Genomic DNA, 71105 nt, shown 5'->3' on the forward strand with positions numbered 1-71105 from the left:
CCCTTGGGTGGGGACTGGCACCTCAGAGAGAGGGTCAGCCCCACCAGGCTCTGCCATTGCTGAGTGTGTGATACTGCCCACGAGCCTGGAGAACAAGGCTGCAGGTCAGGGCCATGCCAGGACTTGCACTCCGGCCCCAGAGCCACTTGCTCTGTACCCTGCTGTCCCAACAGTCCCCATCACACCCATTCCCCTCCTCCCCATGCCCTTCCTTTCCTCCTCACCTGGGAGCACAGCATCAGCCTCAGTAGACTTGGGGCTCTGCAGGCCATACCTATTTTCTGGTTGCTGGTGGGAGGGGATACAGGGGTGCCTGGGAAGAGGGAACGGGGCACTGGACCTTATTCTGCTTGGCTCCTCCAGCACCTCTGAGATAGACAAAACGGACAAAGCTAAGGCCTGGGTTAGGATGTGGGAGAGCAGGGAGGGCCGATTCTGTGGGCAGAGAGAAGCAGGACCTCCAGCTGCAGGTTTTGATCGGGCCCTGCTCGGTGGCGCTCAGCTCCAGGTCTGGGAGAGGCTGCAACTCTCCTCTGTGCCCAGGTGCCCCTTCCCCACTCAGACCTCTTCTGGGGAGGAGCTGAGACGGCCAGGAGGAACCTCTGGTCAGAACATCCCACTCGTCTCAGATAATTTACTAAAGATCTATAACACAACGTATTTCAACCTGAGAGTTCCACTGCTATAGAACGATTCACCTCTGCCTTTTTCCCTCCCCCTGCTTCTCCAGTCCTTCTCTTTCTCTCTCACCCCTCAGGCCCTCTTCCCCCCTTAGTCCCTGCCACCCTCTCCTGATTGTGGCACTAGTGCCACCCTCTCACCTGCCAGCCAAGGACTGTTCTCCCCAGAGGGATGGGTGATCCTGCTAACATCAGTGAGGCTGTGTCATTTCTTCACTAAAACCACTCCAATGGCTCCGAATCACTGAGAAGCTTCTAGAATGTAAGGCACATGAGCACAGGAGCTTTGGGCTGTTTGGTCAAAGTTGCATCCCAGTCATATGAAGCCATTCCTGATAGATAGTGGGCATTAAATTATTTGTTGAATGCATGAATGATTCTATTAAAATTTATATAATGTAAAACGTTAACCTGAAAAATACAAAAAAAGGAAATATTTTATTACAAACTAGTGGGCATATCAGTTCATAAATTCATTCCAGTGGAGAAACTGCTGTGTGCTTGTTTGTTGCACAGTTGAGCCTGTGTATTAGTTTTCTATTGCTGCGGAACAAATTACCACAACTTAGTGGCTCAAAACAACTCCTACTTATTTGCTCACAGTTCCTTAGAAATCCAGGCTCGGTGTGGATGGGATCTCTGCTCAGGGTGTCACAAAGCTGTGAGCTCATCCCGAGCTCAGGATCTTCCTCCAAGCTTACAGAGAGCTGTTAGCAGGATTCAGGTTTTTCCAGTTTTAGGTCTAAGGTCCCTGTTTCCTTGACAAGTGTCAGCGAGGGGCGTGCTGCCCCAGCCCCTAGTGTCCACCAGCAGTCTTTGCCATGTGTCCCTCCATTTTCAAAGCTGCCAGTAGAGAAAAGGCCTCACACTGAATCCTTGTCACTTGGAATGATTGCTCACGAGAAACCCGTCAGTACTCACCTGATCAGGACATTCCTCAGGGATAGTCCCCATGTCTTAAGGTCAGCTGATTGGAGACCTTAGTTACATCTGTAGAACCCCTTCCCCGCACTTATATTAATGTTTCATTGCATAACTGGGAGAAGGTGAATAACCAGAGGTGTTATTAGGGACCATCACAGAATCAGCCTAGGATGGCCTGCTCTTCCCTTTTTGTTTATTTGGGTCACAGTTGGAAATGAAGTTCAAGTAAACAGATTGTTGTGAGTGGTAATAAAATGCAAACCAAATGACATGTCTAATATAATTAATTTAGAGCAAATAAAAAAGTGCAATAATTCATTCTCTCTTTGGATACTGTATTAGTCATGTATGGCAGCATAACAAATTACCCAGAAGTTAGCAGCTCAGAACAACAAATGGGTATTTTATCCCGGTTTCCCAGGGTCAGGATGCAGGAGAGGTTTACCTGAGTGCTTGTGGCTCAGGGCCTCTCTCAAGGTTGCAGTCAAGTTGTCAGCCAGGGCTGCGTCATCTGAAGGCTTGACTGGGGCTGGAGGACTCGCATGAAACACGGCTCACTCATAGGGCTGTTGGAAGGGGCCTCATTTCCTTCCTGGATGGTCCCAGGAGGCCTCAGTTCCTAGCCGTGGGGACTTTTCTATAAGGTGGCTAATGACTTAGGTAGTTTCTTCCCTAAAAGCAAATGATGAGAGAGAGAGAGAGAGAGAGAGAGAGAGAGAGAGAGAGAGAGAGAGAGCAAGATGGAAGCTGCAGTTTTATGTCCTATACTCAGAGTCACACTCCATTACATCAGCCTGATGAGAAGTGAGTCATTATGTCCAGCCCACACTTAAGAGAGAAGGAATTACTCCACCTCTGGAAGGGAGGAGTGTCCAAGTATTTACATACATATAAAATTTACAATTAAGTATTGTTTCAGGATTTTATAAAGCATAATCCTTTTATCTGATCATTTTCTTTAATGCCTTAAATTTCACTCTTACAATGTAACGATTAAAAGTTTAAGACAGAGAGGAGATACAATAGTATTTGATGCCCTTAATAACAATGTTTCCTACAATAAGTTGCAACAAAGTTGAGAACATATAGTAGCTGATCACACAGTTTAAAGCCTGAGCGCCATAACATTAATGCCTTTACAATAACTATCTTTGCTTATCAAAGAATTTTCAAATTTGTTTCATTAAGTATGTCAGAAATATTGACTACAATGCCAATTTTCTTACTGAACATCATCTTCAAAAATATTTGCCTAATGAAATCGCTTTTCAATGTGTTAGAAAAATGTGAATCTCATGCCTCATCCTATACACCTTGGTACCCTCACAACAACTGTGTTTTGATACAGTGGGCAGCGATGGGTACCTCCAATCTAGGAACAAGTGTTCCAAAACTGGCTGTCCAGTTGGCGTCCTAGAATCTTTCTCTGAGTTTTTGAATGAGATTTGGTAGAAGTGATTTGGACTCCAATGTGATTCTAAAAATCAGTGTTGATATGTGACGCTTTAGACTCAAGTTTTTTTGTTTTGTTTTGTTTTTAATTTTTATTGGAGAACAGAGTGTTTCTCCAGGGCCCATCAGCTCCAAGTCATTGTCCTTCAATCTAGTTGTGGAGGGTGCAGCTCAGCTCCAAGTCCAGTAGCTGTTTTCAACCTTAGTTGCAGGGGGCGCAGCCCACCATCCCAGGGTGGAGAGCTCCCGCTCTAACCAACTGAGCCATCTGGCCACCCCTGAAGTTTTTTTCAAAGCAGCTCTGTTGTATCTTCCATTGACACTCTGTATTCTATCCATGGTTTCCCCTTTATAGCGTTTTCCAGTTTAGCTTATGTTGATCAACAACATGCATAAACATTCTGTAAAAGTAGTTAATTCAGTTATATGTGAAGTTAAATATGACACACTAAATCCTTCGCAGATAGAATCACCTTGCAGGTCACACTGAACATTGTATCCCAGAAGATCTATAGAGATGCCAGTGATCACATGACCCATTTCTGGCCAAAGCTGTTTCCTGTGACACCCCGGCCGTCTCTCTGACATGGCTCATAACTATTGGCTGTGGCTTTATTCCAAGGCGGGTAGTTCTTTCTAAGGATCATTGCAATAAACTTTGGTATTTCTTTTTCTGTTTCCTTATTTAAAAATTAATGAGGAATGGTTCACAAGTCAACAGTTTGAGAAATGTCAGTTTAGGAATTATGACCAAGTAAATACCTGGGCACACACCGCTGGTGTCAGAAACGGAACCTGTGAAGAAGCCACCGTGGCCGCGTCCCCCATCCTGTCCTTCAGATGGAACCTCTATCTTGAGTCTTGTGTTTACTATTCCCTTGAGATTCTGTGAAGGTTTTACAATAAGTATATATATCCCCAAACCACATATTATTTACTTTTGCCCGTTTTTGAACTTCCTGTCCAGTGAACTCGCACTGCATGGACCCTTCTGAGACTCAGCATTACGTAGGGAGTTACCCCCATGTGTGAGGCTGTCCTTCATTTGTTTTCACTGCTGAAGTCTTACATTTCATGATGACACCACACTTTCTCCGTTTCCCTGCTGATGCCTAAGGGGTTATCCCTGTTGCTGTAAACAGGAATGTGCTTGTCTCCTGGGCACAAGGCAAGGAATTCCCCGGAGAGGACGGTCAGGAAGGAAGGCTGGGACACAGGGGTGTGAGCTTTAAGCACAGTAGGTAAGATCATGTGCATTTGATTTCTGAAGTGCTTCTGCCAGTTTAAACTTTCACCAGGAGTGTGTAAGACTTCAGGTTGCTGATGTGTCTGCTCTGAAAATAAACCAAACTCAGCTTAAGTAGAGGAATTAAGAGTTGGAAATCAGTTCCTTGGAGCAGAATCACCCAGGCATTTTCTTTTCTGACTTACTAATTACTTCCTTTACTTTTATTCCATATGTTTTTCATTATACTCACCAGAGACACAGTTCAGGACACTGGTTATAAGGATCTTCAGTGAACACAGTGAGAACGTGAACAAAGAGACAGCAAGCATTAAAACAGTCATGGCGACCATAACAAAGAACCAGTCAGAAATGGAGGCTACAATAACTGACGAAGAATGTGCCCGCAGACTAGATGGAGCAGAGGATCAGATCAGTGATTTGGAGACAAGGTAGCTGAAAATGACCATCAGAACAGTGAGGGGAACAAAGAGTGAAAAATAATGAGGACAGTGTAAGAGACTCTGGGACAACATCAAGCACCAACATTTTCATCAGAGGGGACGAGAAGGAGAAGAGAGGGAACAAGGGGTTGAGAACCTATTTGAAGAAACAATGACTGAAAACTTTCCTAAGCTGGCAAAAGAAATAGACACACAAGCCCAGGAAGCGCAGAGAGTCCAAACAAGAAGAACCCAAACAGGCCCACACCAAATACATTATAATTAAAATGGCAACGGTTAAAGACAGAGAGAGAATCCTAAAGCAGCAAGAGAAAGGCACCAATTGGTAGTAACTTACCAGGGAGCTCCCATAACAGTTTGTGTTGATTTCTCAACAGACACTTTGTAGGCCAAAAATGATTGCCAGGACATATTCAAAGTGATGAAAAGCCTGGATCTACAACCAAGATTACTCTACCCAGCAAAGCTATTATTTAACATTGAAGGACAGATAAAAAGCTTTCCAGACAAGAAAAAGCTAAAAAAGTTCACCATTACCAAAGCAGTATTACAAGGAATGTTAGAGGGACTTCTTTAACCCACAAACACACACAAATCACAAATATGAATAATTAAATGACAATAACTACACATCTATCAAGAGTTACTTTCAATGGAAATGGGTGAAATGCTCCAATCAAAAACATTGTGGCTGAATGGTTAAAAAAACACAAAATCCTTACATATGCTGCCTCTACATAGTAACTATGTACAGTGCCACGTGGGTACTAGACTAGTCAGGGGGATCACTTCTTAAATTGTAAATGTCTAACCACCATGATTACAATATAAAATAATTTCACCATACCTGAAATATAAAATACAATTAAAATGATTTTGAATATCAACTGTAATTGAAAATATTAAAAAGGGGGGAAGGTAAAGAAGAATAAAAGTTTCAAATTTCCAGCTATAGAACAAATAAGTCCTGGGGATGTAATGTACAGCATGGGGAATATAGTCACTAATATGGTGATAGCGTGGTACGGTGTCAGGTGGTTGCTGGGCTTGTCATAGTGGTCACTTCGTTAGGTGTATAAATGCTGAACAACTATGCTGTGCACCTGAGACTGATATAATGTTGTATGTCAGCTGTATTTTTCAGTAAAAATCATAAAAATCAGTAAATTAAAAAAAATGAAATTTCAGGTGTCAGCCACATGTACAGAAACCCCTACATCAGTGTTTTATTAAATACCTGGGTGCCGCAGCCCAGACAAGTTGACACAAGACTCATCAAAGATAAAGTATGAAAACGAAGTCACTGTTCAGAGAGGGAGACATTCAAAAGGAGAAAACAATAAAATTTTCAATTACTCCATAAGCTCTAAGGGAACAGTTTCATTGTCTTTGTTTGGCAATATGTGGGCATAAAAGAAATAGAAAGCAAAGTTTATATCCTTAAAATTTTCATAAGCGACAATATCACTTCTTAGATGGCCCTGTGTCCACCCCGTTATGTTTATCAGGAGGAGCATGAAGCCTGGTGGCTTCACATTAGAGACGTTAACATTGATTAGGGGTCGGGTGGTGACCACCTACTATCCAACCACTATAAAGTTCCCCCATCAATTTTTCAACTACTTGTCAGAATATCCATTGATGGTCTTTGCCTTTAGTCATTATTTCATCAGGGCTACAAAGGACAATGTTTCTATCATTCCTTCTGAATTAATTAGTTGGAATCTGTTAGAAAGAAAAATGTTTTCCCATCAATAGTTTGGGTCCCCTCAAATAAATGTCTGACAAAGAAATAGGATAATGATTTGAATTTATTTATTCATTATTTATTTATAAAAACAAGTTTGTGCCAAACATGATCAAAGATTTACTTTTCTAAATCAAGTATAAACCACAGATATCATTAGTGAACATTTTAATCAATTTTCACAAAATTAAGATACCCCTGTTACAGCTACACAGGTCCACAAATAGAACAGAAGAACAGACCCTCTCACACATCCCACAACCATTGACTCAGTGGACCTGAGAAATTAAACAGTTATTTTGCCAGCAAAGATGAGTTTACTCAGGAATAGCAGAGAACTGCAATTTGGGGTATATGAGCTATGGCAAAACCATAGGCAGGACTGAAGAACAAAGGAAAGGAACATTTACAGAGAAAAGGGGAAGTTGAGAGGAGCTGTCATAAACAAAAATCCACTGGAGGAAACTGGGATTTCAAAGTGCAGTGACTTTTCATTGGCTGGGTTGTGACAGTCTCTCATTGGCCCAGCTATTGCCAAGGGAGGAGAAAATGTTCCTCCTTCCTGGTGGGGTAGTAGATTGTAAGACATTTTCTTACTGGAGATGTCAGGCAGTTTCTTCCTGTTGGGGGCACCTTTGTGGGGGGGGGGGGGGGGTGAGAGCTCCCCCTATTGGCCCTCCAGGCTCCAATCTTGGTTGAGGTCTGGAATTAATTTTTACATCTCCTCTTCCTCCCCAAAGGTAACCACTAATCTTAGTTCTAGCAACCTAGACTATTTTTTCCTATTTAAAAGTGTATGTAGATGGAACCATACAGTATCTGTTCTTTTGTGTAACAATATTGTTTGTGAGGTTCATACATGTAATTGTGAGCAGCTGTATTTCATTCACTTTTGTTACTGTGTAGCATTCCATTGCATGAACATGTCTCAATTTATCCACTTTACTGTTGGTGAATTTTTGGGTTGATTCCAGCTTTCGACTATTATAAATAAAACTGCTTTGAACAATCTATGGTGCATATACCAGTATTATATTTTCTTGTTGTTGGTAAACACTAAAAGTGGAATCCACAAGTAGACAGAAGGTGAATATCTTTGGTAGATAAGGACAAACCATTTTTAAAATATATTGGACCAATTTACTCTTTCAACAGCAGGACTCAGTGATTTTATGTCCTTACCAACACTTGGCGTGTCAGACTGTTTTCATTTAAAACACTATGGTTAGTGCACTAGTGGCTTCTAATTGAGAAAAACTAATTGGTTCCAAGGTCACCTCATATGTACGCTCAATGTGGGAACAAAAGAATGTCATGGTGGATGAGCTCATGACGCCATGTGCTGCTTGTAGACTTGCTCTGAAGTGACCAGACTGATTGAAACTGGGAGACAAACTGAGGACTAAAGTTTTAACAACAAATGGAGTAAAGACTACTTCTTACGTTTCTCGCACTGTACCACAGAAAGAGAGTTCCTTTGCTTCATGTTGAAGAAAGTCAAGGCAAACGAGCATGGCCCAGGGTGGTGATAAGGAGCCGACAGAAATGACTAAGGATGTTACAATACATAGACTTGAATTATCGTGAATGCACTAGACAGAGCACGTTCCCCTGGTGACATTTCTTCTGTGAAAGCCTGGGGGAAGAGGCAGGACTCAGGCAGAAGGCCTAGGATGGCAATAATAAAACAACAACAACCAAAACAATCTCCAGGTGTGGGTGTGAGAATCTCCTGCTCTCACTGAGCACAGTCACTGGGTAGGGAAGTCCAGCTCAGCAGATGGCTTAGTGCTGGACTTCCTCTCAGTTCTCTCACACCTGTGCCAGGTGTTTACGGCTGCTCTACCAAGGGACAGAGGACACAGCATCATGTCTACTTTTCAATAGGTTCTGAAGTTGTAGGAAAGTCAATCAATCAGGGTTAGTCAATATGTCGTTTACAACAGCCACACCAGGGGGCAGGCACCCTGTTCACCCCAGATTCCAAGGCACCCGAGTGGCCAGACCACGGGGTTCCCAACCCTCCTTCTGCTCCTCTCTGGGGCCCTATGACTGACTGAGCCCAGAGCTGGTGAGCACGGAGACTGAGAAGACTGATAATGCAGACGGAGGACAAAGGACGGCCAGCCTGGTGGGTGCTTGGGCAAAGAGACTGAGCCATCCCACCTTCTCCCGGAGCCCCTGATCAATCCCCTTCCCCACACCTTTCCACACCTTTCTGTCCTCCTCCCCTGGCTCTCCTTCTCTTCCCCTACTTGCCTTGTCCTGTTGTAAAGGATAAACTCATAGTTCTCCTGTGTTAGGAAAACCCAGGGCTTCCCTGTCGTTCTTTCCTGTGTGTCTCATTTACTGCTACAGACACTTCACTTCTGACACTTCTGGTCACCAAAGGTGTGGAGGTTTCCCCACAATAAGCAATTCTCTGTTTCACCAGCTGGATGGTCTACAATTTAACTCAATTCTAACACTGTCTGCCTGGTGTCAGATCCCAGTGGTTAAGGGCTCGTCCCACAGATGCCCCCCCTTCAGATGCCAGTTCAAAGCCCACGTTATCACTTCTGACAAACCAGCTATAGATCAGAGGTTCTAATAACCCTTTCCTTGGTTTTAATGAATGTTCTAGAGCAGCTCACAGAACTCAGGGAAACGTCTGCATATATTTACTTCTTTATTAAAGGTTATGATAAAGGACACAGGTGAACAGCCAGATGAAGAAATACACAGGGCGAGGTCTGGGAGGGTCCTGAGCACAGGAGGTTCTGTCCATGGAGTTCACCCTCCCGGAGAGGACGGGATCAAAGACAAATGTTAGAACAAGAGGTGATCCTAGTGTTCCTGTCACTTACTGTTCGTATTACAAGGGTTTCAGGAGCTCTGTGCCAGGAACCAGGGACCTCTAGAGGCCAACATCTATTTTCTATTATCTCAGACCCATCCACAAAAATAACTTGCCCTCCCTTGGAGAAGAGCTCACTCTGTGATGTAGGGAGAGCAAGGAGTGCCTGGGCCTGAGGCAGCCAGATGTCCTTGGTGGTTCACTTAGACTGTCCCAGGATCGAGTCTCCAAGGCAGAACGGGCCCACGACAGCCCTGTGGGTAACGAGGAGGCTGGGGACACAGCTACACAGCCATGTTTGGACTTGAGCATCTCCTGCCCAGGGAGGCGGGTCTAAGCAGAGCCCCGCCCTCAGGGGCGCCTGTCTCCCAAGTCTCCCAGGCTTTCAGTTTTCTCCTCCTGACCTCCTTTTCTTCTCCTGACCTCCTTCAGCTTGTTCTGCTTGTTCTGGGGACTGATGATACAGACACATTTTTGTTAGAATTAGATCTTAGGGTTCTGGAAAAGCCCATCAAAGTTAGTGGAGGTTTGTGTTTACAGCAGTGGGTGGGGATTCAGAGTTCTCCGCAGACAGTGACATGGGGGAGAGAAGCCAGTTCCGTGGCTCCTAACCTTCCTCCTGCTGCTGTGGGGATCCCCGATCCTGAGAGAGACCCCTCCCCTCCGTTCACCTCACTCCGTTCCCTCCATTCACCCCAGCCCTGTCCTGGCTTCTCCATCTCTCCTCCTCTCACCTTTCCCCTCCACACAAACCAACAGCCCCTGGGGAACAGCTCCCCAGCACAGGTGCAGGCGGGAGGGAGCTGGGAGCAACTGAACCCAGCTCAGGACAGAGCCAGGAGGGGGCGGGAATGTGACAGCCCCTACAGCCTTCCCTGGAGGACCTTTTCAGCCCAGGCTGTCACTCCCTGATGTGTTTAGACGCTCACTCGATCCGCCAGAGTCAGGAAGCCCGGCTTCACCCCCGCCACCTTGGGGGACACATGTGGGTGGGTTCTGTGCTTCAACAGTGACAGAGCGAGTCAAAGTGTGATGCCGTGGGCTACGTGGCTGGAGAAGATGGGACCCAACTATTGGGAGCAGAAGGATTTCATGAAAACCATAGCAGAACATTCCAGTGGCGCTGGAGGTACAGGCAGAGCTTGGACCATGGAGGCAAGGCCTGTGAGTGATGTCAGGCTCAGTACAAGGACCAGCAGGGGACTCCCACCTGTGAGGAGGGGAGGGTCTTCACCACATTGTGTGGAGACACACTGACCCCTCACAGACTGGACCAACTTGTGGCGTTTTGCTTTGGGCTTCATTTTCAATCTGGGTTTTGACAAAGATGAACTAAAACTTGAAGCAAACATAATCAGTGGGGAGGGTCTGTGGGAGGAGCGAGGGCTCATGGAAGGTCTTGTGCTCGAAGTGATCCCGAGACCCCTACAGGAAGAACTCTCTGTTCATAATAAAACTCTAGGTTCTAACTTCCCCTTCCATTAACTGTCCTTCCCTCCCATCAGTACCCTCCAACTTGGCACGCAGGCAGAGTGTGCACATGGCTGCCATCTGCATGCGCTGGGTTGCGACTCTGTCTTTTTCCCTGAATGAACCCTTCTTTGGTGACACAACACCTCATGGTTATTATTTCTCAGCTGACAGTTTTGACAGACTCTTGGTCCAGAGTCCCAGCCTTGCAGAGGTTGCCCTGCTGCGTGATGGCTCCAACGACAGTTCCTCAGGGGACACTCAGTCTCCCAGGAGTGTGAGGGTTTTCTCTCTGTGAACAGGGACCCACAACCTGGAAAGTGACAGGCAGGTTGGCTACGCAGACCAAGCACAACTAGGGAAAGATTTGTCTTGCAAAGACCTTGAGCCACTTCTTGACTGAAGGGCGTGTGCACCTGCTACTCAACACCCCGGGGTCTGGAATGAGACACTGCTGCCCAGGTACTAGGGCAGCCACCCCTCCATGATCGCCCCTCAGGGAGGGAGACAATCCTCTGGGACCTCTCTCAGGGGAGGTTGGGGAAAGGACTGACCCCCAAATCCTCCTCTGGGACTCGTGGTCCTGGCAGATGACCGTGGTGTGTGCGGGATTTCAGACACATTCCTGGCATGTAAATTTGCCCAGAGTGACCCTAGTTCTGTTCATGTCCTTTTAAAGGATGTTGCGACTTTGGGAGGGTCAGAGGGAGGCCATGGGACAGGAGGAAAAGTCAGTGAAAACAAAGAAGCAGCACTTCCTGTAATGGACTTTGGTGCTGAGATGTTCTGTGGGAGCAAGTGTGCAAGGGAGACTTTCCTGCCCTTCCCCTCTGTCCCCAGCACCCCCTCTTGGGCCTGTGACCCCCACCCCTGAGCTGTCACTCACCCTGACATTGCTCCCCTCCATTAGGATCAAATGCTCTCCTTCCCCTCTGTCCCCAGCACCCCCTCTTGGGCCTGTGACCCCCACCCCTGAGCTGTCACTCACCCTGACGTTGCTCCCCCTCCATTAGGATCAAATGCTCTCCTTCCCTCCCCTTCAGAACCGGAGCTCCCAGCACTGTGCTCCCTCTCAGCTTAGAAAGTAGTTTGTCTCCTGACTGCTGGTTAGGGAGCAGGAGGTGATTCAGGAAACACAGGCTCCCACTGAGAACAACCGAGAAATTCTGATAAAATATAGTTCACGTCTTTGAAACCCCCCACATGCAAACACAGTGAGGGGGTGCAGCCAAGGTCTAGGGCAGGACCACTGCCTGGGGAGCTGAGGTCAGGGGGCCCAGAGCTCGGGAGTCACTTTCGCTCTGAGGGCATTTGCCAAACCTGAGATCAGCAAGAACTCTGTCTGAGCTTTTGGCTCCTTGAGGGACTGAGCAGAAAAGGAGGTGAAAGCTGGCGCCCAACGAGGGTGGGGCCCTGGTACACTAACCCCCACATTAAGCAGTGACTCTGAAATGCTGCTTCCTAGAAACGCGAGTGCATCTGAAATAAATAGTCCGCTCAGGAACTTACAGTTACTTACGGCTTCTCCATCTCTGGGTGATAACGGGTGACTGGGTCCTCAGACTGCGGTTGGGGCATCATGGCAAACATCTCCTTGGGCACCAAGAAACAACTAGGACAACCATCCTGAATACGACAGCACCATTTTAGGCTGCAAATAATTCCTACACACAATATTTTTATTATTTTATTTTTTTAAAACAACCTCTGGCCAGTTTTACTAAAGAAAACATCTGCATGACTTACTTTTCCCCACTCTGTTCTAGCTTCTACTAATGTCGTCAGAATCCCCTGAAGCAGTGGCAGCCAGGGCACATGCTCTGTCGTGTTCTCCACACGCTGTGCCCAGTTCAATATTGTTGCCTCTGTGGTGACGGCCACCCGTCCTGGACAACATGGCGTCGTGCTCTGTTTCATATTTCCTCACGGCTGGGCAGCTGTTGAAGAAGATGACCCTTTTCACTTTGCTTTGTCTGATCATTTTCAGAGTCTGCTTGTACCCCAGCACGTACTTTCCACTTTTCATATCAATTAGGAGCCTAGAGCTGATCGAATCCAGCAATGTTTTTGTCTCCTTTGCAGCCGCCATCCTCCTGCCCTAGGTGTGGGTCGGTCCCCAACCAAGAGCAGCCGCCAAGACGGCAGGGGAGTTGGAGAGGTCTACACGTAATATTTCTAAAAAATGACCCAGCATACTAGCAAAAGCATCCAAGACACCATGAGCCCGAACACGCAGTAACAAGTTTCAAGTGAGGCGGACTGCAAAAATTTTGGAATTTGTAAATATTAGGTACATGCAGTAAAACAAGTGTGCTTTCCATGTTCAAATACAGATACAAAAGAATTTCAGCGGGGAACTGGAAATTCTAAAAGGTGACATAGCAGATTTTAAAAGGGACCTGTATTAGTTTGCTAGGGCTGCTGTAACAAAGGACAACAAGCTAGATGGCTTGAAACAGCAGGAATTTATTGGATCACAGTTCTGGAGGCTAGAGGACTGAAATGAAGATATTGGAAGGCCTCACCCCCTCAGAGATTCTGGTTACAATCCTTCCTGCCTCCTCCTAGCTTCTGGTGGCTGCTGGCAGTGGTCGGCATTCCTTGGTTTGCAGCTGAACTCTGCCAGTCCAATCTCTGCCTCCGTCTTCATGTGCTATTTTCCCTGTTTTGTTACATAAACTTCCATCTGTGCATGTCTGTCTCTGTGTCCAAATTTCCTGTTTTTGTAAGGACACCACTCATATTGGGGTCACCACCCTAATGACCTATCTTAACTGGTTAAATCTACAAAGGTCCAATATCCAAATAAAGTCACACTCTGAGATACAGGAGTTAAGTTTGCAAGATACCTTTTGGGGGGAACACAACTCAGCATATAACAGAACCCAGTAGAAATTTTAAAATTGAAAAACAGATAACTAAAATTAAGACCAAATGCATAAGTTTAAGAGCAGAGAAGACATTTTTAGAGATACAAAGGGGGAGTGAAATAATGGGAAGCTGGGTCATCCTAGAACCCAGTTTGAAACAGAATCTCCTCTTCCCACCCGCAGGCTGTGGCTATGGCTGACTTTCCTCATTGTCTTCCCTCAAACCCAGCGAGTCTGTCCATTCTCTAGTTGAATGTGTCTGTGTTGAAGGGACTGTGATAGGAGGCACTTATCTCCCAAATCCCTTCTGACTCTCTGACCCTCTCAAGTATCACCGTCAGCATAAGTGACCTGTCACGCAAGGCCTGATGGGAAGCGGCCCCGGCATTTTACCCAGCAGAGATCCCTCTGAACTGTTGCAAGATGAAGAGCCCCAGACCCTGGACACAGCTTGTGGCCACCAGGTCTGCAGCAGACAGGACGCTCCACAGGTGGGCAGCTATCATGGAGCCTCCTGGAGGGGAGCAGAGACACATGTGCCACGTGCAGCATAAGAGCTGCCCAGGCCCCTCATCCTGAGATGAGGTAGGAAGGGAGGCGAGGGCTGGAAGCCCCTTCTCGGAGCCACTGTAGCAGGTGCTGTTCTGGGTGCCTGTGGCCGGGTCAGGCTCTTGCCATTCTCTTCTCTGACCCCCGTCCCAGCACTTCCCAATCACTGTGGGGACCGTGGCTGGTGTGAAGCTCCTGCCGCTCTAACCCTTGTAACTGGGACGTGTGAGAAGATACCGGGCATGGAGGGGTGGATACGGGGTTCCCCAGTCTGTCAGGTCTCATCCCACATGGTTCATTGATCTTAGCATCTCTCCTTGTCTCTGCTGGTGACCCAGGCAGGTGACAAATCCTGGGAGGGAGCCAGGATGACAAATAACCTGGGAGAGAGGCCACTAGTTGGTCTTGTGGCCATTTGTCACCCGGAATAGAGGTTAAATGTGGGAGAGAAGACTCCTGGGGACTAGAAGCTTGGCAGCCGGGACACTGAGAAACTGCAGGGAGGAAGCAGAGGCGGGAGGCTGGAGACTTGGCGAATCAGTGTGTCCAGTTCCCTGGAGCCCCGGATCCAGAGTGACCTGTGTCACAAGGGAGCACCAGCCTCTGTGGTCACCTCAGGGCTTCACAGGCTTGGTCTCAGCCCACATTTCCTCTGCGTCTCCATGAGGTTCTCGGCAACAAGGTTGCAAATTTCCCTGAAAGACCATCTGAGGGACCCGGGCTTCTGGAAATCAGATCCTCTTGTCATCAGTGTCACCCTTACAAAAATGTGTCCTTCTTTTCACATTTCTTATAAAATGTCAACAAACAAGGTCCTCAGGAAAAATGAATGTGTAGGCAGGCAGGTGTGTGCAGATGGTCCCTAAGAGATGAGTGACTGGGCGGGGAAATGGAGAAACTGCTCAGACACTGATGGAAGATCAGGGGCTGTTTTGCAGCCTGGAATACTGGGTGTCCACACAGCCAGAGTTTATATTAATCAGGGGACGATCTGCTCCTACAAAGCTCACCTCCAGGAAGGTGACTGTCTGTGCCAGCATTTTCCCTTCCCCTAATTGTTTCCTGATCGTATTCACTGTCTTAAGGTAAACCTACTAAACAATCAACAAAATGAAATACAACCTGCTTAATGGGAGAAGATATTCAGAAATGATACATCAGACAGGGGGTTAGTATCCAAGATATATAACAAACTCATATGACTTAATCTAAAAAAAAATCAAACAATCCAATTTAAAAATGGGCAGAGGACCTGAACAGACATTACACCAAAGAGCACATACAGATGGCCAACAGACATATGAAAAGATGCTCAATGTCACTAATCATCAGAGAAATGCAAATAAAAACCAAATTAGCTATCACCTTGCACCTGTCAGAATGGCCATTATCAATAAATCAATGAACAGATGTGGAGAATAGGGAACCTTGGTGCTCTGTTGGTGGGGCTGTAAATTGGTGCAGCCACTATGGAAAACAGTATGGAGATTCCTCAGATTAAAACTAGAGCTGCCGTATGATCCAGCAATTGCAATTCTGGGTATTTATCCAAAGAAACAAAAACACTAAATTGAAAAGTTACATGCACTACTATGTTCACTGTAGCGTTATTAGTATTAGCTAAGACATGGAAACAACCTACGTGTCCATCTAGATGAATGGATAAGTGTGTGTATGTGTGTGTGTGTGTGTGTGTGTGTGTGTGTGTGGTATAATAAAATCTTGCCATTTGTGTCAACATGGATGGACCTAGAGGACATCATGCTAAGTGAAATAAGTTAGACGAATACAAATACTGTATGATTTTACCTATATATGTAATCTAACAAAACAACAGAAATAGATCCATAGATATAAAGAGCAAGATGTTGGTTGCCAGAGAGAAAGCGGGAGGGGGAATGGAAATAAAGAAAAGAAAACAATAAGGACAAAATCATCACAATAAAACAGCACGACTGAAGTTTGATGACATGGAGGGAAGAGAAACTAGAGGTGGGATTTTGTTTCCATTCCACCAAGTGAATCTCAGTTGGTTGCAAAATGACTGATGATTCCCCTGCACAGACCAGAATCCGGCCTCTTACACATCAGTGAGCACAGCCTGTGCAGGGCCTGTTAGCCATGTCGTCACCTCAGGCACCTGACCTATGCCCAGTGCTCACGGTCCTTGACACAGCTGTGTTACACGCAACGTCACTTTAATCCTTAGTCTGCGTAGGTGACGACTCTCGGGAACCCAAGATTACGTCCTTTTCCAGACTCACAGTTTGTAAGTCACAACCTGAATGGACTTTAAAGCTTGTATCTGACCACCTTCTCCATTGTTTCCCCACCGTGGAATGAAAAGTGTACTCACCACCTACAACAGTGACACATTCTGCGAGGTATTCTGTTCCTTGGAGAAGAGGCTTCGAGTAATGACCTACACCTGATAATACCCAGCGTTAATACTGGCCACCAAAGCTTGAAACGACGGCATCAAAATGAATAAAATACGTAAGAATACATTTACTAAGGATGCAAAATAATGAAGCTGAACTCACTGGCTCTGCCTAGAACACGATGATACCCAGCTGTCCTGACGCTTCAATGCACCACTAGGGCCTCCCTGGGATGCTGTGTCCTTGTACGTGGATGGAGGGGTCCAATGTCAGATTGTAAGTGTGTACAGGACAGAGCAGGAGGAAGCTGATCTCAACAACCTTTAGGAAAAAGGAGCAGAGAGCCGTGAGGTTACACCATGACAGCTCTTCATCTTGCCCTTAGCCTCAGTCCCTTTGTACCCCCACGTAAGTCTGCCTTCAGCACCCCCTCTCCTGGGTCCTCTGCTCAGCTCTTCTTTACTGCCCGTCTCTAATCAGGCTCTTGTCCAGTGCCCAGGACCCTCGTGTTCTCAGGGCTTCCTGAGGTCCTGTCCTCAAGGTCCCGACAAGTCAAGAAGTTGAGTCGGGGGGCCTAGGACTGAGCTACAGGGAGGTTGTGAGGTTTTGATCGTAGGGTGTGAGACGGGCTGTGAGGACACTCAGCATGTTTAAGTGATTAGTGGTTGACCTGAGTCTGTTACCATTTACTTCTATGGCTGCAGAGCTGCGTGTGTGGACCAGTGAGACACGAGCTGTCCGTGCTCCCACTGGGTCTGTCTGTGGACCCCTGACTCCTCTTACTCCAGCTGCTGTGCTGAGGGGTCTGTCCTCCCCGTGTAGCACGTAGGAGGACGCAGGGAGAAGGGTCCACTCTCCTGCTCGCTCACACCCTCCCTAATACCCAGGCCTGTGGTTCCTGTGCTGGACCAACTTACTTTTTCCAGGGATGACGGGAAACGTCTTTCTTCCCACCCTTGCCTCCTCGTGGAGGGAGTGGTCCTTCTTTTTCCTCGTTACTTACTTTCTCTCAGTGGGAATCACACTGTTTGATTATTGTTTCTGTCACTTTCCTCGAGGATGGGGATGGGAAGTTTAATAAAAGGAGTGGAATATTATCATCATTTTTCAAAGAAAATAAACATGAAACCTGAATATCTTTTAGAAAGCATATGCTTGCTGTGCTGGGGCAAGTGGCAGGTAGGAGAGAGGAAAATGGCAGGTGGGAGGTAAATGGTACAAACCTTCTCTGCGCTCAGTAAGTAAATACTCTGCTCTGAGTTGATCACTTCTTGTGTCTTGTGTCTACATTCTCCCTTTGTATCGTAATTCATACTTGTGTTTTGCAGGCTGTCACACCACCAGGTTGTAGGATTTCAGACATCCCTGAGCCAAGTCCCCAAAACCATGGAGTCACAGAGATGGCACGTCATGGTTACACCGTGACAGCTCTTCATCTTGCCCTTAGCCTCAGTCCCTTTGTTTACCTTGTGTTTGTTTTTAAATTCAGTTCATACAGGCCATGTCATGGTGTTTTGGAAGAGAACTGCTTGGTCTCCTCCAGGTGCCACCTGTCTCTAATGATGGGGTCATGTTTCTTTGCTGACCCAGATGACCCAGAGCAACTTCTGCCCAAGGGCTCTGTCGGGATTCCAGGTAATGAGTCCAGTTCTTCTTGGAGCGCCTCAAGCGTTTCACTGTTTGGTTAATGACTCAGCCATTTTCTGAGATGGGCGATGGCGGATTCCTAGTCCATAGGAGTTGTCCTTTTCCTGTCCGCCAATACAGGAGTGTTACAAGGGGAACTAACGGGTTTCAGTAGCCCCTGAAGAAGAAACTTAGAAATTACAGGCTGAAGCCCAGCCCTAGCCTCAGGCCTTAGAGGGTACTGCTTCTGGGGGGGAAACTGTGAGGGATCCCTAAGACTAACGAGGACTGGGGTTCTTAGCCCGGCCAGGAATCCCAGGGTCCCAGACACTGGGTCACTTTGACTCTTCCATGTAGGGGTGAGAGTACTCAGAGGGTCTTCAGTTTGCATAACTAACATTTGGAGGGGCGGTCTTAGGGCAGGACTTTCTCCTATAACTAAACTATTTTCATTCCTAACAATTGGAGAAGGTCCCGAGGAGAAGAGTTGCACATTCAGGGACCACAAGAAAGGAATGAATGAATAATACCCGTCCCGATATGCGAGAGCCCCCTCACTAGAGAAGGTTTAAGCCCCTTCACTACAGGAGTTTTAAGTCCCCTCAGTATAGAAATGTTAAGCGTCCCTTTCCCTTGTTTCTTAGCTCCTTAGCCCCTGGTCTTAATCACTCTTCTAATCAGTTTCTAAATCCTAAACTAAGGATTGCTCCTGGCCTAAATCAGAGAATGTGTCTCACCCCTGCCTAATAACTACTTAAAAGCCTGTGAGCTATACTCATTGCAGCCCAACATTCCCCAAGCCATTCCAGACCTAACTCTTGGGTAAACAAATGCCATCCCAGAGACCAAATGGGTTTTAACACTCCTCCAGGCCAGTGCAGACCTAACCCTGGGCTTTGAGTCCCATCCCTGGAGCCAGCGCTTTTGATTTATTAATTAATATCTGTCTCTCCTCATCTAGGGGCCGTTGGGATACAAATTATATCCCAGGGAGGCTTCTAGTACACCCCAACCAAGGAAGAACAGACCCTCCTTTTTATTATTGAAGAACAGATAGGGTGCGAGTTCTGTGAATCCCCATTAGGTAGGGACAGCACTACCCCCTTCTCAGCTTGAAGCAGATACAGAAGAAGAGACCTCCCGTCCCTCAACTCCCCACAGAGATTTATGGGGATCACGTTTCTCAGGGAAAACAAGGCAGGTAGTTAGAGACAGGTAATGGGGTCTCTGCATTCCTGCATGTCCAACACAATCTATGGGGACCACCACCTGGAGACCTCCCAAATCCTTCCCATATCTGCCCTAAGCAGTAGCCACTGTGAGGAGACTGACCATAAATTAGACCGCTCCTGCGCAGTAAAGGGCTACAGCGACCTCCATCTCACCCTGGCCGCATTATACCATTATTATATTATCATACATAGGCCCAGACGTTCATTAATATCATCATAACAGACTGAACTCTGGGAAGGGACATGCGCAGTCTAAGAGGTTGAGGTAATGCCCCCTTGTCAATCATAGGTGCCAATCAAGCCGTCTGGCTCCCAGAGGGGAACAGCCCATCCCAGAGAAAAAGATAAAGGCCCAGGCTCCTGCGAGCCGCTGCCTCTTGAGAATTGAAGCCCCCCTTGAGCCCTGCCTTTGCGGGGGGCAGCTGCAAAACCTTTGGGGTGGACTTTTACTCCAAATAATGCCACCTGGAGCCCTGAGCCTTGAGCCGCTTTTCTCAGTGCTCGGCCTGCTCCTAATTCTTTGGAGTGACTATCTGTTCTAATAAACCTTCCTCTCACCGCTTCACCTCTGTGTCTTGTTCAATTCTGTGCTCGAGACGCCAAGAACCTGGACACCTGGTCAAGGAGGGCCCATCCTTTGGTAACAGTGGCGAGTTTCCCAGTTCTCCTCCCCGAGGCGCAGGTTCAACCCCCGAGTGAGAGCCAAGCCCGGACATCCCCCAGAGAAGGGCCCCGCTCTCAGGTAACAATGTGCATCTTGAAACACTGGGAGAGGGATCACAGACTTAACCTTGATGGGCCTTGATGACCTTTATGGACAGGCGACTAAGGGTGACCGTGCAGCAGTGAGAATGTGGGCACGAAGGCTTTAGCTGCTGCGATCTCGGGCTCGCCCCCTTGAACCCGGGCTCACTCCCCTTAACCCGGGCTCGCTCACCTGAACATGGGTTCGCCCCCCTGAACCCGGGCTCGCCTCCATGAACCCGGGCTCGCTCTACTACACTCAGTTCTTCTAGTTTCGGTGGAAGCTCAGGGTCATTGCTGGAGTAAGACCGAAGATCTCGTGCGCGCGCACGCTCACCAGTGTGTCAGGAAACTGCTCGTCCTCTTCGCCCACGGTCACAGCCGCTCCCCAGAGCTCACAGAGGAGCAGGTTAGCTTCTCCAGGAGGCCCCCCCCCCCCCCCCCCCCCCCCCCGCCACCCACCACTGGGGAACCACTGGGCCTGTACAAATGTCCTGTGCGCTGTTTTCCTAAGTGCCCACAATTTCGCACAGCAGCGCACGTTCTTCTAAACATACACCGAATTTCTGACTTTTGGAGGTGTTTTCTTTCTCCCTCCCAGCGACTCCTCTTGTTTGGTTGTGTTACGTGGTGGCACACTGACCCAGGGCCTGCCACACTCACTCAGAACTCCCGCAGATTTCCTGTCCTGGGTGTGACACAGGGAAGTCTCCCCCAAAGTCTGACGCCCACACTTGCCTCAATGGTGTTCTCTACCCGGGTGTCAGGAAGAAGAACATGTTCTCCAGGGACCTAACTCTGCGGCTTTCCCAGTCCTGCTTAACGATCCAGGCTCAGCCCTGGCCCAAGGGCAGAAGCTGGCAAGTGCACTCCAGTTGCTATGATTTTGTTATTTAACAACGGACTGTACATCCCTGGGACTCGGCTGGCTTTGGGGTGGGACCAAGGCATCCCTCCTCATCCCATCTCCAAAGAGCTGGCAGGGCAGGTCAAGGCCCAGACATTACAGGGCCAGGCTTCAGGGCTGGCTGTTGATGTGACAAAGGAAGGGGGTCCAAGTTTCCCTATTGTAGAATCAAGCCCAACCCCCTTCCCAGGGTCTTCACCAGCGCTCTCCCCTCACCTCCTGACACTCCAGCCACCCTGCCTTCCCTCTGCCTCCTCCCTTCCCCAGCACCTCAACCTCTCACCCCTGCAGGGCCTTTGCTCTGGCTGTTCCTCTGCCAGGAAATCCCTTCAGCAGACCTCTGCGTGGCTGGCTGCAGTGGCCTCTCTACCTCCCCATCAGGGAGAAGAATCTAGCGCCAGGCGGGCCCCTGGCAAGTGCTGAGAAGGGCCTGCTCTCCGTGCAGCTTATATCACAGCAGGGACAGCTGTCACAAGTGCAGCCCATTTCCCTGCAGAGTCCCTTTTGCTGTCCTCCTCCTTCCAGGACCCGGAACAGCCTGACAGGCCCCTTGGGCAGGTACAGCCCTCCTCAGGCTCATAGCTCGGGGAGAGAAGCCGCCACTCTCTCCCCCCGCAGTTCACAACTGCACGCGGAGGCTCCGCTGGTTACGAATTAGGATCTCATGTCCAAGGCCAATGTCAGCCTATCTGACCACCACTACAGCTTCCCTTTAGCCAGGAGGGTTTCCCACCATCACTGCTCACACCCCAACACTCTCAGTGCTGCACAACCCCTTGCACAGCCACCACCTCGCATCTGATGAGCTCTGTGACTTGTCAGCCCTGAATCCTACTGGTTACACTGTTTTCTTCAAGTCTCCAAACTGCCAATATCAAGATCCTCACTTGGCACCAAGATTCAAGTACAATCACTTACTCTTCATTCTTCCCCTGTGAGAAAGGAAGCCTTCGTCCATTTTTATTCGGGCAATTTTCACATGGTCAACAGTCTGTCGGGTGGGTAGATTTTAGTGTTGCTGTATTTTCCTCCAACACTTACGCACTTACATTCCTCCCAACCCTTCAATGGTGGCCTCACGACAAACTGAACCATGTGCCCTTCTGCTACCATGTACTCCCATGTAGTCTTTTCTTTTTTTTTTTTTACTATTTTTTAAAATTTATTGGGGTGACAATTATTAGTAAAATTACATAGATTTCAGGTGTACAATACTGTATTACATCATCTATAAATCCCATTGTGTGCTCACCACCCAGAGTCAGTTCTCCTTCCATCACCATATATTTGATCCCCCCTGACCCTCCTCTCCCACCCCCACCCCACTTACCCTCTGGTAACCACTAAACTATTGTTTGGGTCTATGAGTCTTTGTTTCTCATTTGTCTGTCTTGTTCTTTTGTTATTTTTGGTTTATATACCACATATCAGTGAAATCATATGGTTCTCTGCTTTTTCTGTCTGACTTATTTCGCTTAGCATTATACTCTCAAGATCCACCCATGTTGTCACAAATGTTCCTATATCATCTTTTCTTAACGCCGAATAGTATTCCATTGTGTATATATACCACAACTTCTTTATCCATTCATCTATCGAAGGACATTTTGGTTGTTTCCATGTCTTGGCCACCATAAACAAAGCTGCAATGAACATTGGAGCACATGTGTCTTTATGGATAAATGTTTTCAGATTTTTTGGGTAGATACATAGGAGAGGGATTGCTGGGTCATATGGTAATTCTATTTGTAATTTTTTGAGGAACCTCCACACTGACTTCCATAATGGCTGCACCAGTCTGCATTCCCACCAACAGTGTATGAAGGTTCCTTTTTCTCCGCAGCCTCTCCAACACTTGTTACTATTTGTCTTGTTGATGATAGCCATTCTGACTGAGGTGAGGTGATATCTCATTGTGGTTTTGATTTGCATTTCTCTTATGATTAGTGATGTTGAGCATTTTTTCATATGTCTATTTGCCATTTGTATGTCCTCTTTGGAGAAATGTCTCTTCAAATCCTCTGCCCATTTTTCAATTGGGTTGTTTGTTTTTTTGTTGTTGAGTTGCATGAGTTCCTTGTATATTTTGGATATTAACCCCTTATCGGAGGCACTGTTTGCAGAAATCTTCTCCGATTCAGTTGGTGGCCTCTTTATTTTGTTGATGTTTTCTTTTGCTGTGCAGAAGTTTCAAGTTTCATATAGTCCGATCGTTTATTTTAGCTGTTACTTCCATTGCCTTTGGAGTCAAATTCATAAAATGCTCTTTTAACCCAAGGTCCATAAGTTTAGTACCTATGTTTTCTTCTATGCAGTTTATTGTGACAGGTCTTATGCTTAAGTCTTTGATCCATTTTTCATTAATTTTGGGACATGGTGACAGATAGCAGTCCAGTTTCATTCTTTTACACGTGGCTATCCAATTCTCCCAGCACCATTTATTGAAGAGGCTGTCTTTCCTCCATTGTATGTTTTTAGCTTCTTTGTCAAAAATTATCTGTCCATATTTATGTGGTTTTATTCCTGGGTTCTCAATTCTATTCCATTGGTCTATGTGTCTGTTTTTCTGCTAATACCATGCTGTTTGGATTATTGTAGCCCGGTAGTACAAGATAAGTCAGGGAGTGTGATACCTGCAGTATTGTTCTTTTATCTTAAGATTGCTTTGGGTATTCAGGGTCTTTTGTGGTTCCAAACAAATCTGATGATTTTTTGTTCTGTTTCTTTAAAAAATGCCACTAAGATTTTGATGTGGATTGCATTAAATCTGTATATTGCTTTGGGTAATAAGGCCATTTAAACTATGTTGATTCTTCCAAACCATGAGCATGGAATGTCTTTCTATCTCTTTGTGCCTTCTTCAATTTTTTTTTAAAATGTCTTATAGTTTTCAGCATATAGGTCCTTCACATCCTTGATTAAGTTTATTCCTAGGTGTTTTATCCTTTTTGCTGCAATTACAAAAGGAATTGGTTTTTGTGTTTCTTTTTCTGAGATTTCATTGTTAGTATATAGGAATTCAATGGACTTTTGTATATTGATTTTGTAGTCAGCAATTTTACTGTGTTCATTGATTAGGTTTTTGGTGGAGTCTTCAGTGTTTTCTATATATAGCATCATGTCATCTGCAAAGAGTGATAATTTAACTTCTTCATTCCCAATTTGGATGCCTTTTATTTCTTTCTCTTGCCTGATTGCTCTGGCAAGGACATCCAACACTATGTTGAAAAGCAGAGGTGATAGGGGACAGTCATGTCGTGTTCCTGAACGTAGAGCAAAGGGCTTCAGTTTTTCCCCATTAATTATGAGATTAGCTGATAGTTTGTCATATATGGCCTTTATTATGTTAAGGTATTTTCCTTCTTTACCTATTTTATTAAGTGTTTTAATCATAAATGGATGTCGTATCTTGTCAAATGCTTTTTCTGCATCGATTGATATAATCATATGATTTTTGTCCTTTATTTTGTTTATGCGATGTATCACATTGATGGATTGCGGATGTTGAACTATCCTTGTGCCCCGGGGATGAACCCCACTTGGTTGTGATGAATAATCTTTTTAATGCATTGTTGTATTCGATTTGCTAGAATTTTGTTTAGGATTTTTGCATCTGTATTCATCAGAGATATTGGTCTGTAGTTTTCTTTTTTTGTATTGTCCTTACCAGGCTTTGTTATCAGGGTAATGTTGGCCTCATAAAATGAGTTGGGGAGTAGTGTCTCTTCTTCAATATTTTGGAAGAGTTTGAGCAGGATTGGTATTAGATCCTCTTTGAAGGTTTGGTAGAATTCACTAGTGAAGCCATCTGGTCCCGGACTTTTGCTTTTGGGAAGGTTTTGGATGACTGATTCAATTTCGTTACTGGTGATCGGTCTGTTTAGATTTTCCAGTTCTTCATGGTTCACCCTTGGAAGGCTATATGTTTCCAAGAACTTGTCCATTTCTTCTATGTTATTGAATTTGGTGGCATACAGTCCGTAGTATTCTTGGATGATCCTTTGTATTTCTGTGGTGTCTGTGATAACTTCTCCTTTTTCGTTTCTGATTTTGTTACTTAGTGTCTCCTCTCTTTTTATCTTAGTGAGTCTAGCCAAGGTTTTTCCCGCTTTCTTTTTGCAGTTGATATCCAATTTCAAAGCCTTGTGATCAGAGAATATGCTTCGTATGATTTCAACCTTCTTAAATTTGTTGAGGCTGATTTTATGTCCCAATATATGGTCTATCCTTGACAATGTTCCACGTACACTAGAAAAGAATGTATAGTCTGATGTTTTAGGATGAAGTGCTCTATATATGTCAATTATGTCCATTTCATCTAATGTGTCATTTAGGGCTACTGTTTTGCTATTTATTTTCTGTTTGGATGACCTATCCATAGCTGTCAATGATGTATTTAAGTCCCATAGTATAATTCTGTTTTGGTCAATTTCTCCCTTTAGTTCTGTTAGTAGTTGCTTGGTATATTTCAGTCCTCCCTGATTGGGGGCATAAATATTGATGACTGTTATATCTTCTTGTTGTACAGTCCCCTTTACCATTATGAAATGTCCATCTTTGTCTCTTGTTATCTTTTTCACCCTGAAGTCTGATTCATCTGACATCATGATGGCTACCCCTGATTTTCTCTGGGTACCATTTGCTTGGAGTGTCAATTTCCACTCTTTCACTTTGAGTCTCTGCTTGTCCTCGTAGCTGAGATGTGTCTCTGGGAGGCAGCATATAGTTGGGTTTAGTTTTTTGATCCAATCTGCTACTCTGTGCCTTTTTATTGGTGAGTTCAGTCCATTAACATTTAGGGTGATTATTGATATGTGAGGACTTCCTGTCATTCTATCTTTAGTTTTCTGGTAAGGTTGTGTTTCCATTGTTTCTTTGCTTTTTGTTGTTGTCTATTATTTCTGTGTCATGGTATTCTATGACTTTTCCCTCTATTTCTTCTTTTATTACAGTATGTATTTCAGTTCTGGATTTTATTGTGTGGTTACCTTAAGTTTCTGTAAAATAAAGTTTGATATTTAGAGTATTCCATTTTCTTCAGCACACTTACTTTCTCCATTCCCATATTCCGGTTCAGGCCTTTACTCTCCCCCTTTTTATGTATTGTTTGCCACAAATTGTCCCTGTTGATGGTGGTCGAATAGCCTCCTTTAGTATTTCTTATAGTGCAGGTTGTGTATTAGAAAATCCCCTCAGCTTCTGTATGTCGGGAAAGGTCTTTATTTCTCCTTCATATCTAAAGGATATCGTTGCTGGATATATTATACTGGTCTCATAATTTCTCTCTTTCAAAAGTTTGAATATTTGTTCCACTCCCTCCTGGATTGTAGAGTTTCTGCTGAAAAATCTGATGATAATCTAATGGACTTTCCTTTGTAGGTTACTGTCTTCTTTTCCCTGGCTGCCTTGAGGATTCTATCTTTGTCGTTGATTTTAGACAGCTTCAATACAATGTGCCTTGGAGAAGGCCTGTTGGGATTGAGGTAATTAAGTGTTTTATTTTCTTCTTGGATTCGAGGATCCAGTTCTGTCCAGAAGTTTGGGAAGTTCTCATCGACAATTTGTTTGAGTATATTCTCTGTTCCCTTCTCTCTTTCTTCTCCTTCTGGTATGCCCATTATTCTTATATTGCTCTTTCTGATGGAGTCAGAAAGTTCTTGTAGAGTTCTTTCATTTCTTTTAATTCTCAAGTCTCTTTCTTCTTCCATCGGTGTAATTTCCAGGTTTCTGTCTTCGATGTCACTGATTCTTTCCTCCATCTGGTCAACTCTACTACCTAAGCTGGTTATTTCATTCTTAATTTCTTCTATCGAGTTCTTAATCTCCAGAAATTCTATTTGGTTCTTTTTTAAAATTTCAATCTCTTTCGTAAAATGCTCATGTTGTTGTTTGATTGTGTTTCTGAGTTCATTAAACTGCTTTTCTGTGTTTTCTTGCATCTCGTTGAGTTTTCAGAACTGCAATCTTGTATTCTCTGTCATTTAAGTCACATATTTCCATATCTTTAAGTTTCTTTTCAGGAGACTTTTTACTTTCTTTCTGAGCTGTCTTGTTGCCTTGGTTATTCATGGCAATTACTGATTTATTATGTCTCTTCCTAGACATCTACAGGAGTGGTTTCTGCAACAGGTTGATAGGAAGAGGTCTTTCTTTTGTTTTCCAGTAATTGTTGGTAGAATGTTTTATTTTCTCTCTGACTGCAGCCTTTTTTCTCTCTCTCGCACTGTAATGCTATGCTTTCTCTGCACTATTCCAGCTTCTCACACAATGGGAGGATTCCCTGGGAGCTGGGCTTCTCCTCTGTTAATAGTTCACCTGGGTCACAGGGCGCAGTGTCCGTGTGGGTATGCGGAGAGCTTTTCAAGTTCCAAAGCTCTTCCTGCACCAGGTTCAGAGCCAGTATGTTTCAGCAGTTCTGGTTACTCCTGCAGGGATCCGCCCAGATAGGTGGGGCCAGGCGCAGGGTCAGTTGTGAGAGGTGGCCCAGAGCAATGTCTGCGATCACCACCACAGCCGGTCCTGCTTCCACAGCTCCCTCCCCTTTGCCGGAACTAGTTGGGCTGCGAACCTGTGTCTGCGGTCCACAGTTCTCAGAACAGCAAATACTCTGTTCTTTTGATCTGACACTGCTACTGTTCCGCTTCTAGCACTGGGCAGGTGGCATTAGGCTGAGTTCTGGAGGGTAGGGAGGGGGCGGCTAGTCTCAGTGCCTAAGGCTTCCATTCTCTGCTCGGCAGTGAGGGCTTAAACCACTGTTTTCAGCCTTCTTCCCTCAGCCTTTTCTTCGAGGTCTCCGCCGTGAGTGTTGGGTTCAGCCGTGTTATATGCTGTCCCCTCAGCCCTGTGGGCCAGAAACGGAGCCCTAGCAGTCCGAGTGCTTCCTTCTCCCGCAGATGCAGTAGTTCCGGGATGCAGCAAGCTCAGAGCACTGAGCTAGGTCTGCACGATTTGCCCACCTTTAGGTGAATTCAATAGTTGGCCTCTTCATCTTTCCTGTCTGCTGTTCAGGGAGTCCTTTGTGGTGTTATAGTTGTTCGATTAGTTGTAAATTCCAGGGGAGATTTTCAGAGGCTCACCTCACGCCGCCATTTTGATGACGACTCCCACATTTTGTTTTTTTCACCAGAAAAACCAGAGGGATGTATCTCAAACCCAGAAGAAAAAACAAATTTTTTTTTTAAAGGGCAATGTTAATCTGAAAAACATTTTCCAGATGCTACAGCCCTTAATGAAGTAACCGACTAGGAATTCTCTTCATACATACAATCAATTATCCTGTGGTCATAGGAGAATTCCCTGTGATAGAAATGGCTTTGGAAAAATTGCAAGGCTCTCTACCTTTCCTCTTCCCCACTCTTCCAAAACTCTATGGCATTACGTCATATCTGCATCAAAAGATAAAAGCAAATATTGTTATACATAAACATTTCATATATTTCTAAAGTACACTCTGTGAGCTATGTGAGGTAATAAGGGATTGTATTAGATAAATATTGTGTATAACTTAGAAGCCAAGACAGTGACCAGACAATACTTCATCTGTCTAATCAGGAACCCAGAGCACATAAAAGATAAATGGGAATAACCCAAAAACACTGAGGAAAGTGAGACTCCTACATTGGGGGAGGACCCAACAGCTAGAATGAATGAACTAGGTAACTTTTTATCAAATCGTATATCAGATTTATTCCAATTTGAGAAAAACACCTTCAGCAAACAAAGAGAATAGCTTCACATCCAATTTCTACCTAATATCCTGCAGGGGGAACTGCTCTCTCACCAACTGCTCATGAAAGTTTTACTCTCAGACTTCCTCCATCAAGAGAAAAAAGCTTCTGTCCTTAGTGCCAAAAATATGAATCAAGATAATATGTCCCTCTCTCCCCCCATATCCATTTTATTTCACATAGAGGTTATGTATGGTAGGGAGGAGTAGTTTAAACATTCCTTTAAGAACACTGCTGGGGCTGGCCCAGTGGCTCAGGCAGTTAGAGCTCCGTGCTCCTAACTCCGAAGACTGCCGGTTCGATTCCCACATGGGCCAGTGGGCTCTCAACCACAAGGTTGCCAGTTCAATTCCTCGACTCCCGCAAGGGATGGTGGGCTGTGCCCCCTGCAACTAGCAATGGCAACTGGACCTGGAGCTGAGCTGCACCCTCCATAACTAAGACTGAAAGAACAACTTGAAGCTGAACAGAACCCTCCACAACTAAGATTGTCCTGTTGCCCTTCCCCAATAAAATGTTAAAAAAAAAAAAAAGATAAGATTTCTGTCTGTGATCTGTAGGGAAGATTTCATACACAATAAATTAAAACCACACATTTAAAAAAAAGAAAAAAGAACACTGCCTTCCTTTCCTCTTATTTTCTATACAGAGTAATCTTTGGGATAAAACCATTAGTCACACAGGACATCAGAAATACACTAATTGAGGTTGTTGAAATGGAAGCCAAGCACGGAAATCATAAATAAAATGAAAACTATTCTGTTTTCACACTCAGGCTCACAGAGAATGTATATTGCGTCACAGAGCATACTTACTCCATAGTTTCCTTAAAGAGCTCTATCAAATCTTTGCATATTTAAAGTCCCATTTCCTGGCCTTTCACAGCACACCAAGTAACTGTTGAATTAATCACCATAGACTTTTTTGTTAAAGAAACATCACTGCAGCCAATAGCTAGCTTTTTCAAAAGCTATATCCTCTATTTCAGTTAAACATGAAACTTTTAAACATGATATGTGGTCATAAAGCAAGTTTGTCCCAGCCTACTTCAAAGGGCAAACAATGTTAAGCTAAAAAGAAAAGGAAACATTCCACTCACTTTTGCTAGTAGATCTAGGTGAAGGTTCTCCAAACATCTTGGGACTTAACGATGACAATTGAGAAGATTCATCATGTCTGATTTTCTTCTGGTTATCAAGTAAAACAACAAAGCCGTAAATGGCCTGATGTGTGAGAATGAACTGTTTCTAGCTCCTCTCGTTTGCCGGCTGGTGTCTTTGATGGTAGAGAACCATCTCACTGGCATATGTTTTATTCAGTCTTATTTCTAAATAAAAGAACTTTAACACATTGAAAAGTGTTAAACTGATTTATCAGGAGGCCATTAGGATGAGGAGGCTTGAATGCCTGCGCAGCTTATGGAAGCAACCAGAGCAACGCAAGCTTATATAAAATCGAGACCTAAGGAAAACCAATCACAACAGGCAGGTAGGCTTTAAAGCTGTAGCCAATCAATAATTTCCTTGCTTTGCATCCACCTGTCTCCAGAAAAGTCTCTCCCAGAGATCCTAATGGTGAAGCATTCTTAGCCACTTCCCTGGTTGGTGTTGCCCAGTTGGAATTGAGTTTTGCTCAAATAAACTCTTAAAATTAATATGCCTCAATTTATCTTTTAACAATTTATCTTTTAACTCTTAAACAAGGGTTGTAAAAAAAATATACTGATTTCTGGTTTTAGTCATGTGTGTGTGTTTTAAGAATTTTACCATGAACATCAATTACTGAATAATATTGGAACACATCAGTGCTTCCATGGGACTGTGACATCGGCAAAGCTTGCTTGCCTTGGCACGTTCCTAACTCACACAACTTACACTAATGGTCCGCTGGGGCTTCTGCTGCTTCTCCTGAGTACCTCTTGTGATGTGCTAGTTGATGCTTCCGCACTTTCTTTGTAGCTGCGTTCTTGAGGGCCAAATACCTTGTCGCTGGGTAGGTTTGTTTCTAGGTATTGCTTCTCAAACTTCATTCTAATTTGTATCTTCAATTTGTAAAATCGCTGCCCAAATTTCTGATTATAATCTAAGGAAGCAGGTAGAAACAAAGTAAACAGATGTTGCATAATTGTTAATTATACAAAATATATCCATCTGCCATCTATGTTTGTGGGGACAGAGTCCCAGAGAGCAGTTTCTAGGCTCTCGGCCTCACGTGGAGGGGGGCTGGCTCTGGTAGTGAATGACCATCGACTGTGATTGGATGGCCATTGTTAAGTCCGAGAATCTTTCGCCCCTCAGAAAGACAGAGACACACACGACAATGCAAGTCACACAGCGAGGTTTATTTCCAGCTAGCTGGGGCCCCGTCTCTGCCCGACGCAGCGGGTTTTAACAAAGGACCCCTAGCCTACAAAGCTAAGGGTTTTTATAGCAGTTCTAGGAGCTTAGTAATGACTAAAGTCTTAGGGAGTTCAGTATAGACTTCAATTCTCACATAACTAAGACATTCTGCGATTTCTAAAGTCTTAGGGAGTGCAGATTGCTATGCTTCAAAGAGTTTACAATAGATACGCTTCAAAAAGCTTCTATATCAGGAGATAAAACACCTGGTCTCTATGTCCACATCTTGGAACTAACAATTAGGCCATTAGGATGTTTTAAACTCAAGGCTGTTAATCTTACTCTGATTTTAGAGTAATGGTCCTTGAGCCTAGTGCCGCCAGGGCTGTTAGCCAGGGCTGTTAACCCTATCTTAACCGTGAAGCGGCAGGCCTTACTGTTAACCCTATCTTAACCGCGAAGCGGCAGGCCTTACTGTTAACAGTCTCTTACATTCCCCCCTGTTTGTTGTTCATAATGAGGAATCTTGCTCATTTATGGGCCAGCTGAGTTCTCCAGGGATGGGCACTCTTTCATATTGTTGTCTGAGGACCATGAGCTGGACAGTATTAACACGATCTTTTACAAAATTAATAAGCTTGTTTAATATGCAAGGGCCAAAGGTTAAAATAAGCACAAGTAATATAATTGGGCCTACTAAGGTTGATACTAAAGTGGTGAACCAGGGGGATCTATTAAACCAAGTTTCAAACCAGTTTTCTTGAGCTTCTCTTTCACGTTTTCTCTTGGCTAGCCCTTCTCTAACTTTTGCCATAGATTCCTTTACTACCCCAGTATGGTCAGCATAAAAACAGCATTCTTCCCCCAGCGCAACACACAATCCACCTTGTTGGAGGAACAACAAATCAAGTCCCCTTCTATTCTGGAGTACTACTTCGGATAGGGAGGTGAGCGACTTTTCTAATTGACTAATAGAGGTTTCTAGTCTTTGTATATCCTCATCTATGGCCGCTCTCAGGGAGGTCATTCCTGATTGTTGAGTAGCTAGGGAAGCTATGCCGGTCCCGGCTCCGGCTATTCCTAAACTGAACAGAGTGGCAATGGTTAGGGCAGCAATGGGCTCTCTTTTACTTCTCACACTTGTGTCACTATCCCAATGTAAATACATACTCTCCTCAGGGTGATAGAGAACACGGGCAATACAGCTACCAGGACACAGAATTCATTGGAGGCATTGAAGACCGAGGTAGATAGGCACGGGGTGAGGCCAGTCTTTGAACATATCCACCATCCATTTGTATTGGGGATGAACCATTTGATGTCCCTTTTCCAACTAGGGGTGTGGTCTATGGAGGCACATAGACCTAGCTTAGCCCGGGGCACCTTCCCTAGACAGGTTCCATTGCCACTTACTAGTTGCAAGGTTAAGCCAATTTTACGATCCCCCCATGAACACTGAGAGGGGTTCTTACTGTTAGAGGCGGTGTAAGTGGCATTAAGCCCAATTGCCTCATAGAACGGGGGCTTAACGTCATAGCACAGCCAACAGGAAGTTGTGAGGTTAGGACTGGTGGCATTAAGGGCCTCATATACAGTGCGCATTAGTTTCCGTAATGAGTCTTCAGTAGCCTGTGTAACAGGGGTCGAAGGAGTTACAGGGGTCTTGGGCTGGGTTCCTTCGACTTTTCTTGTGGTGTCTTTATCCCTGGATATTCCCGGGGTCTTGGTAGGGATAAGAGGGGCCAGTACTTTATTTGGACCTACCTGAGTGCTAATTGTTTCGACCGACAGTCGAATAGTCAGAAGACCGCTGGGGTGGGGGCCCATCCATGCCATCCGACCTATATCTAATTGGAACCCCCAAGTTAATCCTGACAACCAACCACGCTCTTTCTGTGCCACGTCTTGGTTAAATTGGATACGTACCTGGGGTACCTGGTTGTGGGGGTCCCTAAAGGAGAATTTGACAAGATCTTTATTCCCAACGTCCCACTGTCGAGGCCCATCATAGGCGGTGACACAACTCCAGCTACCACAATAGTAGTGGTCTGGGCCGCCACAGGTTCTCCAATTGTTTCTGAGGTTCCCCGGACAAGCCCAAAACCCTTGTGCACTATGTCCTTGAGAGGTGTCAATTAAGGCCCGCTTGGACCTGACTGAGTAGTCATACTGCCGTCCACGTTTAAGGCCAAAAATGTCACGCAGGTCAAAAAACAAGTCTGGCCACCAAGTATTGACTGGGGCAGTATGGGTAGTGCTATTAAGGGTCGTTTGGGTCTGTCCGTCCGTTAGGGTCCAGGTCAGCTTATGGGGTTGGTGTGGGTTGATCCCCGCATGGCTTTTCTCCCAGATGTTGAGTAGAAGTAGGACTAGCAACTGCTCCATCGTCGGCGGATACAGGGGGCTTGACGCTTCTTTGAGGCCTGAAGAGTTGCAGCTTCAGAGGGTTATCAGGGTGCTGCCGCGCAGTCCATTCCTCAGCTTGTCTCTGCTCCAGCTGGTTGGCTTGGCGCACGTGAGAGTGATGGACCCAAGGCCCGATGCCGTCAACCTTCAAAGCAGTTGGGGTAACCAGAATAACCACATAAGGACCTTTCCATCTTTCCTCCAGAGTTCGGGACCTGTGTCTCCTTACCCATACCCAATCTCCCGGAACGATGCCATGTTCCGGGTTTGGTGCGTTTTTATCTTCATACAAGGAACGCACTAGAGGCCATATCTCATGCTGGACCCCTTGCAGGGCTTTTAAGCTGGCCAGATAACTTGGGGCCACATTGGGGTCCAGATCCGAGAGAGTCCGGGAAATAATGGGGGGTGGTGCTGCCCCGTATAGAATTTCGAAAGGTGTCAGACCATGTACATATGGTGAGTTCCGGACCCGGAAAATGGCATAAGGTAAGAGGGTCACCCAGTCCCCGCCAGTCTCAATGGCCAGTTTGGATAAGGTCTCCTTTAAAGTCCGATTCATTCTCTCTACTTGCCCTGAGCTCTGGGGATTATATTCACAATGTAACTTCCAATTGGTCCCCATAGCTCGGGCTAGCCCTTGTAGGACTTTACTGATGAAAGCTGGGCCGTTATCGGAGCTTAAAACTTCGGGGACCCCATATCTGGGAAAAATTTCTTCTAATAACATTTTAGCAACAACTTGGGAAGTTTCCCATTTCGTGGGGAAGGCTTCCACCCAGCCTGAAAATGTATCAACCATTACTAGTAAGTACTTATACCCAAACTTCCCCGGCTTTACCTCAGTGAAATCCACTTCCCAACTCCGTCCCGGCACCCTTCCCCGTACCCTAGTACCTGTATGTTGGGGTCCTTTTCTACTGGGTTTCATAGCCTGGCACCCAATGCACCCGATCTACGATCTCTTGGATTTGAGCTGCTTGTCGGGGAAACCGGAGGCGGGCGGACTCGAGAATTGACAGCAATTTCCTTTTCCCCAAGCGGGTGGCTTGGTGCAGGTTGGAAAGAAGAAACAGTCCTAGGTGTGCCGGCAGTATCAATCTTCCTTCTGTATCCCGATGCCACCCCTGCTGATCAGACTCCGGACATTGGTGGCTCTGGATCCAGTGCAGGTCTTTCGGAGTGTAGTCAGGTCGTGGTGGCAGGCGCGGGAGCTCGGGTGTGGGCAGGTTGAGGGCTAAAGCTGATGCTGGTGTAGCCATTGCCGCCATCTTGGCAGCTTCATCTGCTCGTCTGTTTCCTTCAGCTTCTGGAGTCCGTGCAGTCTGGTGCCCGGGGACGTGGACGACTGCAAAAGCCCGGGGCATTTGCACGGCCATCAGCAGTCTCTGTATCTCAGGAAGATTGAGCAAAACTTTTCCTTCTGCTGTAACAAAGCCCCTTTCCCGGTAGATGGCGCCATGCACATGAATAGTGCCAAACGCATAGCGGCTATCAGTGTAGACAGTCACTCACCTCCCTTTGGCCCGTTTCAGCGCTTCCGCCAGGGCAATCAGTTCGGCTTTCTGGGCTGAGGTCACCGGGGAAAGCGAGGCACTCCAAATAATGTTCCCACCTTGGTCTACCACCGCTGCACCCGCCCTCCGCACACCATCTATAATGAAGCTGCTTCCGTCAGTGTACCATATCAACTCACTGTTAGGTAATGCGGCGTCCTGGAGGTCGGGGTGCACTTGGGTGATTTCTGCCATAATCTCTTGGCAATCATGCAGAGGAGCCTCCAGGTCCGGGGTCGGCAGCAGGGTGGCTGGATTCAGAGCGGTGGGGTCAGCGAAGACAATCCGGGGTGCGTCTAGCAAGAGTCCTTGGTAATGGGTTAGGCGGGCATTGGTCATCCACTTACCAGGGGGACATTTCAGGACCCCCTCTATGGCATGGGGGGTCACCACCTTCAGATGCTGCCCGAAAGTGAGTTTATCTGCATCCTTCACCATTAGGGCTACCGCCGCGATAATCCTTAAGCATGGGGGCCATCCTGCTGCAACTGGATCTAACTTCTTAGATAAATAGGCAATCGGACGTTTCCAAGGCCCCAGGCGCTGCATCAGTACCCCTTTCGCTATTCCCTTTCTCTCATCAACGAAAAGAGTGAAGGGCTTCAGGGGGTCTGGCAATGCTAGGGCCGGGGCTCTTAAGAGGGCGACCTTGAGTGTCTCATATGCCTTCTGTTGGTCTGCTCCCCAGGCCCAAGGGACCTTGTCCTTGGTTGCATCATACAAAGGCTTCGCTATTTCAGCATACCCCAGAATCCACAGCCGGCAGTAGCCTGTCGTCCCTAGAAACTCACGGACCTCTCGGGCTGAGGTCGGGACTGGAAGTCTAAGAATAGTTTCTTTAATGGCTTCTGTCAGCCACCTAGTTCCTTCTTGCAGCTTATATCCCAGATAGATGACTGTTTGCTTGCATATTTGGGCCTTCTTTGCACTGGCCCGATAGCCTAGCTGCCCCAGCTCTTGGAGGAGGTCTCCAGTGGCCTGCCGGCATTCGGCTTCAGATGGGGCCGCCAGGAGCAAATCATCTACATACTGCAGGAGCGTAACTGAAGTATGGCTCTGGCGAAACGAGTCCAAATCCTGATTTAGGGCTTCATTAAACAGAGTTGGAGAGTTCTTGAAGCCTTGCGGTAGTCTAGTCCAGGTCAGCTGCCCAGGGGTTCCCGAATTGGCATCATGCCATTCGAAGGCAAAAATGTGTTGGCTGCTAGGTGCCAGGGCTATGCTAAAAAATGCATCCTTTAGGTCTAAGGTAGAATACCAAATATGTGAAGGGGGTAAATGACTTAGTAAGGTATATGGGTTAGGGACCGTGGGGTGGATGTCTTCAACCCTCTTATTCACTTCCCTCAAGTCCTGGACTGGCCTATAATCGTTCCCTCCCGGCTTCTTAATGGGGAGGAGTGGGGTGTTCCAAGCAGAATGGCAAGGTTTTAGTATTCCAGCTTCCAGGAGATGGTTAATGTGTGGGGCAATCCCTTTTCGCGCTTCAGAGGACATGGGGTACTGGCGGATCCGGACAGGCTGAGCCAAGGCTTTAAGTTCAACTACTACTGGTGCTTGGCGGACCGCTCGACCTACACCCACTATTTCTGCCCACGCCTGAGGGTACATTTTAACCCAATAGTCCATCTCGCTGGGGCCATCCAGAAGGGGGAAGGTTGTAGGGTTTGTCTTGCAGGGCAAACAGGCGATGTTCATCCGCAAGAGACGGGGTCAAAATATGGAGGGGCTGTCCTTGGCCATCTAATACCTTGATGCCATCTGGCTCAAAATGGATTTGGGCTTTGACCTTAGTCAGGAGATCGCGCCCCAATAAGGGGGCTGGGCATTCAGGGATAACCAGGAAGGAGTGGGTAACTTGGTGGCGGCCTAAGTCCACTTGGCGCTTACTGGTCCACCGATAAGCCCTAGACCCAGTTGCCCCCTGCACCAAACTGGTTTTCTGAGACAAGGGCTCTGTATGCTTGTTCAAAACTGAGTACTGAGCTCCTGTATCTACCATGAATCCTACTGGCTTCCCCTCCACATATGCAGTTACCCAAGGCTCGGGGAGGGGATCCGAGTCCCGTCCCCTCTAATCACTGTCCATCCCTGCCAGCAGAACTTGTGAGTCTTGCCCGGTATGGCCCTGGCGCTTGGGGCATTCCCTCTTCCAATGTCCATACTCTCTACAGTAGGCACATTGTCTCCTATCCAGTTGGGGGCGCGGCCTCCACGGTCGGGCTGGCCCGGCTGGATTTGGTCTTTCCCTGACAGTACTTTGTACGCCTGCCAACAAGATCTTGGCCATCTCCCTCTGCTGCCTCCTATTCTCCCTACTCTGATGTTCTCTGTCCTCCTTCCTGATTCGTTCCTGCAATTCCTGATTTTCTTTCCTAATTCTATCTTCCCTTTCTTCTGGAGTCTCTCGAGTGTTGAAGACTCTTTCTGCTACTTTCATTAAATCCCGAATAGACATCTCTCCTAGTCCCTCCTGTTTATATAATTTCTTTCTTATATCCGGGGCGGCCTGGTTTATAAAGGACATAATTACAGCCGACTGGTTCTCCTCTGCTAGGGGATCCAATGGTGTGTACTGCCTATAAGCATCATAGAGGCGCTCCAGAAACACGGCCGGGTTTTCATTTTCCCCTTGCATTATAGCTTTTACCTTGGCCAGATTGGTGGGGCGGCGTGCTGCCGCTGGGAGACCTGCCATAAGAGTCTGGCGGTAAACCCGGAGACGCTCCCTACCTTCTGCCTCAGCAAAATCCCAATCCGGTCTGTTCAGGGGAAAGCGCTCATCGATCAGGTTCGGTAGAGTTCAGTTTTGAACAAGCATACAGAGCCCTTGTCTCAGAAAACCAGTTTGGTGCAGGGGGCAACTGGGTCTAGGGCTTATCGGTTGGCCGTCCATTGTCACTGGGGACATTCTTTCTGGCCTCGGTGAGGATCCGCTCGCGCTCTTCGATGGTGAATAAAGTCTTAAGAAGCTGCTGGCAATCATCCCAAGTGGGACTGTGCGTGTGCATGACAGACTCAAACAGGTCAGTTAAACCTTTTGGGTCCTCAGAAAAAGAAGGGTTTTGGGCTTTCCAGTTGTACAGATCACTGCTTGAAAAGGGCCAATACTGGTATGCACGCTCCCCACCTGGGCCAGTCCCTCCTAGGGCTCGCACGGGGAGAATTGGCACCCCCGCGGAGGTGGAGGAGGAGGGCTCCTCCTCTGGAGTTTCTTCCCGGCATCTACGAGACCTCAATCCCCTCGCTGGCCCTTGGGCTGGGGCCTGGGGAGCCGGGGTAGAGGGAGCCGTTGAATGAGGAAGCTCGGAAGCAGCGGCGGCCTCAGGCTGGAGTGGCACCGGCATGTAAGGGGGGGGGGGTCTCTTCAAAATCTAGATCTATCAAAGAGGGATATATGCTTGACCCTTCCTGTAGGATGGGTTTTTGGGCAGCCGGCTTCTCCGGGGGTTTCGGGCTAGCCGTTGGCCCCGCCGGCTGGCAGGAGGGTTCTGAAACAGTCAGGACCTTGGGGGGATCTTCCGGCTTATCGGGGACAAAGGGTTTAAGCCAGGAGGGAGGACTCTCCACTAAGGCTTGCCATACCAGAATATAGGGATATTGGTCTGGGTGGCGCCGATTAACAATCTCTCGGACCTTCTTAATGATGTCTAGAGAAAAAGTCCCCTGGGGGGGCCAGCCCACATTAAAAGTAGGCCACTCTGCAGAGCAGAAGGTGTTAAACTTACCTTTTTTCACTTCCACGCCATAATCACGAGCTTTGGCGCGGATCTCAGGAAAATGGTTCAGGAACAGAGTCTTAGGTGTTACTTGAGCCTGTCCCATAATGGTTATAAAGAGAAACCAGGAAAAGACAAAAGAAAGGACCGAAAACACAATGCCAGAAAACACAACTGCGCACAGGACTTTTCAACACCCACCGGCCGGTCAACCACACTACATCCACAGGAGCCGTTTCAATCACACCATACTCAGGATCCTTACCCCGGCCCGTCTGAACGTTGTGCCTTTTCGTCGGGGACGTCTCCCACGACTTCCAGAGTTGGAGCCTTCAGGGTCGTAACCCGCTCCTTCCTTCCCGTGAGAATTCTCAAAAAAAACAGACCAAACACAGACCAGACCAAGCAGACACCTGTTTCAGCCTCTGGCCGAGGACCTGTTTCAGCCCTCCCTGATTCAGACCGGGGAGCCCTGTTTCAGACTTCCTCCGGTCAGAGGTGGCCAAACCTCTTACCGCGGTTCCCTCTGTAAACCTCGGTATCGGGAGTTGTCTGTCTCTCTGAAGGGGGGGGGGGGGATCCCGGACGAGCCCCCAAATGTTAAGTCCGGGAATCTTTCGCCCCTCAGAAAGACAGAGACACACACGACAATGCAAGTCACACAGCGAGCTTTATTTCCAGCTAGCTGCCCCCCCCCCCCCCCCCCCCCGTCTCTGCCCGACGCAGCGGGTTTTAACAAAGGACCCCTAGCCTACAAAGCTAAGGGTTTTTATAGCAGTTCTAGGAGCTTAGTAATGACTAAAGTCTTAGGGAGTTCAGTATAGACTTCAATTCTCACATAACTAAGACATTCTGCGATTTCTAAAGTCTTAGGGAGTGCAGATTGCTATGCTTCAAAGAGTTTACAATAGATACGCTTCAAAAAGCTTCTATATCAGGAGATAAAACACCTGGTCTCTATGCCCACATCTTGGAACTAACAATTAGGCCATTAGGATGTTTTAAACTCAAGGCTGTTAATCTTACTCTGATTTTAGAGTAATGGTCCTTGAGCCTAGTGCCGCCAGGGCTGTTAGCCAGGGCTGTTAACAATATAGTAACCGTGAAGCGGCAGGCCTTACTGTTAACCCTATCTTAACCGTGAAGCGGCAGGCCTTACTGTTAAGTCTCTTACAGCCATCAGCTGTGGTGGGTGGCCATTGGCTGCAGCTGGTTGGCCAATTGGCTGCTGATGTAACTGCCATGACTGTGTTGGTAGGTTGGCTGGTTGGCTGACTGTGGATTCTGTGGATCCTGCTTCGTGTGTCTTGTTCGGCCACCAGTGAGACTATAGTGGTGTGACTCTCCTAGCTACGGCTCCATGGGTGTTCCTTTTTGGCCTCACCATATCCTGCGTTCTTATGTGGTGAGTGGAATAGAGACTCCGCATGACACCCCATGTGACAGCACCCCATTCAGAACCCCAACCTGTTCGGGAACTCTGACCCTTTGCTTTTTAATAAATTATCCTCTTTTATAACTCCTTGCCTCTCCTTGGTCCGTGCTTCCATCCTTCGGTTTCATGAGACACGATCCCAGCACTCACTCAAAAAATCTACTGTATCACTGGTTTTTAATCTGTTTTCCAAGTACAAGAAAATTTTTTTCCTAAGTTACCTATGACCTACAGTAATTTGGCAAATTATACCTTTGTAAACAAAATTAAAGCATTTATCTTTTTCTTCCTACCTGTTGCCTCCAGATTTCAGGTCCTCTTAGCTAATCCACGTTTGACCCAATTTAAAGGTGTTGACTCTTGGACTCATGTTTCCTAACTTAAAGAAAGCTCTTGCACCAACTGGACAGCTCAACCAACACAACATTTGAAATTTAAAGTGACTGGTAAATGAAGCAGATCACATCTGTTGTGGACAGCTAACCCAAGATTCCAGATAATTCCCCTGTATAATTCCCCTACCTTTCTTCTCACTTTAATTCCTTCCTTTCTCACAAAGATATGGGAGGTCAGCCACTCGCTGTAATAGTTGTTGTTTGCTTTTCCCCCTTAGTTTCTATCTGGGCAGATAACATTGGGCATCATCTTTAAACCTACTTCACACGTCCAAATGCACCCTAATTACACACATATAGAGAAGGACATTTCATGCCTGGCGATTTCAGCCCCCGTGAAGGCACCAGATTTGGAAGAATACTTTTTCCTTGTGCAGGTATTAAAATAAAAAAAATACATGATTATCAACACATCAAAATCCTTGGAGGAAATCGCTGGATACCACTGAAACAAAGCCGACCAGGAAAAATCTTTAAATCCCTGTATGTGAGTTATATTAGGCAGTAGGATTGCTCTTGACCAGCTCCTAGCAGAGCATGTGGGGTTTGCTCTGTTGTTAATACCTCTTGTACTTGGATAAAACACCTCTGGAAAATAGACAGAACTAAATAAAATCCAGGCACAAACCAAATGACTAAATACAGTGCCCACTGACACCTCAGGTTTTCTAATCTTCAACTAACTGCCCTCAGGCTTTGCCTCTTGGTTCAAATCTATTATTCAAATTGAACTTAACATTTTATTTGCTATTATAAAACATTTGCTGTTCTAAAACCACTTGTTTCGCATGTCTTGATGTTATAAGGACAGCACTCTGATAACAGCTGCTCAACTTTTTTGAAATGCTCACTGAGGCCTGTGAGACTTTATATAAACAACCTCAAGAAACGACAGACGTGTCTGCCCTTAAAGGAACACGACGGCAAAGCCTTCCTCTGTGCTGGCGCTATTGCTGCTCCAATGTAGCTAAAGTTCCTAAGAAGAAAGAAAATGACTTTCCCTCCGTTGTGGGACATGACGTACCAGGAATGACTTATCCTGGCAATGAGACACCGACAGTAGCACGACACCCCGAAAATGAGCCGTCCTGACAATGGAGGGCCAAGGACCCTTTGCTGACCGATCAGTGCTGCTTTACACTGATTTATCAGCCATGCTTTGAAGTAAAGATGTTGATCAAAATGAGGGAAATGTCAAAAAAATATTAAACAGAGCCACTTTAAACTGTAGTGGAGCTGCCATCCCAGAGGAACTGCTTTGAGACATTAAAACCAGGCAAATAACCTTTACACTGGGCCTAAAGCAACATTATGTCTCAAAGAACAGTTTGCAAAGATAACAGGAAAGCAGTTATTCTGACTGCTGAACTGAAAATTGTAGTTATTTAGAATTAGCCTCACTGTATTATTTGTACCAATAGAAATGCCTTCCTTCTATTGATGTAATTGTTCCCCTTCATTTTCTCATAAATACCTTTTTCTTCCTTACAGGTATATTCTGTGCGTTTCTGTCTGAATCAATGCTTCCCAAATAGCTACTCTTTTTTTTTTTTTTTAACTCAAATGCTTGTTTCTTCTCACTTTGAAAGCCTTTTTATTTTTATTTTAACACACCCATAGAAAGAGGTGGACGAATCATAAGTGTACAGTGGATTTTCCCAAAGTGAACGTTGGGATAAGCAACACCCACATCAAGGAACATTTCCAGCTCCAGGAAACCCTCTTGAGATGCATTCAGTCAAAAACCAACCTCTCCCCAAGTAGCTCTTAGCTTGGTTTTTAACAGCAGAGAAGTTCTGTCAGGTGTTGGTAGACTGGAATATTACAGGGAAACCCCTCGGTATCTGCCTCTCACTCAACGTTATTTCCCCGGGTCTCACCCCTAAGGCTGTGAGTGGTTGTAGATTATTCATTCCCACGTCTACAGGGGGTCCGTTATATGAACAGGACCATGCTTCTGTCCTCTCACGTTCATGGGCATTTGTGTTACACCCAGATTTCACAAATCATGCTGCCATGAACCATTTTTTCATATATTCTGGCACACACATGCACGCATGTCTATTAGGTATATAAGTAGGAATAGAAATGTTTGGTCACAGGGCGAGTGAATGTTTGGCTTTAGAATCTATGGCCAAAGAATTTTTCAAAGTATTTGAATCAATTTACTCTCCCACTAGCAATATATGAGAGATATAATTAAATTCTTGCCAACAGTTGGTTTTCTCTCTCTTTTTCATTTTAGCCATGATATACCATTATAGTTAATTTGAAATTCCCGTCTGACTAAAATGTTGGGCAATTTCTGTAAATTTATTAGGCATGTAAATATCTTCAATTGGACACTGGACTGGACTAATTGTTAATAACTGAATGGGACTCCAGTAATGGGTCAGCATCTTTTAACTGTTACAGTCCTTTTGTTATAAATGGATCTGTGGTCAAAGACCTGTGATATAATAAAAAAATTTGGTCTTTTTCCCCAGTTCCTGACACAGAGTTCCTAAAACTGTTGCGACCTGCACAACACAAGCCGTGGGAAGGCGAGGGAGGCGGCGAGGGTTAAACTATCATAAAGAGACAGAGACTCAAATACAGTTAAATCACAGAGGACCTAGGGACTCACAGCCTCAAAAGACTGGAGCCCCGAATCGGGTCGTCGTGGGTATTTATTTATTTCTTACAATAAATATCACAAGATTAAAGGCAGGGTCCGGAAATTCTCACACCACACCATAAAAATTCTTCCAATTCCCAGATATCTGTCCCAAAGCAACTGATGCTCATTGTCCCCAGGCGACTAAGGCGGGTGTGTTCAACCCCCTGGGGGAGCAAGTCTCACAAGGTAAAACCATCCCATGAGCTAAGCAGGAAGAGTGATATCTTATCACTCTAAGAAGCCCTTTGCATAGCAGAGTGCAGGACAATTGGGCCATGCATTAGCAGCTTCCCATAATGGTGAGGAGGAGGGGTATGGCTACCTCCTGACTTTTATTATGTTAACTCATGGGGGTCCCAATGGGGTCCCGTCTGGCTTAACTGTTCCTCCTATGAGGAATCATTACTGGTCTTTGACTGCAGACCCAGCTTACAAGGACCAAATAGAGAGACTTAGGATAAATGAACTCAACCCCAAAGAGGGACAGTCCTGTAAAGTCTTCTTTCCCTAAGGAAAGCTTGGAGGGGACAAACGGCTAGGCTGCTGTGTGACCACACCTAAAACCTTTGAAATCTCCCGAGTGAGAAGAGTGACTTTGGGATGATATGACTCTTGGCTGAGGGGTCCTAGAGAGCTTCGGGACGAGGGATCATCACCAAAAAGACCAGCCATGATTAGAAGGTTGCAACTTTCAGCCTCACGCCCGGACCTCTGGGGAGAGGAGCTGGAGGCTGAGTTCAATCACCAATGACCAGTCACTTAATCAATGAGGCCTATGTCATGAGACTTACATTAAAAACAATGCCTAACTCGACAGAATTCAGAGAGCTGCCGAATTGCTCATCACATCCATGTGCTGGTAGGGTGACACACTCCACCTCAGTGACAGAGGCTCCTGTGCTGGGGACCCTTCCAGAGGCTCCTGCGCTGGGGATCCTTCCAGACCTGCCCCTTCCGGACCTCTTCATCAGGCTGCTCACTTGTGTCCTTTATAACCAACTGTAACAGTAAGTTTAGCATTTCCCTGATTTCTGAGTTGTTCTAGCAAATTATCGAACTTGAAATGGGGGACCCCCAACTTACTACCCACATCAGAAAGAAGTGCCAGTACATGAGGGGGACCTGAAACTTGTGACTTACATCTGAAGTGAGGGCTGCCTGTGGGACGGAGCCCATAACCTATGCGGTCTGATGCTGTCTCCAGGTAGTGGCAGAATTCCCCGATTGTGGGACGCCCAGGTGGTGTCCGAGAATCAGAGAATTGGTTCAGTGGAGAGAAAAAATCCGTCACCATCCCACAAAGAAATTTAGAGTAATAGTGAGCAATAACCTCCCCCTTGGATGTCAATTATTAGTCCCTGTTCTTCCAGCCAAACCTGAGTGCCTAAAACTACCAGAGAAAGTTCTAGTCTCAGATGTTTGCTCCGAGAATTGAAATTAGTCATTCTTTTTACATTTCTCATCTTGCACACCTGAACTCTTTTCCTACATTAGGAAAATTCCACACAGAGACTCGGTGAGAAGCAGAGGCCACTTCACTCTATAAAAGAGGGAAACACACTGTCCCCAACACTCTTGCAGCTGGACACGGCATGAGGCTCCCCGGTCAGGTGACCACATGCCAGACTCTGACTCAGGACGTGGTAACACAGAGGCTGGAACTGAGCAGAATGCATTTGGCAGTAACAACACAGCTGCCAGGAGCAGCAGTGACAACAGTCAAGGCTGCAGGGTCCGGGGTCCACATGGATGTCAGTGGTGTGAGCAGTAACATGTGTGCGCAGCAGCAGGGGCAGTGGTCCCACGTGGGACCCGACCTGGGGGGACTCTGGGTCAGTTCCTGGTGTGTGGCCTCAAGCCTGTTCTGTGGCCTGCCCAAAATAGTGTTTTGCCAGAATGTTTTAAACACACACACACACACACACACACACACTCACTCACACACACACATACACGCACACGTGGGCATGTGTGAGGTGGGACTATTAAGTTCGTGATCTTGTAACAATCTTGCTACACTTTTTTGATAACAGAGGGATTATTCATTATGAATTTGTACCAACTGGACAAACAGTTAACCAAGTTTACCATTTGGAAGTGCTGAAAAGGCTGCGTGAAAGTTAGACAATCTGGACTTTTCACCAACAATTCATGGCTCTTGCATCACAACAATGCACCAGCTCACACGGCAATGTCTGTGAGGGAGTTTTTAGCCAGTAAACAAATAACTGTTTTGGAACAGCCTCCCTACTCACCTGATCTGGCCCCCAATGACTTCTTTCTTTACCCGAAGATAAAGGAAAGATTGAAAGGAAAACTTATGATGACATTCAGGACATCAAGGGTGATATGACAACAGCTCTGATGGCCATTCCAGAAAAAGAGTTCCAAAATAGCTTTGAAGGGGGAATAGGCACTGGCATTGTTGCATAGCTTCCCAAGGGGAGTACTTCGAAGGTGACCATAGTGATATTCAGCAGTGAGGGATGTAGCACTTGTTCTAGGATGAGTTCCCGAACTTAATTGTCTGACCTCGTGTGTGCGTCTGTGTGCGTGTGCGTGTGTGTGTGTGTGTGTCTAAATTAGAGAAAAATTGATTCCGTTGTTTGCTCCCAGAAATCAATCTTGGGAATAGTTTCAGGAGCGAGCTTTCAGAGATTTTATTACACTGACCTGTGACCCACTCCTAACTCCCACCTGACTCTGCCCCATGGTAGAGAGAACATGTAACTCCCAACATCACATCTCATAATTGACGATATATGTCCTCCCCTTTCTGAGGAAAAACACCTTTAAAAGGTTATTTAAGACCATTGCCCACCCTGAGTTCCATCACTGACCTCAGAGGTTCCCAAGTTGGCTGAGCCCCAGGACAGCTTGTGGGCTTCTTACACTCAGGCCTCTCCCAGACCCACCATCTCAGAGAACAGGACACAAGCCCAGGAGTCGCTTCTGTAACAAGCCCTGCAGGTGAGGCTGACACACAGCCTGTGGGAATCCTGGTGACGGTCTTGCTACTAAAAGTGTGATCTGAAGACCAGCAGCGGCACCAACCTCCTCATGAATCCAGAGTCTCTGCTCTGCTCCAGACTTTCTGAGTCTTAACAAGATGTCCAGGGGATTCCTGTGCCCAGGAAGTTTGGGACTTGCTGGTCTACCTGCCTTATCAATGTGGGGCCAGAACTGTGCCGTCTGCAGGGTGTGTGGTCTGATCAGATCACAGCACTGGGGGTCCAGGGTTCAGTCCTTTTCCTTTCTCTTCTGCAGCCATCACTCCCTTGGTGACCTCATCTGTGCTCAAGGCTTTAAATATCATTTATATGTGTCACCTCCCAAGTCTATTTCTCAAGCCCAGACATTTCCCCTAGTCTCTAGACTGATCTCCCAACTGCCAGTCCGATGACCACACTTGTATTTCTAACAGACATCTCAGCTCCAGCATCTTTAAAATGAATGTCTATGAGGCCCCCCACCCCTCAGATATGATCCTTCCAGAGTCTCCTCCATTTCTGCTGAGAGCAACTCCATCTTCCTACTTGTATCCTCTGAGATGTTGGGTGTCCCTGACTCTCACACCCCGGACTCGCCCATTAGGAAATGCTGTAATGTCCACGTTCAGGACGTACCCAGACCCCCACTCCCACTGTTCCCACTACTCATGCCCAGTGGCAGCAGGTCCAGCCCAGAACCCTGCAGATTCCTCCAGCTTCCCGACGGCCTCCCTCCTCCAAGTCTGTTCTCAGCAACGAAGCCCCAGCGGTCCCCTGAAAGGACGTCACACCATGTCCCCTTTGCTCCTAACTGTCCGGTACCTCCCACCTCACTCAGTGCACAGCTCACTGCCCTCTACCATCCTCCCGGCCACGTGGTCTGGCCGCACCTGTCTCTTCTCCATCACTCTCTGCGACAGGCACACCTGCTTCTCTGTTCTTTCCAGAAACCAGACAACTCCTGCCCCAGGGCATTCCTACTGCAGGTTCCCTGCCTGGAAAGAACAATTCCTTATGTCCGTTGCATCTTCCCTCAAGGTCAGCTTCCCAGTGAGGCCCACCTGAGCACCCCAACCAAAACAGCCGTCTTCCCTGGCCCCACACCCCACACTCTGGATCCCCTTCCCCACTGCATTTTCCCGGAACACTTATCTCCTAACATAAACACCTTCCTCGTTTTCTGTGCTTATAGGATATAGTCTGTCTCTTCCCACTGGAACAGACGCTCCATTTTTCTGACTTTACTTCAGTGATGTTTCCCAGATGCAGAAAATGTCACACATCTGGCACTCGGCCAATGTCAGTGAAGGATCAGTGACAGAGCCTCCCTGTTCTAAGGACAGTGTCTTTATTAATGTAGCCTCGGGTCAAATGCTGTTTTGTGGCAGCTACAGCACCAAGTCCCCTCACACTGGCATCAGGGCCACCTCCACTTTTCTCACAGGTGCTGCTCTCCCCCTCCCCCCTTCTTTCTCCCACACTTACCCTCCTGCTCACCACAGCAGTTACATTTCCCTCTTCAGGAAATAGTGAGCCCTGACTTATGGGTACCCTTTTCAAACCAAATATAAATCTCAATCAGACCCTGCTTCATAAATCTGAGCTAGGATCGGGCCAGCACTAGAGCTCAGGGCAGGGAGAGCGGGCGGCCGCAGAGCAAAATTCCAGCAGGAACTTATCTAAGATGGGAAATCACGGGATCCCTCCTCTGCTCATTCCAGAATCTGGTTCCTCTGATAGTTTGGGAAAAGATGGAAAGAACCATCAAGCCCTGGAAGGAGGCGAGACCAGGATGAGCTTGAAAATTCATCTCTCAAGCCACAGACTCCTGTGTGCACGGTCACTTGTGCCTTGTGGTGACAACGACAGGCAAAACACCTCCTGCTGCTGACAGATAGGGTACACCCAGAGAAGAATGAGACCAGGACTCGTAACAAGAAGAAACAGTCATATTCCTCTACAGAAATAACAAATGAACACCCAAAGAATGGGGGCCGAGGGCCGGGCCAGGCCTGAACCTGGTGACCCCGCCACATGAAGCCGTCACTGAAAAGACCAGACCTGGGTGATGTTCGAGTCCCTGTGATCACAGGTCCTGGTGGGACAAGGTCCTACTGAAGGGACAAGGACAAAGGGGCAGAGAGGTGACCCCGTCGAGGAGTTACCATGTCAGAGCCCACGATGCACTGAGCCCCGATAGGGCTCAGGCCGCGTCCACGCTTGGTCCTCACAGCCTCTCCTGTCTCCCCCCGGAACAGACTCAGCACAGCAAATACACAGATTCGGGAAGGTTCTCAGGTCATCCATTTATTTCCTCTCCAACTTTAGGATTTTCTCTTTTAATTAATCCCTCAACCGTTCATAGCAAGAAATGAAAAAAACAAATTCATATCCAGATTCTTATTTCCATAGAAAGTAAAAGTTGCCACTCAGGGTAACATGACGCAAAGGCGGGTATGGAAACAGCCTCTGCTGGAACAGGACAGTGGGTCAGGGAAGAGACTCGGTCAGTGTGGGAAGGGGGCGTGGAGGGCAGGGGCGGGCAGTCTCCCAGCTCCTCACATGATGCGAGAGGAACGCAGACACCTTCAGATGCCCTTTGCAGAAAGAGAGCTCAGAGGTTCCCGTGTCACAAAGCGGGGGCAGGAACAAATCTTGCATCATCAGTCCCCACAAGGCAGCTGTCTCACGCTGTAGAAGAAAATAATCACGAAAAATTCAGGTTAGTGGCTGTAAGTGGTGATATCTCAACAGTCCACCGCTGCTCAAACTGTCTCTAAGAATCCCCAGTACCCAGTCCTGTCCCCTCTGTCCCACCCCCTCCCACTTGTGGCCCTCCAGGTCTCACCTTTAGAAGCCGTGAGGGACACATCAGAGCCCTGGGCACTGTCACCACCTGGGGGAGAACAAAACAGGATGTGGTCAGAGCTCACAGCAGATGTGGCTAAAGGAGGAATCATGGGGGTGAGTGAGCTCCCCAAGGGCTTCCATCTATTCCAAAAGGTCGCAGGAATCACCCCTCTCCATACTCACCTGCAGCCTGAGCATAGCTCCCTCTTTTTCCACCTGTGGGAAGAAAACATCACATGAAAAGCCAAAAGGAGGCAGGACCATGAGGTCCTAAAGGAACCCTCTCGTCCTGGACCCCAGAAAAATTTCCAGAACTGTGACTGCAGACCCACTATGGCAAAATCATGAAACCTGAGGAAAGTACATGTGTGGGGACTGGACCAACCACCCTCCTGGAGGTCTGTCCTCAGCGGGACCTTCCGCTCTGACCTGTGACTATTGAGAATCACGTCCCCATCACCAGAATCATCAAGGAGATAAATCTGTGCCTCATTTTCACACGTGCATTAATAAACTGTTAGCAAATAGGGCCCTAGACTGGGAAAGCACATGTATGTGGATGGTCCTTCCAATTAACGAGGCAGGACATACGACCACCTGGGGCTTGAAACCCCTCAGTGGGACAAGACACCTCAGTCCCTTCCCCTTCCCTACCTGAGCTTTTCCTCCTCCACAGCACAGTTCCAGTGATGGCAGCTCCAAGGAGGACCAGCCCAGCAATGACGCCCACCACCATGGCAGCGGGGATGGCGGCCTGCGGAAGCGGTTCTAGAAGGGAAGGGAAGGTGAGGGCCCTGACCCCCAGGCCTCAGCCCCGACCTGACGTCCTCCAGAGGCCCCTGCTTTCCCTGAGAAGAGGCTCTGTGCCCACGGCCCCCTCCGTACCCCATCTCAGGGTCAGGGGCTCGGGCTGCCCCTCGTGCTGCACATGGCACGTGTATCTCTGCTCCTCTCCAGAAGGCACCCCCACAGCTGCCCACTTCTGGAAGGTCCCGTCCCCCGCAGGCCTGGTCTCCACGAGCTCCGTGTCCTGGGTCAGGTCCTCCCCATCACGCTGCCAGGTCAGGGTGATCTCCGCAGGGTAGAAGCCCAGTGCCCAGCACCTCAGGGTGACGTCACGGTCAGAGGTGCGGTGGTGGGTCACGTGTGTCTTTGGAGGGTCTGAGGGGAAGGGTCAGAAAATTCAGGACCTTTGCATCCCTCAGGGGACACTCCAGCAGTGGGCATGTGACAATCCCGAGATGGTCAGGACAACAGGGTGGGGGAAGGGAGCACAAAACACCGACACCACACTGGAAACAGGCATCTGGGATAATCTCTAGTCTTTAGAAAGGTCTAGAATCAGAATAAGACAGCCCGGTCTCAGACAGGTCTCTGATGGAGAGAAAAGGGATTCCTGGTCCTGAGCTGGGTGGAGGCCACGTGACTCAGAAAAGCTGGGGTCACAGCTCAGTCACACTGTGCGGGGCAGCGAACAAGGCCTGAGAGAGAAAGTCCCCCCGGGTTCCCAGAGCAGCTGCCAGAGTCACAGGGAACCGCTGATCAGTCATTTCTGAGACGGTCCCCCCTCTATCCTGAGAGACTGCACCCCTAACTGTCCCTGAGAGAAGGAGGACCCTTAGGGTCGCTCTCTGGTACCGGATCTGAAAACCCAGGCGGACTCCATCTCCCGGGGTCGGGGAGGGGGGGTGTCCTGGTGTTGATCCCATTTCCTCCTCTCCTCGTAGGAGGCCTCACTGCCCCTCTCACCTGCGCGCAGCAGCGTCTCCTTCCCCCTCTCCAGGTATTTGCCGAGCGACTCCACGCACAGGCCCTCAAAGTTGCCCCTCCAATGCTCCGCTTCTCGTGCCTTCTCCAACTTCCCCCGGGTGATCTGAGCCGCCGTGTCCGCCGCGGTCCAGGAGCGCAGATCCTCGTTCAGGGCGATGTAGTCGGCGCCGTCGTAGGCGACCTGATGGTACCCGCGGAGGAGGCGCCCGTCCGGCCCCACGTCGCAGCCGTACATCCTCTGGAGGGTGTGAGACCCTGACCCCGCCCCGCCGTCAGCTCCGACCTTTAACCCCGACCCTTAACCCCGCCCCCCCCACCCCGCAGTGGTGGCGCCTGAACTGAAAATGCAACCGGATCAAAGTCCCCGCGGACTCTTCCCGGGGGGAGGGACGGGGCGGGTCCCGCAGCCTCGGGGTGAAGTTGGGACCCGGAGACTCGGGGAGACCCCGGCCCGTCCGTGGGGGTCGTGACCGGGACCCGGGCCGCGTCGCTCACCGGCCTCGCTCTGGTTGTAGTAGCCGCGCAGGGTGTTCAGGTTCCTTCGGTGAGTCTGTGCGTCGGCCTTGCTGACCTGCGTCTCCCGGTCCCAGTACCCCGGCATCGCCTGCTCCACCCACGGCCCCTCCATCCACGCCGCCCGCGGCTCCATCCTCGGACTCGCCGCGTCGCTGTCGAACCGCACGAACTGCGTGTCGTCCACGTAGCCGACGGAGATGTACCGGGGCTCCCCGCGGCCGGGCCGGGACCAGGAGGTGTCGAAATACGTCATGGAGTGGGAGCCTGGGGACGGGGACGGGGAGGGGCTGAGACCCAGGCGACTCTCCTCCCGGCGCGGGTCCCGGGTCCGCGGGCGATGGGCCGGGAGGGGCGGGGGGCCCGGGAGACGGAAACGGGGGGACGGAGCGGGGAGGGAGCGGGAGACCCGCATGGGTGACAGGAGTGGGCGGGACACGGGGCCGGGGGTCTGGGCCGGGCGGTGGGGACACATCCTCCCCGTGGTCCTGCGTCCCCACCGGGCGGTCCCCTCGCTTTCCCCCGCGGAGGCCGTTCCCTCCCGACCCCGCACTCACCCGCCCGGGTCCCCGTCAGGCACAGGGCCCCCGAGAGCAGCAGGAGGAGGGTTCCGGGACCCCTGATGGGCATCCTCGGGGTCTGGGGACAATCTGCGTGCGGGCGGGTCCGTGGACACTTTATAACCGGAAAGGCGGTGACACTGATTGGCTTCTCTAGAAACCGGACACGCAATGGGAGTGAGAACCGGGTCCGCGTCAAGAGTTTGCAGACAGGAGTACCCGCGACAGGTTGTGAGAAGGAAAAGTGAAACTGCGGGGAGGTGGGGACTCCCCAACACTGAGCTTCCCCGCTCCAGACTCCGCCCTCAGGGGACCTGGGACTCTGCCCTGACCCCTCCTCCTGCTCTGAGCGCTCTGTGTCACGCTGTCACCCTGAGTCCTGACCCAGGGGCTGTCTGAGGAACCAGGGCTCAGCCCCTTTTCCTCCTCTTGTCTTCCCGGAATCCCTCTCCCTGAAATGGACGCCCTGCCTCCCACCCTTCACCTCTCCCCCTGGACCCTTCTGGGTGAAGACACCCCCAGGGAACTTGGTGCCACAGAGTCAGCTCGCCCTGGGAATAGAGGAAGGACAGGGCTTTTCTCTTTCACCCTGGAGAAGTTGTGCCTGAAAACACCAGCTGGAGATTCTCATAGAGACCAGTCTCCTTGTTGTTTATTAACCACAGTGGGAACAATCTTGGAAACCCCTGATCACCAGGAAGCTAATCTGTAAAACCGTGATTTGTCCCCCTTGGTGCAGAAAAGTGTGTAAACAGCGCTGCAGCCAGACTCTCAAAGCTCCTAAGTCTCACTTTCCCAGACTGTACACCTGTGACTCCGGATGTGTCTATTGTAAAATGATCTTCATTCCACAGCCCTGAGTTTGTCTGTTGAGTCCCCGCATCCTCAATACAAAGAAGCAGGGGAAGCAGTTTGTTACTGTGCATTTCAATCAGGAGCATGTACAACCTCAAAGCTGCAAGTGTTCAAAGCAGTTAAAATGCCCTTCACCAGGGCTCCTGTGTTGCCTGTTTTTATGAATGAGTCACATCTCAGCAGTGTGCATATTTTATCAGGACACATAATTATTACTTTTAAACTGAGTAGCACAAGGAGACGATTAGAGTTTAGGCAGCTCCACAGAACACCCCACTCGGTCCCAGATAATTTACAAAAGATCTATAACACAACGTATTTCAACCTGAGAGTTCCACTGCTTTAGAACCCTTCACCTCTGCCTCTTTCCCTCCCCCTGCTTCTCCCGCCCTTCTCTGTCTCTCTCACCCCTCAGGCCCTCTTCCCTCTTAGTCCCCACCACCCTCTCACTCCCCATTGTGGCACTAGTGCCACCCCCTCACCTGCCAGCCAAGGACTGTTCTCCCCACAGGGATTGGCGATCCTGCTAACATCAGTGAGGCTGTGTCATTTCTTCACTAAAAATACTCCAATGGCTCCGAATCACTCTGGGAAGCTTCTAGAATGTAAGGCACATGAGCACAGGGGCTTTGGGCTGTTTAGGTTAAGGTTGTATCCCAGGCATTTGAAGCCATTCCTGATAGATAGTGGGCATCAAATTATTTGTTGAATGAATGAATGATTGTATTAAAATTTATATCACATAAAATCGTTACCTGAAAAATACAAAAAAAGGAAATATTTTATTACAAACTAGTGGGCACATCAGTTCATAAATTCATTCCAGTGGAAAAACTGCTGTGTGCTTATTTGTTGCACAGTTGAGCCCGTGTATTAGTTTTCTATTGCTGCGGAACAAATTACCACAACTTAGTGGCTCAAAACAACATCCACTTATTTGCTCACAGTTCCTTAGAAATCCAGGTTCGGTGTGGATGGGTTTTCTGCTCAGGGTGTCACAAAGCTGTGTGCTCAACCGGAGCTCAGGATCTTCCTCCAAGCTTACAGAGAGCTGTTAGCAGAATTGCTTTTCCCAGTTGTAGGTCTAAGGTCCCTGTTGCCTTGACAAATGTCAGAGAGGGGGGTGCTGCCCCAACACCAAGTGTCCACCAGCAGTCTTTGCCATGTGACCCTCCATTTTCAAAGCTGCCAGTAGAGAAAATGCCTTACACTGAATCCCTCCCACTTGGAATGTTTGCTCAGGAGAAACTCCAGTCAGTACTCACCTGATTAAGACATTCCCCTTGGATAGTCCCCGGGTCTAAGGTCAGCTGATTGGAGACCTTAGTTACAGCTGTAGAATCCCTTCCCAGCATCTATATTAATGTTTGATTACATAACTGAGACAAGGTGAATAACCAGGGTTGTTATTAGGGACCATCACAGAATCAGCCTAGGCTGGCCTGCTCTTCCCTTTGTGTTTATTTGGGTCACAGTTGGAAATGAAGTTCAAGTAAATAGATTGTTGTGAGTGGTAATAAAATGCAAACCAAATGACATGTCTAATTTAATTAATTTAGAGCAAATAAAAAGTGCAATAATTCTTTCTCTCTTTGGACACTGTATTAGTCATGTATGGCAGCATAACAAATTACCCAAAAGTTAGCAGCTCAGAACAAAAAATGGGTATTTTATCCCAGTTTCCCAGGGTCAGGATGCAGGAGAGGTTTCCCTGAGTGTTTCTGGCTCAGGGCCTCTCTCAAGATTGCAGTCAAGTTGTCAGCCAGGGCTGCGTCATCTGAAGGCTTGACTGGGGCTGGAGGACTCGCATGAAACGTGGCTCAGTCATAGGGCTGTTGGAAGGGGCCTCATTTCCTTCCTGGATGGTCCCAGGAGGCCCCAGTTCCTAGCCGTGGGGACTTTTCCATAAGGTGGCTAATGACTTAGGTTGTTTCTTGCCTAAGAGCAAGTGATGAGAGAGAGAGAGAGAGAGAGAGAGAGAGAGAGAGAGAGAGAGAGAGAGAGAGAGAGAGAGAGAGAGAGAAAGATGGAAGCTGCAGTTTTATGTCTTAGACTCAGAATCACACACCATTACATCAGCCTGATGAGAAGTGAGTCATTATGTCCAGCCCACACTCAATAGAGAAGGAATTACTCCACCTCTGGAGGGCAGAAGTGTCAAAGAATTTACATACATACAAAATTGACAATTAAATATTGTTTCAGGACTTTGTAAAGCATCATTCTTTTATCTGATCCTTTTCTTTAATGCCTTAAATTTCACTCTTAGAAAGTAACGATTTGAAGTTAGAGACAGAGAAAGGAGATACAACAGTATTTGTAACTTTTTATTGTAGAAGCCTTTAATAACAATGTTCCCTACAATAAGTTACCACAAGTTGAGAACATACAGTAGCTGATCACAGAGTTTAAAGCCTGAGCCCCATAACATTAATGCCTTTACAATAACTATCTTTGCTTTCTCTTAGAATTTTCAAATTTGTTTCATTAAGAATGTCAGAAATACTGGCTACAATGCCAATTTTCTTATTGAACATCATCTTCAAAAATATTTGCCTAATGAAACCGCTTCTCAATGTGTTAGAAAATGTGAGTCTCATGCCTCAGCCTATACACCTTGGTATCCTCACAACAATTTTGTTGTGATACAGTGGGCAGCGATGGTTAACGCCCATCTAGGAACAACTGTCCGGTTGGCGTCCTAGCACATCTTTCACTGTGGTTGTATTTTTTAAGATGTTATTGGGGAAGGACTTTATTTGGGAACAGTGTGTACTTCCAGGAATTTTTTCCAAGTAAAGTTGTTGTCCTTTCAGTCTTAGTTGTGGAGGGTGCAGCTCAGCTCCAGGTCCAGTTGCCATTGCTAGTTGCAGGGGGCACAGCCCACCATCCCCTGCGGGAGTCAAACCAGCAACCTTGTGGTTGAGAGCCCACCGACCCATGTGGGAATCGAACCAGCAGCCTTTGGAGTTAGGAGCATGGAGCTCCAACTGCTTGAGCCACTGGGCTGGTCCTTCTTGCTGGATCTTGATAGGAATTATATTAAACCTGTATGATAATTTGGGGAGAACTGTCATCTTTACTATGTTAAGTCTTGCAATCCATGAACGCTCCATTTATTTAGATCTTTGATTTCTTTCATTAGTGTTTTGTAGCATTCAGCATACAATTCCTGCATATGTTTTGATAAGTCTACATCTAAGTATTTTTATCTTTTGTGAGTGATTGTAAATGGTCTTGCATTTTAAATTATGATTTCTATGTGCTTATTGCAGTACATAGAAATACAATTAATTTTTCAATGTTGATTTTGTGTCCTGTAACTTGATGAATTCACTTGTTAGTTCTAGCACTCTTTTTTTTGTAGATTCCTTGAGATTTTTTTTTTTACATAAATCATCATGTCATCTGCAAATAGGAAGCAAAGGTGAGAATGGACATCCTTGCCTTGTTCCTGATTTGTTGAGAAGCATTCAGTCTTTCACCATTAAGGATGTTAGCTGTAAGTTTTTAATAGATGTTCTTTATCATCGTGAGGAAGTTGCCCTCCGCTTCTAGTTTTCTAAGAGTAACATGAATGAGTGTTACATTTTAAATGCTTTTTATGCTTCAGTTGATATAATCGTGATTTTTTTCTTCTTCAGACTGTTAATATGGTGGATGACACTGATTAATTTTAAAATTAACCTGTAGACCAGGTTTGCATCCCTGGAAAACATTCAACTTGGTTTATATGATTATTTTTATGTATTGCTGAATCCTATTTACTAATATTTTGTTACGATCTTTTTGCATCTGTATTTATGAGGGATATTAATCTGTAGTTTTCTTTCATTCTACTGTCTTTGGTGTTGGTATCAAGGTCGATGTGGCTTCATTTTTCTATTTTCCCGAAGGGATTCCATAGAATTGATGTTAATTCTTCTTTAAAAGTTTGGTATAATTCTCAAGGGAAAACACTGGGCCTGAAGGTTTCTTTGGCAGGCAGTTTCTAATTACATAGTCAATTTCCTTAATAGTTACAGGGGTATTCAAATGATCCATTTCATATCTAGCAAGTTGTGGTAGTTTGTACTTTTGAGGAATTGTTCGATTTCATCTAACTTGTCAAATTTGTGCGTATAGCGTTCCTAGTATTCCCTTCCTGTCCTTTTGAGGTCTGGAGGGACCGTCCTGATGTCCTGTTTTGGTCCTGACGTTAGGAATTTGTGTCTTTTCTCTGTTTTTCTGGGCCAATATTGCTAAAGATTTGTCAATTTTATTGATCTTTTCGTAGAACCAGCTTCTTGTATCATTGATTTTCTCCATTGTCCTTCTGTTCTCAGTTTCATTAATGTATGCTCTTCTTTCTGTTATTATCTTCATTATATTATAAATGGGGAGGGTAAGAGAATGTAAAGGGAGGTAGGTTTCTGCACAATACTCACACTGGTAAAATGTCAACATGAGTTATATGCACGCACATACATACCTAGGGCAACCACTAAAAGCTATACAAAGAGATACACTCAAAAACCCTATAGATAAGTTAAAATCATATTCTAAAACATGTTCCAGTAACCCACAGCAAAGTAGGAAAAAGAAAGCAGAGAAACAAAAAACAGAGGGCACAAGCAGAAAACAAAAAATAAAATAGTAGACTTAAACCTACCAATAATGACCTAATTGCTCATGGAGGCTGTCATGCCTGGTGGTCATGGGGTGTCTCTGGTCCTGCTCCCCGCATAAGAATGCAGGACATGGTGAGGCCAAAAAGGAACACCCACAGAGCCATAGATAGGGGAGTCACACCACTGTAGTGTCGCTGGCGGCTGGGTTGGAGACACAGGAGGCAGGAGCCACACTATCTGCAACCTGCCGTTCACTTCTCTCTGCCAACCAACCTCACTTAATAGCTGCAGTCCGCTCTTATAGCTCAGCCACCATCTTCTTGCTAGCCCCCATTCTCTGCTAGCGTAGCCACGGAAGTTATATTAGTGGCAAATGGCTCACTGGTTACAGCTGATGGCCAACTGGCCACAGCTGATGGCCATCCAATCACAGTTGATGGCCATTTACCACCCAAGTGAGCACCTTTCCACATGAGTCCGAGAGCCTGGAAACTTCACTCCTGGCTCTGTCCCCACAGGGACCTTCGTACATCTGTGTATCTATCTCAATGTTGGTGTCTTTTGATTGTCTTTTCTTAGTTGGAGATCTTCCTGGTTCTTGGTATGATGAATAATTGTCAATCGAAACCTGGACATTTTGGGCATTATGTTAAAAGAGTCTGGATCGTATTTAAACCTTGTGTTTTAGCAGGACTTCTCTGACCCTGGATGAAAAGTGGGGCACCACCTTATTACCGCCAGGCAGAGGTGGAGGTCCAGGTTCTTCTCTTGGCCTCCATTGACATCCTAGAGGGTGGGAGGAGGGAGGGTGTTGAGAAAACCCTCCTTATACCGCTGGGTAGGGTGGGAGTTAGGCCTTCCCTGTGATACATGTCTGCCTGACGGGAAGGGGGTGCCTCATCACTGCTACCCACGTGTCTGTCCCCTACAGCCATTATTGGGGGGTGGCCTTGTTAAAACTGAGCAGTGGTGAGAGTCCTGGCCACTCCACTAGTCCTTCTCTGACATGTCCGCAGTGGGGAGGCTGAGGGGCCCTCATTACAGTGGGACGAGGTGGGGGTGTTAGTCCTGGTCCCCACGTGGTCTCCACTGAATGTGCCTCTAAGAGAGGAAAGTCCTGGCTTCCCATTTGGCCCACCCAGGATGGGGAGGGGGCATCTTACTATAGCCTGGTGAGGGTGGGAGTCCAGGCTCCCTGCTCAGTGTTTGCGGGGCCGGGGAGATGAGGCCGACGGTTTTCAGTGGTGTTTGGCTGGGGTAGACCAGTTAGTATCTAGAAGTTTGTGTCTTGTTCGATTACCCTTTTCTGGTCCCTTGGCTGGAGACAGCAGGCATTTCTTAGGGCTTTTTTCTGGGCTGCAGTGGCTCCAGTACCCAGTTTGGGATACAGGCAGTAGCTGAAAAACCATGGGACTCACCACAGTGTTGTTCTCAGGTCCTGAGGTCTCTAGCTAGTTGCTTTCTTCTCTCCACCTTTCAGTCATCTTGTGTTTGCTTTGTATATATAATGTCCAGGATTTTTAGTTCTACTTCATGAGAAGAATCTACTCCATCTTCCCTGAAGTGGGAGCTCTCCTACAATCAGTTTTTGAAAATTTAATTTGGAATAGATTCAATGGTTCAAAAAAATAGATAGAAATGTATCTAAACAGTGAAAAATCTATTCTACACGGTCCCCTTCACCCCCCCATCCTTTCCCAACAACCATTGTTTTTCTCCAGAGTATTTTTTAAATGTCTATGAGTATATAGCCTTAATGTTCATATTTTTTAAAATAGAAAAGCTAGCATATCAAAGGTAGAACTTTGTACCTAACAAAATATAGACTATGTTGGAGATCAGTTCATATCAGTCCATAGGGAGCTTCCTTAGCTTGTGAAAATGCAGAGAATCCCATTGAATGGATGTACAGTAGCTTGGACATTGAGGTGGTTTTCGATCCTTTGAATTATAAATGGTGCTGTGATAAAGAACCATCTACATATTCTTTTCACATGCGTATATCTGTGGGATACATTCCAGAACTGGGTATCCTGAATCCCTGAAGTCCTGAGATACACATTCCTCCTGAGACAATTGCCAAGAGGCTTAAAGACGACCCTTATTAAGGTTAGGTCTGCAAGGTCTGACACTTAAGTTCGCGAACTCATCCTAGAAAATGTGTTACATATCTCATTGCTAAATAGCACTACAGTCACCTTCGAAGTACTCCCCTTGGTAAGCTTTGCACTGATTTCCGTGCCTAGTCCACCTTTCAAAGCCATTTTGTAACTCTTTTTCTGGAATGGCCATCAGAGCTGTCATCGCGTTACCGTTGATGTCCTGAATGTCATCAAAATGTCTTCCTTTCAATATTTCCTTTATCTTTGGGTAAAGAAAAAAAGTCATTGGGCGCCAGATCAGGTGAGTAGGGAGGGTGTTGCAATACAGTTATTTATTTACTGGCTAAAAACTGCCTCTCAGACAGTGCCTAGTGAGCTGGTGCATTGTCGTGATGCAAGAGCCGTGAATCATTGGTGAAAAGTTCAGGTCGCCTAACTTTTTCATGCGCCTTTTCAGCACTTCCAAATAGGAAACTTGGTTAACTGTTTGTCCTGTTGGTACAAATTCATAATGAATAATCCCTTTGATATCAAAAAAGTTTAGCAACATTCTTGCAACAAGTTTGCGAACTTAACTGTCCAAGCTCGCATTCCACGGCAAAGCTCCTGGTCAACCTGAACGATCAGTGTCTCCTACCAGACACGTGACCCTGTGGACCTCTTCCGTTGAGAAGGCAAGGAGAAGGCAGAATGGGCAGGTTGCTGGAGAGGACGTGTTTTCCCGCAAATCTGTTTCTATTTTGTTACCCACATGACCAGACTGCAAAGTTAGAAGGCTCTAGAATGGTTAGGATAAGCTGTTTACCCTGATGGTGCCTCTCAGCCTCCTCTGGGTGGTCTCTGAGAGACACATTGTGGGAAGGGTGGGAGCACAGAGCATGGATGCAATAGAGGAGCCACTTTGATTTGGGGGCCTCAGTTTGTTTTTATTTGCAGAATGAAAATCTGGGGACGAAATTCTGTTGAGAGAGGACCCTTCCCCTTCTTCATCAACAGGTGTCTGCACAAGGGCACACGTAGGATTCCATCTGAAGGGAGTGTCCCACTGCTTAAGAAAAAGGAGCAGAGGAGGAAGAGAAAGACAGGAGGAATAAAGATGGGAAGAGGGGAAGTAAGGAAAGCACTGCGTGAATAACCTCTAGGTCCAGATCGATCACAGGAATGGAGAGGAGGCCACCGTGAGCAGGCTCTCTGGCCGGGGACAAATGTCTCTGTGTCATTTTGTTTTTAATGTTGCGATATGGTTTGTATACATAACATGCAGTTCTTTGAGTTTTGACAAATTCATGGTCATGGAACCATCAGCACACCCAGACACAGAACAGACTTATTACCCCCCCAAATTCCCTCAATGAGAGGTTTCTGCCCCAATAGTCTTGCCTATTCCAGGATGTCATAGGTATGGGATCCTGCGGTGTGAAAGATTTTCCTTTTCTTTTTTTTTGAGGTGTAATTAACCCTTTGAATCTGGGTTCTATCATAATGCACTTGAGATTGAGCACTTTTGCTACGTGTCTCTGTAGTTTGTTCCTTTGTGTTGCTGAGTAGTGTTCCTTTGTACAGATAAACCAGTTTGTTTATTCCTTCTCCAGTTACAGGACCTGTGGGTTGTCTCTGGTCTTTGGCAGTTATGAATAGGGCACGATAAGCATTTGCGTCTGGGGTTTGGTATGAACATAATGTAAACCTTTGTGCTGGGTTGTATGGAAAGCGAAGCCAGGGGTGGGACATGGAGTAAGGCTTCAGTTGGTCGTGTAATTTGGCTGATGGAGGGGACAGAACACATATGTAATTAAGTGTCAGCAAGCCCGTGAGCACATACCACGTGGAAGATGAGCCTCCAGAGAGGACATCGGGACTTCCTGTCACCAGGGCACTTGTTTAGGACGAGGCACACACATTTCTTTACTGCTTTCTCGGCAAGGGTGGTGGTGGGGAGGGTGTGAGGCTCCTGGGACCTCTGCTTCCCTCACTGTCCACTCACGTCACCAGTCATGAAAAAAATTTTCATCTTATTTTACTCATGTACACATTGTTGTAAAAATGTTCAAACAATACAGAATAGAAAGTCTCCCTTCCCACCTGTCACACACGCCTCCCCACAATCCCGTTAGCACGGTGAGGTGATCCCTGCACACAACTGTCTCTGTTTTTGCACATGCGCACACCGCTGTTTCTATGGATAATGCTTTGTTTTCATTTTAACTTCTATGAATGAGGTGCGATGATATGTGTCACTCAGCCGCTATATTTAGTGTTTGGACCTAAATATTTTTTGGCGATCTGATCTCTGCTGTCAGGACACACAGATCTGCCTCATTCTCTCTGACCTGCTGCATAACACCTTCTATTATAGACGTAGCCTCCGTTGTTTACAAGCTCCTTCGTTTTAGTGCTCATTTCTATTGTGCTTCACAGATACTGCGTGTTGTTTTTTTAATAAGTTGAAGGTTTTTGCAACGCTGCATGAAGCAAGTCTGTTGGCACCGTTTTTCAAACAGACTCCGATGATGGTTAGCATTTTTTAGCAATAAAGTGTTTCTTAAATTAAGGTATGTACATTCTTTAGACATAATGCTATTGCTATTTGATAGGCTACACGATAGTACAAACATAACTGGTAGATGCACCGGAAACCAAAACAATCCCCGTGACTCACTTTATTGTGATATTCGCCTTGTTGGGTGACTTGGACCCGAACCCCAGTGCTCTGAGCTGTGCCTGTAGCTCCTTTCCTGTTCACGGCCAGTTTGATTTATTTCTAAGTTTCACTACTATGTAAAATGTTGCGGCAGATAACTTTTTACATACCTCTTTTTGCACATGTGATTATATTCTCTTACATACAAACCAGAAAGGATTGAGTGATTTGCAGGAAGGGGATGCACATTTAATATTTTGAGAAATCTGGACAGATTGGTTTCCTAAAAGGATGCACTGATTTATATTTCCACCAACAGCTGTTGGCACTGCCCATTTTCTCACAACCTGATTGCCATTGGAAATGACCAATCTTTCAAAATTTTATTAATTTAATGGGTGAAAAAAGGATCCCCCCCCCATTGTTTTCATTTGCATTTTCCCATTTACTGATACCATTGATTCTACCTCCTTTTATGTGTTTTTGGGGGTGTTTCCTTGGATTGAAGTTTCTATCCTTTCCTGGTTCTTCTATCGAGTAGGTGCCCTTTTCTTTGATTTTACAAGTGCTGTGTACATTCTGGATATTAATTTTTGTATAACATGTCATTTTTTTCTATCCAGTCATTTTTAAAAACATAGTTTATAGTATCTTTCATCTTACATAAGAATTATTTTTTTAAAGTGGGAAACCTATCAGTCTTTCCCTCTTGGCTTTTGAGTGGGGGAGCTGTTTGTATGGGGGGCCAGTCCTCTGAGGAAAGGGCGAGGGGCATTTCTCTCTTCTGAGAAAAGGAAGCCTGTGAAGGAAGCCCCATTTTCTCATGGAAGGAGTTCACTTAGGATCACCCGGGATGTCTGTGAAAACACCGATTCCCACCAGTGCGCCTGAGCCCACCTTGGGGAGTCCGGTTAGAGGGCCAGTGAGACCAGACCCAGGGTCCAGTGTGGGGAGGACAGAGTCCTGCTCTGCGCCTGGGTCCAGTGACCGGCAGGTCACAGAGATTTGCTCAGACTCCCTCCTCTGCCCCATCCCTGGGGCAGGAGCCTGGAATCCAAGGTCAGGGACCCTGCAGGGCTGGGGGAGGGGCAGCCTCCTGTGTGCCCAGGCCTGGAACATGCCTCCTGGTGGGCCCTCTGGCTGCAGGGCCTCTGCTCCCTCCTCACCCCTCCTGTCCTCTCCCTTCTTTCTGGTCCTCTTCCCCAACCCCTCATCTGAAGCCAAGGGCCTGGTGGAGGGGGTGTGAGCAGCACCAGTAAGAGCAAAGGTCCTCCCAACCTTGAGCTCTCGGATGGGGGTGGGGGGGCTAAGGAAACGAGGTGGTCCCTGGGCAATGGGCTCCCCGCCACCTCTGAGAAGGAGGAAGTGAGAAGGACAAAGGCCTCCTTTGAGAAAGTGGGAGGCGTGGGGTGATGGGGTCTATGGAAACAGAGGAGAAGTGAAGTGGAGCCAGGAGAGCTCCCGTCACCCAGGTGCATGGAGGGTCTTGGGCCTTGAGAAGCCTCAGCTCTGCCCTCCCAAGGCAGCCACCAGAACTAAGGTGCTCTTGCCTCCCTCTTGCCCAGCTTCCTCACCCCCTCAGGTGGGTGGGCAGGCAGGGGAGACGCTGAGAAATCCAGGGAGGGAACTGTGGTAAACTCAACACTGCCCTCTCTTTTTCCTTCCCTCTCTCCCTGCACTCTCTCATTTCCTGGGTCCTGGTTTTACCCCTCTCCCCCAGAAGGATGGGCTGAAGATAGCTGACAAATCAGAGATTCATTCTCATCCTGACCACCGTCCTAAACCTCGTTGGACCCCATAAGCTTTACGTGTAGGTTTAACTGGTAGGTCAGTGATGTGTTTCCACGCTGAGAGGTTATATGGGTGTTGGAGGGGAGAGGAAAGGGACATTGGAAGTGCAGGGAGGGTCCCGGGCACAGGGCAGAGGGGGGGAGAGGAGAGCTGGGATCCCTGCTTACTGAGCATGGGCCTCAGAAGGGCTGGTGGGAGGGGTGGGGCTGGCTCTGGAGAAGAGCAGGGAGGAGAGGGGAGGCCGCCTCAGTGCTGGGACACCCCTCTATCTTAGCTCCCACGGCTGCCCCCCGACTGAGGCGTGGGAAATGTCACTTGAAAACATAAGTCGGTGAAAGAATCAAATCTCATATTTTCCTTTAATGAATTTCAGAGTTTTTAGAATCAGGAAAATGTTGATGTTGACCCATAATTTACAAAGAAAAGAGAGAGAAAAAAAACTAGCCAAGAAACTTGGTGTGGTGTGTGCACCTCAGAGACCTCCTTCTGTGTTGCACGTGTGGATTTCTTAAGGCTCCGAGGTGGGAGTAGGGGAAGAAATGAATGAAGTGACTGAAGCCCATTGTTTGACCCTGTGCCCCTCCCCCATGCCCGCCCCTCCCCCAGCAAGCCTGCCCCCTGCCTCACCTGATCCCGCTTCCACATCCTCTTCCCTCTTGTGTCCTCCCTGCACCTTTCACCCAGCCCCTCCTCCATTTTCCTGGTACGCCCCCTTCTCCCCAGAGCTGGCAGCTTTCTCTTTCTCATGTGAGCCTCTCTCCTCAGGACTTAGGATAAGGCAGCGTCCTGGGCTGGTGGCCTTGGGTCAGCTTTCCTGGAAGGGCAGTTGGTGGGAGGGACTTTCTGTGCAGGTGAGTGTTACTGAAGGAGGAATGAATCAGAGGGAGAGAGGGACAGGAGCAGAGGGAAGGGAAGGGAGACAGGTGGACAAGATACCTAGGAGTTTACACCTGAAAGACAAAGGTGGGTTTGTAAAGAACAGCGAGATGGCTGGATTCAGTGTGGCTTTAACTTGCAGAGCCCTGTCAATCATAATTTTCCCTGCCTCTGTGTTCTCGGGCTGATGCCCCCTCCAACCCTCTGTGCAGGGACAGAAGCTGTTTCCTGCTGCCTTTGCCCCCAGTTCAATTCAAACCCCACTCCTGGACAAGCAGGGCTGACAGACCAGGCTCTTGGTCAGGAGGAGTCCACAGACATGGGGACCAGGGCACTGGGGGGTGCAGGGCTGGAGCAGAGGGTGGAGTTTTGTTCCCTGGAGGACAGAGGGTCAAAAGGGGGAGATGACAGGGCTGGGGCAGCAGCTCTGTTCTTGGGCCCCTGATCCAGGCCTGTGTGGATAAAGGTCCCACACAACTCACTGTGAAGGGGCAGTGATGGCAGAGGAAGCCCTGGGGACCGCTCTGGCTTTTGCAGTGGGGGACACACAGATCAAGGTCCATGGTGAGCACACGTCATTGGGAGCCCAGGTGGCCTGCCTGGAGGCAGAGGCTGCTGGGGAAAGAGAAGGGACAGTAGTTAGTGGGGAGCACAACCCACCCACTCATTCCTAATGGCAGAAAGTCTGGAATAAAGAACTGGGATGAAGTGGGAGCAGAAGCCCATCGGCCTAGGGGAAAACGGATTCTGGGATTGGCGACTGGGTTGTGAAGTCTTCTTTTAAAATCATTTTCACTTTCAATCTAACCTGTTCTTCTTTTTAAATTTAGATTTGAACATGATTAAGTAATTTAGAGTAGAGTAGCAATTAGCTCATTCAAGTACCAGTTCACAGATTGCAAAACCAAAGTCACTGAACTTTTTGTCAAGAAAAGACATATCTTTTCTGAATGTAGCAGTAATAATAAGCCAAATGATAATAGTGGAATCGATTCCAAAAGCACTGTTCTTTCTGAAATCATTCCAAAGAGTTTGTACTAGTTTTATTTGAAAATGTAATCCCTCTTTGAGATGGGCAGAATAATGCCCCAGCCCCACCACCTTCAGTGTCCACATCCTAATCCCAGGAACCTATGAATATGTCACCTTACGTGGCAAAAGGGACTTTTCAGTTGTCATCAGGTGAAAGACCTTGAGATGGGAGATTATCTGGGTGAGGCCAATCGTCCGTATTTGAAAGTAGGGACTGTCCCCAACTATAGTCAGAGAGAGATGCCAGTGAAAAGGACCTCTGGCTTTAAAGATGGAGGAAGGGGGCCACCGCTGAGGAATATGGCAGACGCTAGAAGCGGGGAAGGTCTCAGTACACAGCCAGCAAGAAAACAGGGCATGGGGCTTGTAGCTACAAGGAACTGAATTCTACCTGAGGTCTGAATGAGCACTAAATGGATTTTCTCTAAGAGCCTCCAGAAAGACACACAGCCTGCTGACGCTTGATTTAAGCCTGTGAGACCCATATTGGGCTTCTGACCTACAGAACTGCATTGCTTTAAACCACTGCATTTGTCGTAATTTGTTATGGCTGCACTAGGAAACTATGACACTCATATAGAGAGTGAGAGTTTTGTAGTTACCAGTGATGGTGTAATCCTAATACCCAGTGAGTTATTTGTTGAGATGTACTGCTAATAAAGCAAATCCATCATAAAAACAAGTGGCATTTACGTACCAAAAAAAAAGCACAAGTTCAAAACAAACTAATTTTTTTTGAAAGACAAAGAGTATTGAGTTAACAAGCTTGAGCGCAATCAGTATTTCACATATAAACTCTAGTGTGCTGTGGGCTTCTTGTGAAGTAACACTCTGTGTTGCTAAGACTAAAAATCTATCTACAATTGCCAAAATATTGAAAAACTATAGCAGACATATTTGCTTCACCGGGTTGCGTTAACCTGTGGCAAGAAAGAAAGCATAAGCATCACCTTCCATCGAATCTTTAGCTCTGTGTGTCCAGAAATATCTAATGGCATGAAAGACCAATCCCAGAACAAGTAAAGCGAGCAAAATAGTTTTCATGGCAACTTGAAAAATGCACATATATTGTTGACATAAGCTGTTCTTGTGCTACATGCGCAATTTGAACATGACGATATGAAGGAATTCTTCTGTATCTTTTAACTTCATTGCCCAAACCACAACTAGCTCTGAACTGTACAGAACTATGAAGGATCAAATTATCAACAAGTGGTTTGGGGTTTAAGAATTATGTTTGGGGTTTAAGGAGTACCGTATTTCCCTGAAAATAAGACAGAGAGGAGATACAACAGTATTTGATGCCCTTAATAACAATGTTCCCTACAATAAGTTGCAACAAAGTTGAGAACATATAGTAGCTGATCACACAGTTTAAAGCCTAAGCGCCATAACATTAATGCCTTTACAATAAATATCTTTGCTTTTTCAAAGAATTTCCAAATTTGTTTCATTAAGAATGTCAGAAATACTGGCTACAATGCCAATTTTCTTACTGAACATCATCTTCAAAAATATTTGCCTAATGAAATCGCTTTTCAATGTGTTAGAAAAATGTGAATCTCATGCCTCAGCCTATACACTTTGGTATCCTCACAACAACTGTGTTGTGATACAGTGGGCAGCGATGGGTACCTCCAATCTAGGAACAAAGTGTTCCAAAACTGGCTGTCCGGTTGGCATCCTAGAATAAATGTCACATCTTTCACTGTGTTTTTGAATGAGATTTGGTAGAAGTGATTTGGACTCCAATGTGATTCTAAAAATCACTGTTGATATGTGACGCTTTAGACTGAAGTTTTTTTGTTTTGTTTTTAATTTTTATTGGGGAACAGAGTGTTTCTCCAGGGCCCATCAGCTCCAAGTCGTTGTCCTTCAATCTAGTTGTGGAGGGCGCAGCTCAGCTCCAAGTCCAGTCGCTGTTTTCAACCTCAGTTGCAGGGGGCGCAGCCCCCCATCCCACGGTGGAGAGCTCCCGCTCTAACCAACTGAGCCATCTGGCCACCCCTGAAGTTTTTTTCAAAGCAGCTCTGTTGTATCTTCAATTGACACTCTCTATTCCATCCATGGTTTCCCCTTTATAGCGTTTTCCAGTTTAGCTTACGTTGATCAACAACGTGCCTAAACATTCTGTAAAAGTAGTTAATTCAGTTGTATGTGAAGTTAAATATGACACACCAAATCCTTCGCAGATAGAATCACCTTGCAGGTCACACTGAACATTGTGTCCCAGAAAATCTATAGAGATGCCAGTGATCACATGACCCATTTCTGGTCAAAGCTGTTTCCTGTGACACCCCGGCCATCTCTCTGACATGGCTCATAACAACTGGCTGTGGGTTTGTTCCAAGGTGGGTAGTTCTTTCTAAGGATCATTGCAATAAACTTTGGTATTTCTTTTTCTATTTCCTTATTTAAAAATTAACGAGGAATGGTTCACAAGTCACAGTTTGAGAAATGTCAGTTTAGGAATTATGATCAAGTAAATACCTGGGCACACACCACTGGTGTCAGAAACGGAACCTGTGAAGAAGCCACCGTGGCCGCGTCCCCCATCCTGTCCTTCAGATGGAACCTCTATCTTGAGTCTTGTGTTTACTATTCCCTGGAGATTCTCAGAGGATTTTACAATAAGTGTATATATCCCCAAACCAAATATTATTTACTTTTGCCTGTTTTTGAACTTCCTGTCCAGTGAACTCGCACTGCATGGACCCTTCTGAGACCCAGCATTACGTAGGGAGTTACCCCCATGTGTGAGGCTGTCCTTCATTTGTTTTCACTGCTGACGTCTTACATTTCATGCTGACACCACACTTTCTCTGTTTCCCTGCTGATACATAAGTGGTTATCCAAGTTGCTGTAAACATGAGTGTGCTTGTCTCCTGGGCACAAGGCAAGGAATTCCGGGGAGAGGACGGTCAGGAGGGAACACTGGGCACAGGGGTGTGAGCTTTAAGCACAGGAGGTAAGATGATGTGCATTTGGTTTCTGAAGTGCTTCTGCCAGTTTAAACTTTCACCAGGAGTGTGTAAGACTTCATGTTGCTGATGTGTCTGTTCTGAAAATAAACCAAACTCAGCTTAAGGAGAGGAGTTAAGATTTGGAAATCAGTTCCTTGGTTGCAGAATCACCCAGGCATTTTGTTTTCTGACTTACTAATTACTTACTTTACTTTTATTCCATATATTTTTCATTATACTCACCAGAGACACAGTTCAGGACACTGGTTATAAGGGCCTTCAGTGAACACAGTGAGAACTTGAACAAAGAGACAGCAAGCATTAAAAAAGTCATGGCGACCATAACAAAGAACCAGTCAGAAATGGAGGCTACAATAACTGAAATGAAGAATGTGCCCACAGACTAGATGGAGCAGAGGATCAAATCAGTGATTTGGAAGACAAGGTAGCTGAAAATGCCCATCAGAACAGCGAGAGGAACAAAGAGGGAAAAATAATGAGGACAGTGTAAGGGACTCTGGGACAACATCAAGCACCAACATTTTCATCAGAGGGGACGAGAAGGAGAAGAGAGGGAACAAGGGGTTGAGAACATATTTGAAGAAATAATGACTAAAAACTTTCCTCGGCTGGCAAAAGAAATAGACACACAAGTCCAGGAAGTGGATAGAGTCCAAACAAGAAGAACCCAAACAGGCCCACACCAAACACATTACAATTAAAATGGCAAAGGTTAAAGACAGAGAGAGAATCCTAAAGCAGCAAGAGAAAGGCACCTACTGGTAGTAACTTACAAGGGAGCTCCCATAACAGTTTGTGTTGATTTCTCAACAGACACTTTGTAGGCCAAAAGGGATTGGCAGGAAATATTGAAAGTGATGAAAAGCCTGGATCTACAACCAAGATTACTCTACCCAGCAAAGCTATTATTTAACATTGAAGGACAGATAAAAAGCTTTCCAGACAAGAAAAAGCTAAAAAAGTTCACCATCACCAAACCAGTATTACAAGGAATGTTAGAGGGACTTCTTTAACACACAAACACACACAAATCACAGATATGAATAATTAAATGACAATAACTACACATCTATCAAAAATTACTTTCAATGGAAATGGGTTAAATGCTCCAATCAAAAACATTGTGGCTGAATGGTTAAAAAAACACAAAATCCTTACATATGCTGCCTATACATAGTAACTATGTACAGTGCCAGGTGGGTACTAGACTAGTCAGGGAGATCACTTCTTAAATTGTAAATGTCTAACCACCATGATTACAATATAAAATAATTTCACCATACCTGAAATATAAAATGTAATTAAAGTGATTTTGAATATCAACTGTAATTGAAAATATTAAAAAGGGGGGAAGGTAAAGAAGAATAAAAGTTCCAAATTTCCAGCTATAGAACAAATAAGTCCTGGGGATGTAATGTACAGCATGGGGAATATAGTCACTAATATTGTGATAGCGTGGTACGGTGTCAGGTGGTTGCTGGACTTGTCATAGTGGTCACTTCGTTAGGTGTATAAATGCTGAACAACTATGCTGTGCACCTGAGACTGATATAATGTTGTATGTCAGCTATATTATTCAGTAAAAATCATAAAAATCAGTAAATTAAAAAAAATGAAATTTCAGGTGTCAGCCACATGTACAGAAACCCCTACATCAGTGTTTTATTAAATACCTGGGTGCCGCAGCCCAGACAAGTTGACACAAGACTCATCAAAGATAAAGTATGAAAACGAAGTCACTGTTCAGAGAGGGAGACATTCAAAAGGAGAAAACAATAAAAATTATAATTACTCCGTAAGCTCTAAGTGAACAGTTTCACTGTCTTTGTTTGGCAATATGTGCGGGTAAAAGAAATAGAAAGCAAAGTTTTTATCCTTAAAATTTTCATAAGGGACAATATCACTTCTTATGTGGCCCTGTGTCCACCCTGCTATGTCCATTGGGAGGAGCATGAAGTCTGGTGGCTTCACATTAGAGATGTTAACATTGATTAGGGGTCGGGTGGTGACCACCTACTATCCAACCACTATAAAGTTCCCCCATCAATTTTTCTCTAATTGTCAGAGTGTCCATTGATGGTCATTGCCTATAGTCATTATTTCATTAGGGCTACAAAGGACAATGTTTCTGTCATTCCTTCTGAATTAATTAGTTGGAATTCTGTTAGAAAGAAAAGTGTTTTCCCAT

The 71105-nt window shown here is 46.7% G+C and overlaps 2 protein-coding genes and 1 long non-coding RNA gene across 4 annotated transcripts; all 3 read right to left on the reverse strand.

The window, feature by feature from the left end:
- Positions 1 to 9147: 9147 nt before the first annotated feature.
- LOC141571639 (uncharacterized) lies at positions 9148 to 11273 on the reverse strand. Its single transcript, XR_016020327.1, has 2 exons — positions 10539 to 11273; positions 9148 to 9782 (listed from the first exon to the last, which is right to left on the reverse strand). It is a non-coding gene; the product is annotated as an uncharacterized LOC141571639 (long non-coding RNA).
- A 22205-nt stretch (positions 11274 to 33478) lies between these two features.
- Positions 33479 to 38960, reverse strand: LOC141569859 (uncharacterized). The gene is given in 7 exon segments (XM_088796332.1): positions 33479 to 33724; positions 33815 to 33993; positions 34727 to 36788; positions 36790 to 37939; positions 38019 to 38464; positions 38721 to 38785; positions 38864 to 38960. Coding segments are annotated over 7 exon segments (4245 nt in total).
- Positions 38961 to 48614: 9654 nt separating this feature from the next.
- Positions 48615 to 52236, reverse strand: LOC109440265 (class I histocompatibility antigen, Gogo-B*0101 alpha chain-like). Of its 2 annotated transcripts, XM_088795729.1 has the most exons (8): positions 52024 to 52236; positions 51449 to 51733; positions 50933 to 51208; positions 50069 to 50344; positions 49838 to 49951; positions 49367 to 49399; positions 49182 to 49229; positions 48615 to 49024 (listed from the first exon to the last, which is right to left on the reverse strand). In XM_088795729.1, the coding sequence occupies exons 1-8, from the start codon at positions 52094 to 52096 to the stop codon at positions 49020 to 49022; spliced, it is 1110 nt and encodes a 369-aa protein (XP_088651855.1). In that variant the 5' UTR covers positions 52097 to 52236; the 3' UTR covers positions 48615 to 49019. The 2 variants fall into 2 exon arrangements, with proteins under 2 accessions (XP_088651855.1, XP_088651856.1); XM_088795730.1 differs by lacking the exons at positions 48615 to 49024; positions 49182 to 49229 and having other exon boundaries at positions 49332 to 49399; positions 52024 to 52234.
- Positions 52237 to 71105: the final 18869 nt, after the last annotated feature.

Source organism: Rhinolophus sinicus, chromosome 2 (assembly GCF_057876585.1).
Source record: "Rhinolophus sinicus isolate RSI-liver-muscle chromosome 2, RSI-T2T, whole genome shotgun sequence".
Classification (NCBI taxonomy): domain Eukaryota; kingdom Metazoa; phylum Chordata; class Mammalia; order Chiroptera; family Rhinolophidae; genus Rhinolophus; species Rhinolophus sinicus.

Bases quoted from the DNA above. Each gene is read 5' to 3' on its own strand.
- LOC109440265 (XM_088795729.1), bottom strand. From the start codon at position 52,096: ATGCCCATCAGGGGTCCCGGAACCCTCCTCCTGCTGCTCTCGGGGGCC. The intron at 51,734-52,023 runs GTGAGTGCGGGG...CCCCGTCCCCAG, and splicing joins CCTGACGGGGACCCGGGCGG to GCTCCCACTCCATGACGTAT. The intron at 49,400-49,837 runs GTAGGGAAGGGG...TTCTTCCCACAG, and splicing joins GTGGAGGAGGAAAAGCTCAG to GTGGAAAAAGAGGGAGCTAT.